This window comes from Hemitrygon akajei, chromosome 11, assembly GCF_048418815.1.
Source record: "Hemitrygon akajei chromosome 11, sHemAka1.3, whole genome shotgun sequence".
Taxonomy (NCBI): Eukaryota; Metazoa; Chordata; class Chondrichthyes; order Myliobatiformes; family Dasyatidae; genus Hemitrygon; species Hemitrygon akajei.
In genome coordinates, this window is record NC_133134.1 from 69,620,759 (window position 1) to 69,692,847 (window position 72,089).

A 72,089-nucleotide genomic window follows, 5' to 3' on the forward strand; every position below is an offset into this window, starting at 1 on the left:
GCTATGGGGAAGTCTAGTAATTTCTAAGGTAGAGACATGTTTGGCACAACCTTGTGGGCCTGTATTGTGCTGTAGGTTTTCTATGTTTTATTTCTAATGTGCTTTAAGAAGGACGGGTATGCAAGTGGATAAGCAGCTTTAGAATGACAACGATCAGATTGCAACAAAAACAAATGGCATGTGACATAACTATAAGGTATGTCTGTCATCAGGGCTTATATGTCAAGCTCCACAAAGCATAATCATATCAACATTATGTAAATTGCTTATACAGTGAATTCTGGTTAATTGAGATATTTTCCCAATTAAACAGCTTCCCCAATTAGCATGCCGAAGTTTCATGGAAATAGTTTAAAAAGGATTAAAAAAAGACAAACTATCATTTAACTGATTAACTGTATTCAAAGAAATACAGAACAAATTAGAATACTACTACAGTACTATAAAACTGTATAAATAGTAATAGTTATCAACAGAAGAATTCACCCAGTGTACACTGCCATGTTCTTTCGACTGTAAATGAACAAAATCAGTGCAGAAATTTAGGATAATTTTTTCAGCTCTTGTCAAAAATCTTTTTGTGGCATCTTGGCAAAGGTCTAAAAATTTTTAAAGTCAACATTAAAAATAAAATGATCAAAAATCATTGCTTTTTGAATTGCTGTCCATTGGCCCAAATGGGTAACCTAACACAATTTAAAGACTGTTCTCTAAGCTCGGTGTGTTAATGGCCATACAAGTGCATGCAAATGACGCTAGGTAAAACTGTACGGCAACAGCCTCCTGTCCCAATTAAGTTGCAGTGTGTTCCAAATAAATAAAGGAATCCCAGCTATTTTCTGGATTAGTTTTTGAAAGGAGTTGTCCCAAATAAGTGGCTACCCTGATTAACCGATGGCCCAATTAACCGGAATCTACTGTATTTAATTATTATCAACAGCCCTTTAGCTTCAGTGCAGTGTAGTAATAGTGCATCTGCTCTGAAGATAGCTTCTCAATCATGGGGCCTCTTTCAGAAATAAATTATCTGGAGGTGGACAACAAAATCCAAAATTGACACAAAATCTGAACTGGCAGTATCTTCCTGCTGACACTTTCTTCCACTTGAGATTGCAGATGGATGTTGCTGAAGGCTGCATCTCTGTACCCAGCATGTAAGCATTTTAATGAATGAAGATACCATATGGTTCCATTGAGTTCAATCTGCTTTATGTTAATCACTTTCAGTGTACGTGAAGTACATGCTGATCTCATTGACAACCAGTGTTTAGCCAGGATGACATCAAATAAAGGGCAGAGCTTGAACATCCTGTCTATGCAGCATTCAATTGTTACAAATGCTGTCTAGTGTCTGTGTCTGGGCCACCCAGTCATTCTATTTCACCCCTTGAACCAGTATTGTGAGCACCAAGTTTATTAAGATCTGAAGAATGGTATAAACTTAAAGTTGCTTTGGTTAAAGCTGTGAAAAGAACTGATAAATAGAAAAGGATTGTTCTAAATGAACATTCATATTGAAATGGGAAATGGTGAAAACATTTGGGTAAGATGCCATCTACAGAGAAAAAGTGATTTTCTTTTGATCACCACCCATGCCTATTCTGGCACCCTTTTATAATCCAAATTAGTCTCTAAATTGACCATGACAAACTGCCCTCATAATAATTCCCAACATGTTTTCCACCTTTTCCAGCACTATTATTTCATTGTATTGCTAATTACTTTATGACAAAGAAAACATCTTTTGTAAATCTGGCCTAAAAGTCACACCGATGCTTGGGTTGTAACAGCAATAAAGGTTCACAAATGAACAGAGACTGTATATATCATAGAAGCCATCTCTTCACAAAAACAGACATGATTATGATCATCAACAGCACCTTCAGTGCTGTAGCACAGCCTTCAGCTGAGGAAAAGAGTACTTGAAGATGGAACTCAGCTGCCCATGAATCCCATGGTCTATTAGGCAGCTGCAATTTCTGCCCTCCTCAATTTCTAGACCCAGACTATCCACAGCAAGCATTGGAAAGATGCCACCAATGGCCCCCTCTCCCACTTCTGTAGGAATTCAAACACACAGTGGGTACACCGAATAAGGCAGATTGAAAGTGTGCCACCAAGCCACAATAGAGCCCACAATTCCCAAATTAGTTTGGTTGAGAGTTGCACGCAGAGTGAAATAAGTCATCCTTGATTCCCAGTGACTGCCTAACAGGTCATTGACTAGAGTGGCATTGGCAAATGAAGTCAGAGTTCAGACAATTTACAATTTTAATCGGTTATAGTAGAAAAAATAGGATGTAGAAATCAGCAAAAAATATCCATTTCTGTCTTATTTGAATCTTTTCTGAGTTGTCACAGGGCAGATGATTTCTTTCAGGTTTGTGATGAAGCCTCGATGATACAGATTATTCCATGTTTGCCTGTCCATGTGATGTCTGCAGATGCTCTTGTATTTGTACCACTCATTTGATGTCTGATTTGTCATCACTAAGAATAAGTGAAAAGCAGTATATCCTGCCAGCAGGAAGGCGATGAGCAGAGTGAAGCCCAACATGAAGAAGATCCGAGGATAGATCAGGAAGAGTTTCTGCAAACGGAACAAAGTTAGTTAATACAAGAACACAAGTACCCAATCACCAGTGCAAACAACCGGTATTCATACACACTAAAATGACTGGATACTGTTATCATAGTTGAAGGATGGATACTGACTTGGAACACACCTACTTCAGGGAGGGAAGAGCATTGATGCAGCAGCTCAGTTTTCACTAAGGTTTCTTGATATTACAGTGGTCAAAATGGTAACCATATTAAAGTCATTCATCTTGAAATTCAGCATTTTAAAGTTACAGACATTTAGAAATCAGCAGGTTACGAGTGAATAAGCACTGTTCCAATGGATGAATAGGATACATGGGCACATTGCAGAGTTCAAACGATGGAAGCCAAGGAGCTCATGAAAGAATAACTTGAATGTCAATATGATGAATAATGATTTCAATTATATTGCAGCTGTAATCATGTGGATAGCCAGAGGCTTTTTCCCGGGGCTGAAATGGCTAACACGAGAGGGCATAGTTTTAAGATGCTTTGAAGTAGGTACAAGGGGGATGTCAGAGGTAAGTTTTTCACAGAGTGGTGGGTGCATGGAATGCACTGTCAGCAAAGGTGGTAGACGCAAATACAATAGGGTCTTTTAAGAGACTCTTAGATAGGTGCATGGAGTTTAGAAAAATAGAGGGCTATGTAGTAGGGAAATTCTTGGCAGTTACATGGTTGGCACAACATTGTGGGCCAAAGGGCCTGTAATGCGCTGTAGATTTCTATATTTAGCTGTAATAAAGCTGTTTTGAGTTCACTGTTACAGAGTAGATAGGGTTGTGACACCTTGATGTGTGGATGTTGGACAGTGAAGTATTAAAGCAGATAAGTTTTATTAATATATTGTGTTACTCTTATACTTTAATAGTTGTATTTGGTAGTTAAAACCAAAGCTAAGCATTGTTTTACCATTTTCTGAAGACACCAAGGATAGAACATCAAACAGTACAGACCCATCAGCCCACAATGTTGTGCATACCCTTTAACCTACTCCTAGATCAATTTAATTCTTCCCTCCCAGTTTTCATTTTTCTATCAACCATGTGCCTAAGAGTCTCTTGAACATCCTTAACATATCTACAATCACCCCAGCATCATGTTCCATATACCACCACTCTGTGTAAAAAAAAAAATAAAACCTGCCTCTGACATCCTCCCATGCATAAACATGAGAAAATCTGCGGACAGCTGGAAATCATAACAACACATACAAAATGCTGGAGGAACTCAGCAGACCAAGCAGCATCCATGGGGAAAAAGTAAAGACTGTTCCTCCGCCATTTTGTGTGTGTTGCCTGGATTTCCAGCATCTGCAGGTTTTCTCGTTTGACATAGTTATTGTTTGAATCAGTTCAGTGTTGGGGTGAGTGAAGTTGTCCCCTCTGGCTCCTGTACCTCTGAGGAGGGAGCATAGCCTAGATCGTGGGTGTCCTTGATGATGGATGCTGCTTTCCTGCAGCAACACTCCTTGTAGATGTGTTCAATGGTGGGGAGGGCTTTACCCATGATGGACTGGGCTGTATCCACTATTGTTATAGACGGTTCCATTCAAGGTCATTGGTATTTCCATACCAGGTTATGATGCAACCAGTCGGTATACTCTTCACTGAGCATCTGTAGAAGTTGTTCAAAGTTTTAGATGACATATGAACAGAATTAGGTTATTCAGCCCATCATGGTTGATTTATTCAACTCCATTTTCCTGCCTTCTTGTAATCTTTGACATTCTAATTGAGAACCTATCACCTCTGCTTTAAATATACTAAATGACTTGGCCTCCACAGCCACCAGTGCCAGTGAATTCAATAGATTCACAACACTGGCTAAAGAAATTTGTCCTCGTCTCTTCTAAATGTACACCCCTCTATTCTGAGGCTCTGCCCTCCAGTCCTAGTTTCGCCCACTATGGGAATCATCTCCACATCCACTCTATCTAGGCCTTTCAATATTTGAAAGGTTTCAATGAGATCTCCCTGACCACCCCCACCCACATTCCTCTAAACCCCATTGTGTACAGGCCCAGAGGTATCAAATCCTCCTTATACATTAACCCTTTCATTCCTGGGTTCATTCTTGTGGACCTCTAAACACTCTCTAATGCTACCTCAATTTTTCTTACATTAGGGGTCCAAATCTATTCACAGTACCCCAAGTGTGGTCTGATGAATGCTTTATAAAGGTCTCAACATTACATGCTTGCTTTTATATCTGGTTCTCTCAAAATGAATGCTACTGTATTATTTCTTATACTGCTTGCATTCAAATATAACACCGCCAATCCTATATTCATCACCCTTTTTGATTTTGCCCCCAGGTTACATTTCAACTCATTCCACTGAGTGCAATGTTACCTTATCATCAGCCTGACCTTCCTCACAGACAACTGGTGCAGGAGTAGGCCATTCAGCCCTTCGAGCCAGCACTGCTATTCAATGTGATCATGGCTGATAATTCACAATCAGTACCCCATTCCTGCCTTCTCCCCATATCCCTTGACTCTGCTATCTTTAAGAGCTCTATCTCTTTCTTGAAAGCATCCAGAGAACTGGCCTCCACTGCCTTCTGAGGCAGAGCATTCCATAGATCCACAACCCTCTGGGTGAAAAAGTTTTTCCTGAACTCCATTCTAAATGGCCTACCCCTTATTCTTGAACTGTGGCCTCTGATTCTGGATTCCCCCAACACTGGGAACATGTTTCCTGCCTCTAGTGTGTCTAGTCCCTTAATAATCTTATATGTTTCAATCAGATCCCCTCTCATCCTTCTAATTTCCAGTGTATACAAGCCCAGTCGCTCCAATCTTTCAACATACGACAGTCCCGCCATCCCGGGAATTAACCTTGTGAACCTACGCTGCACTCCCTCAATAGCAAGAATGTCCTTCCTCAAATTTGGAGACCAAAACTGAACACAATACTCCAGGTGTGGTCTCACCAGGGCCCTGTACAACTGCAGAAGGACCTCTTTGCCCCTATACTCAACTCCCCTTGTTTTGAAGGCCAACATGCCATTAGCTTTCTACACTGCCTGCTGTACCTGCATGCTTACTTTCAGTGACTGATGTACAAGAACACCTAGATCTTGTTGTACTTTCCCTTTTCCTAACTTGACACCATTCAGATAGTAATCTGCCTTCCTGTTCTTGCCACCAAAGTGGATAACCTCACATTTATCCACATTAAACTGCATCTGCCCACTCACCCAACCTGTCCAAGTCACCCTGCATTCTCCTAACATCCTCCTCATATTTCACACTGCCACCCAGCTTTGTGTCATCAGCAAATCTGCTGATGTTACTTTTAATCCCTTCATCTAAATCATTAATGTATATTGTAAATAGCTGCGGTCCCAGCACCGAGCCTTGAGGTACCCCACTTGTCACTGCCTGCCATTCTGAAAAGGACCTGTTAATCCCTACTCTTTGTTTCCTGTCTGCCAACCAATTTTCTATCCATGTGGGTCTCCTATGTGGGACCTTATCAAAGGCTTTCTGAAAGTCCAGGTACACTACATCCACTGGCTCTCCCTTGTCCATTTTCATAGTTACATCCTCAAAAAATTCCAGAAGATTAGTCAAGCATGATTTTCCCTTCGTAAATCCGTGCTGACTCGGACCGATCCTGTTACTGCTATCCAAATGTGCCGCTATTTCATCTTATAATTGACTCCAGCATCTTCCCCACCACTGATATCAGGCTAACTGGTCTATAATTCCCTGTTTTCTCTCTCCCTCCTTTCTTAAAAAGTGGGATAACATTAGCTACCCTCCAATCCTCCAGAACTGATCCTGAATCTTTGGAACATTGGAAAATGATTACCAATGCGTCCATGATTTCTAGAGCCACCTCCTTAAGTACCCTGGGATGCAGACCATCAGGCCCTGGGGATTTATCAGCCTTCAGTCCCATCAGTCTACCCAACACCATTTTCTGCCTAATGTGAATTTCCTTCAGTTCCTCCGTTACCCTAGGTCCTCTGGCCACTATTACATCTGGGAGATTGCATGTGTCTTCCCTAGTGAAGACAGATCCAAAGTACCTGTTCAACTCGTCTGCCATTTCCTTGTTCCCCATAATAAATTCACCCGTTTTTGCCTTCAAGTGCCCAGCTTTGGTCTTAACTAATTTTTTCCTCTTCACATACCTAAAGAAGCTTTTACTATCCTCCTTTATATTCTTGGCTAGCTTACTTTCGTACCTCATCTTTTCTCCCCCATATTGCCTTTTTAGTTATCTTCTGCTGCTCTTTAAAAGTTTCCCAATCCTCTGGCTTCCCGCTTATCTTTGCTATGTTATACTTCTCTTTTATTTTTATACTGTCCTTGACTTCCCTTGTTAGCCATGGTTGTCCCCTACTCCCCTCAGAATCTTTCTTCCTCTTTGGAATAAACTGATCCTGCACCTTCTGTATTATTCCCAGAAATACCTGCCATTGTTGTTCCACTGTCATCCCTGCTAGGGTATCCTTCCAGTCAACTTTGGCTCGTTCCTCCCTCGTGGCTCCATAGTCCCCTTTGTTCAACTGTAATACTGGCACTTACGATTTTCCCTTCTCCCTCTCAAATTGTAGATTAAAACTTATCATATTATGGTCACTACCTCCTAATGGCTCCTTTACCTTGAGTTCCCTTGTCAAATCCAGTTCATTACACAACACTAGATCCAGAATTGCCTTCTCCCTGGTAGTCACCAACTATCCAACCCCCAGCCCGCTCACTCTGGTTCCCATCACCCTGCTAAATTAGTCTAAACCTGCCCACAAGGATACTGGTCACCCTCAGTTCTAAGCGTAACCTTACTTTTTTTGAACAGATCATACCTTCCCTAGAAGAGATCACAATGATCAAGAAATCTGAAATCCTGCCCCCTGCACCAATTCCTCAGTCTGCATTCATTTTTATCACTAATTTTTATTGCAACACCAACAAATTACATTCAATACAACCAGCTGCCAATTACATTTTGACTGTTTAACCCAGCCATCCCCCCAACTTTCATCACCATCACCCCCTCATCATCATCCTCATCCCCACCCCTCTCCCCTCCACCAACCAACTGAATAGTAGTGCATACACAGACAGAGCATTCCTATTTTAACAGAAGATCTTTTAAGTTAGCTATCAAATTTTTCCACATTAAGATCGTGTTTGGTTGTGTATCATTTACTCTCGCTGATGATAATTCCAGGTAAGAAATGCCCAAAAAGCTCCGAAGCCAGTGACTACTTGAAATATCATGGGGAGGTTTCCAATGCCGGACTACAATCTTCTTAGCTGCAGTCAGGCCTGCCAGCCAGACTTGGTGTGTTTTTTCCGTAAGAGAAAGGCAGGAGTCATCACTTAGAAGATATACAGCGGGGTCCATTGGTAATTGCACCCCCCTTAGTTCTGCAAGAGTACTGATAACCTTCCCCCACAAACTAAACACCCCTGGATATTCCCATACAACATGTATAAAAGAACAAATGGTTCTGTGGGGGCAAAATGAGCAATATGGGTTAGGAACCAGTCCCATTTGATGCTCAGTCTACATTCATCTGCCAAATCATCCTATTCTTATCCTCACTGGTGTGTGGCACAGGCAGCAATCCAGAGATTATTACTGCGGAGGCCCTGTTTTTCAACTTTCTACCTAATTCTGTAAGTTCTCTCCTCAGGACTTCCTCCCTTTTCCTATCTATGTTATTGGTATCAGTATGTACCAGGATTTCAGGCTGGTCACCCTCCTGCTTTAGAATGCTGTGGACCTGATCTGAGGCATCCCTGACCCTGGCACCTGGGTGGCAAAATATCATATAGGTGTCTCTTTCATGTCCACAGTATCTCCTATCTGCTCCTCAAACTGTTGAATCCCCTATCACTACTGCACTCCTCTTCACCCTCCCCACTTTCCAGATTCTGTACCAGAAACCCTGCAGTCACTGCAGCTGCCCCCAGTAGGTCATTCACCCCTCCCCCCAAAACTGTATCCAAAGTGGTATACTTATTATTGAGGGGAATGGTCACAGAGGCACTCTCCACTGGCTGTCTATTCCCTTTTGCTCTCCTGACTGTCACCAAGGTACCTTCCTTCTGCAAATAAGGGGTGACTACCTCCTTATAGTTCCAGTCTATCACCTCCTCATTCTCCCATATTCCGAAGGTCATCAAGCTGCAGCTCCAGTTCCTTAACATTAGTTATCAGGGAGACAGGAGGTCTTCCACAGTTCCTACATCTCACACAAGGAACATACCACTAACTCTGAACTCATTCTCAGCGCATTCTAGCTATGTACTGATAGACAAAGAAAGAGAAAAGAAAACTTACTAGAACACCACCTCCATCTGTGCTTGCTCAAGCCTGTTCTCGACAAAGCATGTTGAGCCAAAGCCTCCCACTCTAAAACTGGGCCATTCCAATAATGCCGAATCTTCACAACTGCTAAGAAAGTAGAGGTCTTCTTTGTAATGGCATACTAGACCCGAAAGACCCTTTGAAATGATAACACTAAGTAATATAAAGTTGCTGGCCCTCTCCACTTCAGATCGCAAGATGCAGACTGGCTCATGGACATCTGCTGACCTCCTCCTATAATGAGCTCTTTGGTTTTGCTGGCATTGAGTTAGAGATTGAAAATCTGGTTGAATGGTGCTACAACAACAATCTCTCAGCTAGATGTTGATTCATCGCTGCCTTTAATTTGGCCAACAACGGTGGGGTTGTCAGCAAACTATGGCTTTGCAGTTGTACTTAGCCTCACAGTCATACGTATAAAGCAAGTAGAGCAGGGCCTAAGCACACATTTGTGGTGCACCTATACAGATAGCGATTGTGAATGAGATGTTGCCAGTCCAAACTGACTGGGGTCTACAAGTGATAAAATTGAAGATCCGGTTGCAAAAGGAGGTATTGAGGGCAAGGTCTTGGAGCTTACTGATTAGTTTTGAGGGGATGATAGTGTTGAATGCCAAGTTATAGTTAATGAAAAGCGTCCTGATGTATGCATCTTCACTGTCCAGATGTTCCAGGGTTAAGTGAAGAGCCAACAAAATGGTATCTGCTGTTGATCTGTTGTGATGGTAGGCAAACTGGAGTGGATCCAAATCACTCCTCAGTCAGGAGTTGGTATGTTTCATCACCAAAGCACTTCATCACTGACAGGCTGATAGGCGGGAGGCAGCGAGTGGGAATAAAAGGGGCCTTTTCTGGTTGGCTGCCTGTGACTAGTGGTTTTAGCCACATTGTTTGTCAATGATTTGGGTAATGGAATTGATGGCTTTGTGACAAAGTTTGCGGAATATATGAAGATAGGTGGGAGGGGTAGGTAGTGCTGAGGAAGCAATGCAATTTCAGCAGGACTTGACAAATTGGAAGAACGGGCAAAAAAGTGGCAGATGGAATACAGTGTTGGGAAATGTATGATCATGCATTTTGGTAAAAGGAACAATAGTGCACATAATTATCTAAATGGGGCGAAAATTCATACATCAGAGGTGCAATTAGGAGTTTTCATGCAAGACTCCCAGAAAGTTAATTTACTGGTTGAGTCTGTGGTAAAAAAGGCAAGTGCAATGTTGCCATTTATTTCAAGGGGAATAGAATATAAGAGCAAAGAAGCTTGGAAGCTTGTATGATGTATAGCTCCGGGGTTGTGCTCCCAATGGTTTTTTTTTTGTTTTTGTTTTTTTTCAGTTAGTAGGAGTTTTTTTTAGTTAGTAGGGGTTCTTTTGTCCCTTATTTTTTAACACTTTATTTTTTCTTATTATAATTTGATATATATAGCTTAGCTTTGTTAATCAGTTATTTGCTAATTTAATTCTTCATTATACATAGGGACATATTGACTTAATGTATTTTTTTGTTAATCTACAATAATAATTAATAAAAAAGATTTAAAATGAGAAATAATGCTGAGGCTTTATAAGACATTAGTCAGGCCGCACTTGGGAGTATTGTTAACAGTTTTGGGCCCCAAATCTCAGAAAGGATGTGTTGCCATTGGCAGGAGTCCAGAGGAGGTTCACGACGATGATTCTAGGAATGAAGGGGTTAACATGAGGAACGTTTGGCAGCTTTGGGCTTATACTCACTGGAATTTAGAAGAATGAGGGGCGGATCTCATTGAAACCTACTGAATGTTGAAAGGATTAGATAGGGTGGATGTGGAGAGAATGCTTCCTAAGATGGGGATATACAAAACTAGAGGGCACAGCCTCAAATTGAGGGGCAACTTTTAGAACAGAGTTAAGGAAGAATTTTTTTAGCCCGAGGGTAGTGAATCTGTGGAATGCTTTGCCACAGACTGTGATGGAGGCCAAGTTCATGGGTATATTTAAGGCCTGGCCCTTACAGGTTGTGGCTCTCTTGATTCACCTAGGACTTCTGGTTTTGAATCTACACAGATTCTGAATGATTTTGTGGGACACACTTGTCCACAACTGACTTTAATAAAGTCTGTGACAACTGTGGCATATTTGTTCAGATCTTCTGATAAGTCCTTGATCCCAGTCCACCGACTCAGAGCGATCCTGTAGCCATTTCTCTGCCTCCCGTGACCACCTCTTTGTTGCTCTTGCTCTTTCTGCCTGTATGCAAGTAGGAGCAGGGCAGTCAGATAATCAGATTTCCCAAAATGTGACCTAGGTTTGAGACAGCAGACCGTCATGATGGTACTGTGGCAGTAGTTGGGTGTGTTGGCACCCTGGTGCTGCAGGTGCCACGTCAATGATAACCAGGCAGAGATTTCTTCAAGTAAACTTGATTGAAGTTTTGGGCAATGATCTGAAAGGTGTTGGAGTAGGTTGTTTTTTGTTGCTAATCGCACCACTTACTATATCAAATGCTTGCTTTAACATCTGCCTTTGGCAATATGTAAACTGAACAAAATATTCCATGTGTGTTCTAACCTCACAGCTCCAGAGTGAAAGTCCCCGTGCCTTCTTAATTGTCAAACTTATGCTGCAACTTTGATGGATGATGTGGACCCCAAGATCCCTCTGTTCCTCCACACTGCTAAGAATCCTGCCGTTAACCCTGTAATCTGCCTTCTAGTTCAACCTTCTCACTCCAGCTCTGCATCCCATTGATATCTCATTACAGCCTTCTACAATCTACACTATCCACAACAACACTAACCTTACTGTCATCTGCAAACTTACTAACCCACCCTTACACTTCTTCATCCAAGTCATTTATAAAAATCACAAACAGCAGGGATCCCAGAACAGATCTCTGCAGAACACCATGGGTCACTCACCTCCAGGTAGAATACGCTCCATCTACTACCACACGCTGCCTTTTGTGGGCAATCCAATTCTGAATTCACAGTGTCAAGTGACACTGGATTCTACACCTCCGGACTTTCTGAATGAGCCTATCATGGGGAACCTTATCAAATGTCTCACTTAAACTCCATATACAATACGTCCACTGCTCTGCCTTCATCGATAGGTTATCTCACTTCCACAAAGAATTCAAACAGGTTTGTGAGGCATGACCTGCCCCTCACAAAGCCATGTTGACTATCCCTATTCAATCTACGCTTTTGCAAATGGTCGTAAATTCCTGTATCTAACAATAGTTTACCCACTACTGACTTGAGACTTACTGGTCTATAATTACACAAAATGATGAAATCAAATGATAAAACCAAGTAGAGCAATCAAAAGTTGTGGGACCAGGACAGGGATCCCTCTGCAAAGGATTAGAAACGTTAAATTCCAAAAATAAAAACTCTCACTGAATCACTGTACATTAAACTTCATGCAGGAACGCCGATCATATTTATGGTGCTTGAATAAGCTAATTGCCGAATGTTAACCAGTTTTGTTCAATTCCAGTGTAAGAACAAACCTGCAATCATATATCAGTTTAGTAAGTTCAAAAGTATCCAGAAGTAATCAATTACTTACATAGGTCATTGTACAGCAAATTCACCACAGTATCCACAAAGATATTACAGGAAGGAGAGTCGACGTATGAAACAGCAACCGGCTATTCAGTCCAACCTTGCCTGCTCAATAAACTTTTCATTTAATTCTCCTTCTCCATTGTTTGTTGCCTTTAAAAGCTATTCATCTCACCAACTCCCCAAATAGGAGCAACTCAAACATTTCCACCATGAGTGGAAATTCTTCTTACAGTAACTTCCCCTTTGTCACTAATAATCATAAATGGTTGGCCTCTGTCAAATTGCAATAGTGGATCTACTCTATTTTACTGAACATATCTTTAATTGCAAAAACCTCTATTAGGCCTCCTTTCATGCTGTTTCATAGTTCATCCCTTCTTGATAGGCAAAATTTAACATTCTGGTATCATTAACACAAATCTTTATTGTGTTCATCCTCTTAAAACATGATGTGCAGAATGTTATTACTGCGATTAAAGCAAATTTTGTATTAGTTGCAGTTCTTTCCATCTGGATAGAAAAACCATCAAACATGCACTGGAGTTAATGGTCTTGAATCTGTATCACTACTTCAAATAATTTGTGCATCTGTATTCAGATCTGACAGACACAAGAAACTGCAAATATTGTAATCTGGAGCAACAAACAATCTGCTGTAGGAACTCAGTGGATTGTGCAGTATCAATACAGGCAGAAAGGAACTTTCGAAGTTTCAGGTCAAAATCCTACATCAAATCTGAGAGTGGAGAAGCAAGATAGCCAACATAGAAAGTAAAAGGGTAGGAGTGAACTTTGGAAGGTGTACAGTGTCATGCAGATTGTACTGGAGAGGAGAGGGGAGCAGAGGAAGATGAAGTTGGAAGATAGAGGCAGATAGAGAGGGGAAAATAAACTTCTAAGTACATATGTCACCATATACTACCCTGAGATTAATTTTCATGTGAGCATTTAGAGTTGATACAAAGAACACATAGAATCAAAGTAAAACTACACACACACACACACACACACAGATATGGAGAGACAGATGGAGCAAGGTTGGAAACAGTTGCTGGAGGGTTATGATAGGGATAGGGTCGGGTCTCTGTCACTGAGCCTGGCTCTGTGGCTCACAAGGGAAGGGTGGACAAGAGGTGAGCTGTAGTAACAGGGGATTAGTTGGTTAGGGGAATAGGAGGTTCTGTGGATGAGAATGAGATTCCTGGATGGCGTGTTGCCTTCTGGGTGCCAGGGTCAAGGACATCTTAGATCAAGTCCACAGCATCCTTAAGTGAGAGGGTGAGCAGCCAGAGGTCGTGATCACCCAATGACATGGGAAGGAGTGATGTCAAGTTCCTGCAAAGTGAATTAGGTGCTATGTTAAAGGACAGGACCTTCAGGGTTGCAATATCAGGATCACCACTGTGCAACATGCTGGTGAGGCCAGAAATTGGAAGATTGTACATTTTGACATGTGGCTAAGGAGGTGGCTCAGAAACAAGGGCTTCAGATTTTTGGATCATTGGGCTCTTTTCCTTGGAAGGTGGGACCTGCACAGAAAGGGGGATTAATATATTAGAGGGAAGGTTTGCTAGTGCTGCACAGGGGGGGAGGGTTAAATTTGAGCTGCAGGGAGATGGGAACTAGAGCACCAGAACACATACAGCAGTAGTTGTGGAGATAGATAGATACATACATATCTACCTCCATACCAAATCTACTCCAAACCTACATACCAAGCCAATTATTTGGATAAACAGACTGTTTCAAGAAACATAAGACAGTCATAGTTGGTGAATTTTAATCTTCCACATGTTGTCTGGGACTCCCTTACCGTAAAAGAGCTGGATGGGAAAGAGTTTGTCAGAAGTGTTCAGGGAAGTTTCCTTGGGCAGTACATAAAAGTAGAGAGAGTGCAATACTTGATCTCTGATTAGTGAATAAGACAGAGTGGGTGACAGAAGTTTATGTAGGGGAATACTTTGCATCTAGCGATCATAATGCTGTTAGTTTCAAGGTAATTTTGGAAAATGATTGGTATGATCCTCAGGTTGAGATGCTAAATTGGAGAAAGACCAATTTTGATGGTATCAGAAAGAATCTGGGAAATGTGGATTGGGACACGCTGTTTTCTGGCAAAGGTGTATTTGGTAAGTGGGAAGCCTTCCGAAGTGAAATGTTTAGAATTCTTGTCAGAATAAAAGGCAAGAATAACAGCTTGATGGAACCTTGGTTTTCGGTGATATTGAGCCCCAATTTAAGAAAAAGAAGGAGGTGCGTAACAGGTATAGGCAGGTAGGAACAATAAGTTACTTGAGGAGTACAAGAAATGCAAGGGAACACTTAGGAAGGAAATTGGGGGGCTAAAAGAAAGCATGAGATTGCTCTAGCAGACAGGGTGGAAGGAGAATCTTAAGGGCCTCTACAAAAATATATTAAAAACTATAGCAAGGGACAAAATTGTTCCTCTGGAAACTCAGAGTAGTAATCTATGTATGGAATTGAAAGAGATGGGAGAGATCTTAAATGGCTATTTTGCATCTATATTTACTTGGGAGACAGACACAGTTGATAGAAGTGAAGCAAAGCAGCAGCGTAGTCATAGATCCTATACAGAATGCAGAGAAGGTGGTGTTTGCTGTCTTGAGGCAAATTAGAGTGGATAAATCCCGAGGGCTTGACAAGGTGGTCCCTTGGACCCTGTGGGAGGCTACTGCAGGGGTGTTAGCAAAGATATTTAATACATCCTTAGTTACAGGTGAGGCTGCCAAGGATTGGAGGATAGCTAATGCTGTTTTGTTGTTTAAGATAGGCTCTAAGAAGTGGGAAAGTTATTGAGACATATTCTAATGGGCCGGGTATATAATTATTTGGATAGACAAAGACTGATTAAGGATAGTCAACATCTAACCAATCTTACAAAGTTTTTCAAGGAAGTTACCAGGAAAATCAATGACGGCAAGTCAGTGGATGTTGCCTACATGGACTTTAGCAAGGCATTTGAAAAGGTCCTGCATGGGAGGTTGGTCAGGAAGGTTCAGTCGCCTGACACTCAAGATGAGGTAGTAAGTTGGATTAGACATTTACTTTGTGGGAGAAGCCAGAGAGTGGTTGCTTCTTTGACCTGAGACCTGTGATTAGTGGAGTACTGCAGGGATCGGTGCTGGGTCCATTGTTGTTTGTCATCTATATCAATGATCTGGATGATAATGTGCTAAACTGGATCAGAAAAATTTGTGGATGACACCAAGATTGTAGGACAGCGAGGATGACTATCATAGCTTGCAGAGGGATCTGGACAGTTAGAAAAATAAGCTGCAAAGTGGCGGATGTAATTTAATGCAGACCAATGTGAGGTGTTACACTTTGGGAGAACCAAAAAGGGTGCCATAGGTCTTACAAAGCGAGCAGTAGGGCACTGAGGAGTGCGGTACAACAGATGGATCTGGGAATACAAATCCCTAATTCCTTGAAAGTGGTGTCACAGAGAGTTAGGGTCATAAAGAAAGCTTTTGGCACATTGGCCTTCACAAATCAAGTGAGTACAGGAGTTGGGATGTTATCTTGATGGTGTACAAGATGTTGGTAAGGCCTAATTTGGAATATTGTGTGCAGTTCTTGTCATTTACCTACAGGAAAGATATAAATAAGATTGAAAGAGTGAAGAGAAAATTTACAAGGATGTTGCTGGGGCTCAAGGACCTGAGTTATAGGGAAAGTTTAAATAGGTTAGGACTTTACTCCCTAGAATGTAGAAGATTGAGGAAAGATTTGATAGAGGTATACAAAATTACAAGGGGTATATATAGGGTAAATGCAAGCAGGCTCTTTACACTGTTGGGTGAGACATTAACAAGAAGTCATGGGTTAAGGGTGAAAGATAAAAAGTTCAAGGGTAACATGAGGGGAAACCTTTTCACTCAGAGGGTGGTGAGAGTGTAGAATGAGTTACCAGTGCAAGTGGCTGACGTGGTTTGATTTCGATGTTTAAGAGAAATTTTGATAGGTACATGGTGGTAGGGATATGGAGGGCTATAGTCCAGATGCAGGTTGATGGGACTAGGCAGATTAATGGTTCAGCATAGACTTGAAGGGATGAAGGGCCCATTTCTGTACTGCATTTGGTGATTGCAATGTAGCCTTCTCCACATGTGAGACCAGTGCAGACTGGACAACTATCTCATTATGCACTTACTGACCATCCCAAGCTCACAGTTGTATGCCATTTCAACCCTATTATCCTGTCTTCTCTCCATAACCTTAAATGCCATGACTAATCAAGAACCTATTAGCCTCCACTTTAAATATACACAATGACTTGGCCTCCTCAGACATCTACGCTAGTGAAATCCAGAGATTTACCACCCCCTGGCTAAAGAAATTGCTCAATTTCTCTGCTCTAAAGCGACGTCCCTCTCTTCTGAGGTTGTGCCTTCTGGTCCTAGACACCGACCCCCCCCCCCCCCCCCCACATCTTCTTCACATCCACTCTAACTAGGCCTTTCAATATCTGATAGGCTTCAATGAAATCTCTCCTCATTCTTTTAAAATCCAGCAAGTAGAAGCCCAGAGTTATCAAATGCTCCTCATATGTTAACCTCTCATTCCCAGAATCATTCTCGTGGACCTCCTTTTGACCTTCTCCAATGGCAGCACATCCTTTCATAGATAAAGGGCCCAACACACCAAGTGTGATCTGAACATTACATCTTTGCACTTATATTCTAGTCTTCTTGAAATAAATGCTAACATTGCATTTGCCTTTCTTACCACTGACTTAAACTGCAAGTTAACCTTTAGGGAATCCTGCATAAGCACTCCCAAATCCCTTTGCACCTGACGAAGGGTCTCGGCCCGAAATGTTGACTGCTCCTTTCAACGGATGCTGCCCGACCTGCTGAGTTCATCTAGCTTGTTTGTACGTGTTTATTTGACCACAGCATCTGCAGTGTACTTTGTGTTTACCCTTTGCACCTCTGATTTTTGAATTTTCTCCCCTTTTAGAAAAGTCTATACCTTTATTCCTTTTACCAAAGTACACTTCCCTGCATTGTAATCTACCTGACACTTCTTTGCCTATTCTCCTAATCTGTCTAAGTTCTTCTGCAGACTCCTTGCTTTCTCAACACTACCAACCCCTCCAGCTTTCTTTATATCATCCGCAAACTTGGCCACAAAGCCATCAATTTAGTCATCCAAATCATTGACATTCAAAGTGAAAAGAAGCAGTCTCAACACCAACACCTGAAGAACACTAGTCACTGGCAGCCAAGCAAAAGAGGCTCCTTTATTTCCAGACTTTGCCTACTATCAGTTAGTCAATCTTTTATTCAAGCTACTATCTTTCCTGCAATACCATGGGCTCTTGTTTAGCAACCTCATGTGTGGCACCTTGTCAAAAGCCTTCCAAAACTCCAAGTAAAGAACATCCACAGGCTCTCCATGTCTATCCTGCCTGTTACTTTCTCAAAGAGATCCAACAGGTTTGTCAGGTAACATTTCCCTGAAAGAAACCATTCCAATTTTGGCCTACTTTATCATGTGCCTCTAAGTATCCAGAAACCTCATCTTTAATAACATCTTATCAACACCTGACATCAGGCTAACTGGCCTATAATTTTCAGTCTTTTGTCTTTCTCTCTTCTTAAAGAGTGAAGTGACATTTGCAATTTTCTAGTCCTCTGGAAACATTACAGCATCTAATGATTCTTGAAAGATGTTGGGTTGTCATGATGCTGCCATGATTGTCCAAATAAAACAGTGATTCAGAGAGCGGTTAATACATGGAGCATGTTGCCAGAGTTGATGGAATCTGATTAAATGGGGAAGACATAGAAAAATATGGTCCTAACGGAGGCAAGTAGCATTGGTATAGATGGGCATGATTGTCAAGCGCTGATGTGCCCATTTCTGTGCTACATGACTTCATAATATTAATAACAGGACTTTTTTTCATTTGTATTTGCAGAGTATGTTATCCTGTTAGGTGTGGTCTTTGATTCTATTGTGTTGGATTTACTACATGCCATAAGAAAATGATTCTCAGGGTTGTATATGGTGACATATGTACTTAGATAATAAATTTACTTTGTACTTTGTATTACCTTTATTTAGCTTGTGGCTACTTTTTGTGCCTTACCCTCTTGGACAGCAGATGCAGAGGTCTGATTCATGTTGAATCCAATATGGTCTCTAAGTAAGTGAAACATTTCTCAGGGTTACACCTGAGATTTGGTGGACATTTCACTCAGTTCAGTGTTCAAAGGCTTAAACCCCACAGTTCAAATTGCATTTCCCAGTAAATAATGTATATGAGTAAATAGCAAGCAGCTAACAACATTTCAGCATTGCATGGATTCTGAAAGGTCACAGCATTTGCAAAGACCCAAACAACACCATAAAAGCTGTTTCCCTACCTGGACTATAAACAGAATGCCAACAGGTACACCTTCACCCTCAGCATTTACATACATGGCCTGAGGTAGATTAGACATCAATGCCACTTGAACAAGGAATCTTAACGTCATTATTGCTACTGCAGCAGCCATCCCAGAGAGGGTTACCAGGTAGAATAGGAAGTAACGTATGTTTAATGCCCCAATGCAGTTATTCACCCAGACACAATGGTGGTCAAATCGATGGACACAGCAGTTGCACAGTCCTGGGGGAAAGAGAAAAGGAAATAATTATATTTACTCCTGAAGCCATTTTCAGGTTCAATCCACATGGGTGGAATGTCTTTTGTCTTTGCCTTTCTGCATCTCCTGTATAAAATTAATTGAGTCCTCAGCAAATATCAAGCCATTGGGAAGAACTGTGCTGGACTTGTTACTAAATTGCCAACATCTCTGGGAATCAGCTGTTCTGGTGAGCTCCTGGAGAGAGGCTGTAGCTGTAGTCATTATGAATCAACTCTTATGAGAGAAACAATTTCTTGGTCTCAAAATCTCAGCAAGTATCTCAGTATTAGTGTCCAAATGCATCAAATGAGGTACTTGGAAGACATTTACCATTGTTGCTTTATTTATTGGTTCTTTGAGTTTCAAAAAGGACAATATGTAAATGGCAGACTTTCTTCTCCACACATTGTATCTTAATGGGCAACATCCAGGGCTCTTTCTGTTTGACAGGTTTCAAATTTAAGTTGAAATAAAAACAAATCTTTGCTAGTTTAGTCAAGCCTCAAGTAATATTCTTATATTTTTACTGACTGAGTCGCCGAACTTAAATCAACTTTTTTAGGGTGGTACAGTTGATAGAGCAGCTGCCTCACAGTGCCAGTGACCCAGATTCATTTCTGACTACAGTGCTGTTTGTGTGAGTATGCATGTACCTTCCGCAATTGTGTAGCTTTTCTCTCACAGTTCAAAGGCATGCAGCTTGTAGGTTAATTGACCACTCTTAATATCATACCTGTTGGAGGGTGGTATGATATGGGGACAGTTGATGAGAATATAATGAGAATCAGATGGTAGAGGGGTAAATGGTTGCTTAATGTTGGTATGGATGCAGGACTAATGGCCAGTTTCTGTGCTATATGACATTATGCCCTTGTTTCTCATCCTTTTGTCCCATTTGGACTCCTATGCAGACAAAACATCTGCAATACATTGGGAACCCTGTCAAATTCTAAAAACCTTTGTCAGTTTGTCAGAATTGATGAAGAAATTCAATTCAATTCAATTCGAGTTTAACTGTCATTCAACCATAGATGAATACCCATGAAAACAGCCAAACAAGACAGCATTACTGCGGGACCGAGGTGCAAAGCATGATACCAACAGTCACACTGCACGAAGCGTACAAAATAGCAAGCACATGTACAAACTGTACGATATCAGTTAAATACAGCCACACAACAAAGCAGTCCAGACTCTGAGTCCACGAATGCCGTAGTCAAGCACAATACAGTCTGTCTTCTGCAAAGCGATCACTTGGGGTGGGGGGGGGGGGGGGGGGTGGGAACCAACTCCAGCCTGGCGGAGTGCTCTGGCTCCGCGCCCCTCTCCTGGCAGCTGTAAACAAGCAACACTGTGGCCTGTAGCCTGAGGCCCAGTCCTCACTACGACTGAGGCCATGCAGCTCCCCCACTGTCCGCCAATAAATCATTGAATTGGACTTGCAGTATTCCACATTAACAATGTCCAAAAGGGTCTTGCGATCAGAAGAAAGTGACTATGACGGTCACTTGCTATTAGACTGTATGCCTCCTTTGTGCATCAACTCCTCTGAAGCCTGACACTAGCAGTAGCACGATCTGCACCAAGTCTAGCTCCTTCGGTTTTTCCGCCAATGAACAACTCACTGATGGGTAGACCTGCAATACTAAGTCTTTAATGTCTAGCAGGATCTTGCGATCATTAAAAAATACGTTTAAAAAGGACAGTGCACCCTTTGTTGACCCCGTAGAAGCCACTGCGATTGAATGTGCCGCTATCTTACCGAAACCAGCAACCTAAGTTCAATTCAAAATGATAACTGAATTCAGGAAGAGGCCCACTAACAAGCCCCACTTTTCATTAATAGGGAGGCAGTGGAAAAGGTCTCCAGTTTCAAGTTTTTGGGGATGAACATTACTGAGGAGCTCTCTTGGTCCATAAACACTACTTCTTCAGTAGGGAAGAGCTAATCTGCACCAGAAGTTGCTGGCCAACTTTTACTGATGAGCATACTGTCATACAGAATGACAGTGTGGTACTCTAACTGCAGCAAGACAGATCACAAAGCACTCCAGCAGGTGATTAGGACAGCTCAGCACATCATTGGGACTCAACTACCGGACTTGGAGACCATCTGCAACTCTCAATGTCTAAAGAGCGTCTGTAACATCATAAAGGCCCATCCCATCCTGGATCCTGTCTATTCAATCTCCTGCCATCTTAGCCAAGACAGTAAGAGTGAAAAGCAGCTTCTTCTTGAGGGCTGTTGTGCAGATGAATAATGCTACACTCTGGCTTGCCAATGACTTTGAGTGTTATGGACTATCAAAGTCACTTCTTGCATGTAAATATGGGAATCCTTTAAAAATTAAGCTGTACTGCATGCATTGTAAATCTGTTAAATGGACTGGAGTAGCACCGCAATCTTGTTGTCTTCAGCAATGATAATATTAAGTTTTTACTCTATTCTAGTCTAAGATCTATGCCCTACACATTGACCTGTATTTTCTCTTCACAAATGCTGACTTATATATCTATCCAGATTTCCTAAATGCAAGCTCAATACACACCCACATTACCCATATGTCATAAGTTTCTTACGGCAGTGCCTTGACCGTGCCAGTTTCACTAGTTTGCACGTTGAGCAGACACGAGCATGTTGGTACAAAATTCCATCACATGTATATACTTTCAGAAGCTGCTTGTGGTTTGAAGGTGAAATTTTACCTTTGAAAAACAATTAAGAATGAACAATTAACAAGTTTAAAATCAAATGCAAGTTGCAAATAACAACCACAGACACAATCTCAAAGTGTGTGGAACTGACTTCGATGGAAAATTGAGCCAAATCCTATTTCAATTCATCTGACTCCCTTGTCCACTCGTCCCTCCTCACACTTATCCCTGCAAGCGTGACAACTGCTACACCTACTCCTACACCTCCACCCTCACCACCACTCAGAGCCGCAACCAGTCCTTGCAGGTAAGGTGCTATTTCACCTGACGGTATGTAGGGGTCATTTACTATACCTGATGCTCTTGGTGCACCCTCCTCCACATTGGTGAGACACAGCGTAGATCGGAGGACTGCTTTGTTAAGCTTCTTTACTCCATCTGCCACAAAAGGTGGGTTTCCCCCCGTGGCAACTCATTTTATTTCTTCTTTCCATTCCTATATGTTGGTCCATGGCATCCTCTACTGCATGATGTGGCCACCCTCAGGTTGGAGGGTCAAGACTTCATATTCCATCTGCATAGCCTCCGACAGCATGAATATAACTTACATTAATTTCTTCCCCTCTCCCACTTCTCTTTTTCCATTCTCTATTCTGGCTCCCCTCTTACCCTGCTCTGCCCCTCACTCCTTCTGATATCCACTGTAATCTCCTATCAGATTCATTCATCTTCAGCCCTTTACTACATCCACCTATCACCATCCAGCTTCTCATTTCATGCTCCTTCCCCCACCCACCCATCTGGTTTCACCTATCATTTGCCAGCTTGTATTCCTTCCCCTCCCCCAAATTGTTAATCTGGCTTCTTCTTCCTTCCCTTTAAATCCTGATGAAGGGTCTCGACCTGAATTCTCTCCTATAGATGCTGCCTGACTGAGATTTTCATGCATTTCTGTTTTTTAAAATTACTGGACAATAGACCTAACCAGCTCCCCTCCACCACCACACTCCGCTGTCTGATGAAACTGTTTCTTATTTTCAACAACTTAGCATTCAGCTCCTTGTACTTACTCCAAAACTGCCTGCCGTTTTGTGTCTAAGTGGAGCAATCCACTTTCCAAGCCTATACTAGTAACGTTCCCCAACTTTTTCTCTGCTATGTTGACACCGGCATTAGCGCTGCTTCCTGCACCCAAGCTGAACTTGTCAATTTCATCATCTTTGCCTCCAACCTCCACCCTGCCCTCAAACATACTTCATTCACCTCTGGCATTTCTCTCCCCACCTCAATCACACTGTCCCCATCTCTGGAAAGAAACTATCTACTGAAATCTTCTACAGACCTACTGACTCTCACAGTTATATTAACTATAGCTCTTCCCACCCTGTCACTTGTAAAATTTTGTTCTCTTCTGTCAGTTCCTGTTTCTCAACTGCATCTGCTCTGAGGCTGAGGTATCCCATTCTCCAGCATCCCTCTCTTTCAAAGAACAGTTTCCTTCCCATCATCAACACTGCCTTTACCCGGATTTCCTCCATTTCCTGCACATCTGCCCTCACGCAATCCTACTGTCATAACAGGAGCAGGATTCCCCTTGTCATTACCAATTGCTCTACAAGCCTACATATCCAGCACATCATTCTCAGTAACTTCCACCGCCTACTACCATTAAGCACATCTTTCTCTCCCTCCATCCTCTGCTTTCTGTGTGGATCACTCTCTACATGACTTCCTTGTCCACTTGTCTTTTCTTACTGATCTCCCTCCTGGTATTTATCCATGCAAGCTTGACAAGTTCTATACCTGCTCCTACACCTCCTTCCTCACCACCATTCAAGATCTTCCCAAACAGTCCTCCCAGGTGAGGTGATAGTTCACCTGCAAGTCTGTCTACTGTTTCCAGTGTTCCTAGTGTGGCCTCCTCTACATCAGTGAGACCCGAAACAGATTGGGGGTTTGTTTTGTTGACCACCACAAAAGGCAGGATCTTCTAGTGGCTAATCATTTTAAGTTGATTTCCCATTCCCTTTCTGACAGATCAATCCATGCCTCTTCTACTGCCATGATGAGTCCAACTCAGGTTGGAGGAGCAACACCTCATATTCCATCTGCACCTGATGGCACTGAAAATTTCTCTAACATCCAGTAACTTCTCCCTCCTTTTCTCATTTTCCATTTCCCATTCTGGTTAACTTCTCACCCCCTTCTTCTCCCCACCTGCCCATTACCTTTCTCTGGTTCCTCTCTTCCCTTTTTTTCCACAGACCACTGCTCTCTCCTAGATTACTTCCTCAGCTCTTCATCTCTTTCAGACATCTTCTCTCATCTTCCTACTCAACCCCACTCTTCCATCCACCCACCAGGTTTTATTAATCACCTGCAAGCTTAGGCTCCTTCCCCCACCCCTCCACCTTCTTATTCTGGCTTCTGTCCATTTCTTTCCAGTCCTGATGAAGGATCCCAGCCCAAAATGTTGACTGTTTATTCCTCTCCATAGATGCTGTCTGACTTGCTGGGCTTCTTCAGCATTTTGTGTTTTGCTCAAGATTTTGAGCATCCTGTGTTCATTGTTTCTCTCCCGACAATGCTGCCAAACTTGCCCACTATTTACAGTATTCTGTCTTCAGATCAATCTCAAAATATTCTTCTAAGGACAAATATTGGAAACCTCTTCTGAAATAGAGCAATAAAATCTTTACACACAACTGACAGTGGATCTTGCTTTAGAGACCTTAATTCCCTCTGCCTCTACCTCAATATTACTCACCAAGTGTCAGCTTTAAAATGGGACATGAGCTCTCATTTTATTAACTGAGCCAGTCAACTGAGGAAAAGTGGCAGCAAATTAGCATGAGACAGATGAATGCCCAAGTCATTTCACAATTGTTTCTTACCAGGGTCACTGACACAGCATAGGTAGAAAAAGTACATCTTTCCAAACAACAGGATGTAAGGCAGCAGCAAGTTACTGAGTGTGAATCCCAATTCCAAGGCATAAGGGAACACTTCCCAGGAATACTCTCCATACACAGCAACTTCCAAAAGAAGATGCAGGGCCAGGAAGAAGGAGTTTCTGTTAAAAGTGAAAGGTGGTGATTAGGTACCCTATGAGTTTATGCATTGTGCTCATTGTAAATCTTCCTACACATTAGTTAGCTGTGCCTGTGCTTCAAGTAAACCTGTTTTGTAGTTTACATAATCATTGGATCACTAGTTTCTGTCCCCAGCTAGGTTCCTACCAGCTTCTACTGCCGTTTCATGAATACCACCACTAGGTAAATTTTTATTCAAGAGTGATGGATTAACATGTAGTCTAGAAAAGGTTTCCAGGAATTCAAAGGATTGTTTCAGGTCTTTCCCTTTTCCGCATACACAAAGAATTTGGAGGGACAGAATTAATAGAAAACAAACAAAACATGGATACTTCAAGATCAGAAAATTTGAAAACCTGCTAAACTGAATGTAGAACGTTAGTGGAGAGTGGGGACCGTAGGTTGGAATGAAGATAGATGTGAAATAGCATTTTTTGGAAATGGAGAATCAAAAGTGATAAAATTCTCAATAGGGTGAAGGAACAGAAAGATACCAGGATTCATATTTCATGTGAAAAGCTGATCTTTTTTATATAAATAAGCTACTGAAATCTAAACCAACCTGGTGATTTAACTGGTGTTGAATCTGTATCAGTTGTATGTTGGGCAACAGCTGGAAATACTTTGCACTTTGGGGACCCCCTTAGCTGGGCATTCATCTTTTTATTTGCAACACCCTTGCTAACCACACAGAATGAGTGAGGATTGATGTGTGCAGGTATTTACACTCACCTCTGATGGATGAACCTATGTAAAGCATACTGCACTGCTACCTGCATCCGTTGAGGAACCATTGGCCCAATCATCTATTAATGATGGAAAGAAAATGGAGGTAGAAGAAAGGCTTGCATTTATATAGCATATATCACAGTCAAACTATGCCATTAAGGTGTACAGTTACTGTTTTTATGTAACTCATACAGCAGACAATATTCTTCCAGCCAGCTACCAACAATAGCAATATAATGAAGACTGGATAACCTATTGTTTTGGTAAAGGGATTGATATTGGCCAAGACATAAGGACACTATCTTGCTCTTTAGTTACGTATCAGTGCCTTGAGATCCTATTATATTAACCTGGGAAGATAGACAAGGCTAGAATTTAGAATCTCTAGAGCAATCATGATGCAGTGGTTCCTTCCTCCCACAGATGCTGCTCAGTCTCTGAGTTCCTCCAGAACAATGTTTGTTGAGTCTGAGAGCAAAACTTGAAGCCTTGATCTACTGACACAGGAGGTAAGGATGAAACCTATGGTCAAGGCTAGAATTACAATATCACATTCTAAAAGAGTTTGAGAATGTGATAGTTTGAGAATATCTCAATAGTTTGAGGCATAAGAAAGCATTCCAAATGCCTTCAAGAACACCAAAGTATTTAACAGCTTTGAACTCTGATCACATTTCATGAGTAACCAGATGAAAACTCAACGTGCTTAAAATACAAGGTGATGGACTAAGAGTTGGTTAAGGAAACTTTGGCTGGGTAACACTTAACCAGCAAGAATTCCAAAACGTATGATTCCTTGAGGAGTGAGACAATGCAGTTATGACACTGTGAACACAGTCAACTTTCATGAAACCTGATTGCTGGCATTAAATATAATCTCTCCAAAACCTTCCAAGCAGGAGTCAAGGCTATGGATATACTTCACAATGTTTCCATCTAGAAGCCTGCTCACTGCCAGACCCAGGCTTTGAAATTGCTTGTGGTGTCATGGGATAACAACTTAATCTCTTCTGAAGGCATCTTGCACGGAGATTATAGATTTTCTGCAAGGTAAAATATCAAATGGATTCAGGACCCTCTCCTCAAATTTCTGTTTTATTTAGCTTACAACGATAATATTACAAATTATAAGGCCATGTAGCCAATTGTGCTTAAGCTAGTTCCAGCTCTATTTCACATTCCTCCTCTTTCTCTATGGTACAACCGTGGCTGAGAAGAGAAGTCAAAGCTAGAGAGGGCATAAAACAAAGCAAAAATTAGCAGGAAGATAAAGATTTGGGAAGCTTTAAAAATCCAACAGAAAGCAAATAAAAGAATCATTAGGAGGGAAAAGATAAAATACAACAGAAGCTTGCAAACAACAGCAAAGTGGATAGTAAAAGCTTTTTCAAGTATGTAAAAAACAAAGGAGAGATGAGAGTGGTTATTGGACCGCTAGAAAATGAGGCCAGATACAAGATGGCAAAAATGAACTAAATAAGTATTTTGCATCAGTCTTCACTGTGGAAGATATTAGCAGTTTGCAAGATATTGAAGGGTGTGAGGGAAGAGAAGCAAGTGCTGTTATTATTACAAGGGAGAAGGTGCTCAAAAAGCTGAAAGACCGAAGGGTACACAAGTCACCCGGACCAGATGAACTGCACCTTAAGGTTCTGAAAAAGATAGCAGTAGAGATTGTGGAGGGATTAGTAATGATCTTTCAAAAATCATGGGACTCTGACATGGTGACAGAGGAGTGGACAATTGGAAGGCAGCAGAAAGGAAATGATAGACCAGTTAGCCTGTCCCTAATGATTGGGAAGATATTGGAGTCAATTGTGTTACGATCCAGCAACAATGAATATATAATTGAGACAGGTTTTTTATAACAAATAAAACATTTATTAAACACTGCTAAAAAAAAAACCCAAAAGTAAACAAACTAACTTAACCGGAAGTCAGCTGCTATGCGGCAGCTTGAACAGTTCTTAAAGTGATAATGCGAAAACAGTTCTTAAAGCGATAATGAAAAAACAGTTCTTAGAAGTAGTAATGCGGAAGTCCAAATGTTTACACAGTCACTTAGGAGAGGCTTTCCTTGGGATAATAAATTCTCTTTCGTGGCGATACTGCTGATCCCAGCTGAAGCATGCTTTGCCAAGGGACTTACAATTGAAGAAAATAAAACGGCTTAAAGGCACTGACCTTTCCTTGGCGAAACTCTGCAATCAACTCTTTCTGCTATTTTGGCAAAGCAGAAGTTAACACGGACACAGGTTACTAATTCCTCGTGCGAAGATTAAATACAGGTCGAACCTACTTCACAGCTAACATCAACTTTCCTCGATCTTTCAGCTTCCCGAACTTCGACGAATCTTCACTCTCTGACTGGATTTTAAGTGGCAGTATTGTAGCAAAATTGCCAGCAATAACCTTTGAGACTTAAAACAGAAAGTAAAACTCCACTTTTAAATGAAACTGTGTCATAACATCGAAATACACAGCGACATGGAGTCACTGGCGAATTCAGCCACGAACTGCCCATGTCACAGGGCGGGGTTCCCCTTTTATATCCTGTTGAAAAAAACTATCACATGACCTCTCACTGGTGGTAAAAATGACGTCACTCCCCAATCACAAGACCATTACCTCATGCCCAGCATAGCGTCAATTACATCATGGTCACGTGACAGGTACAAGATACCCATGGGTACATAACACCTCCCTCCAAAAAAAAATTCTTGGTCTGTCAAGAACAAAATTTTAACAATTAACTACAAACGTTTGTATTTACAGGAGAAGAAATTCAAACATACAAAATTTACAATGTACACAGTATATATAGTATTATCATACAGTATCTTACAAGTTACTATACAGTAGGACTGTTACAAACGTTAAAATATCACTCCATAAAAATAATTACATTGTATATTCAACATCGAGATAGACAATCAGCAATTACATTATCTTTGCCCTTAATATGAGTTATCAAAATATCGTACTCTTGTAACATTAAACTCCAATTTAATAATCTTCTATTTTTGTTTTTCATCTTACTCAGAAACACTAATGGATTATGGTCAGTGTAAACTATAAGTGGCTTTTGAATTGTACCAACATATACGTCAAAATGTTCTAAGGCCAAAACAAGAGATAACAATTCCTTTTCTAATGTCGAATAGTTTCTTTGATGCTCATTAAATTTCTTAGAAAAGTAAGCTACGGGATGATCAACCTCATCACCCTCATTCCTTTGCAGTAACACTGCTCCTGCAGCCTCATCGCTAGCATCTACAGCTGATGAAAAAGGTTTTTCAAAGTCAGGTGCCTTGAGCACAGGTTGTCGACATATAGTTGTCAATTTCTCAAATGTTTCTTGACAAGGCACTGTCCACACAAACTTCTCATTCTTCTTCAAGGGGTTAGTTAATGGAAGGGCAATACGAGCAAAATTCTTACAAAATTTTCGGTAATATCCTACCATTCCCAGAAATCTTCTGACAGTTTTTTTCCCCAGTCAGAGTGGGAATCTCTAAAATTGCTCAAACTTTTGCCTGAACAGGAGCTACCTTACCTTGACCCACAACATAACCAAGGTAAGTTACAGTGGCATGTCTGAATTCACTTTTAGCCAAGTTAATAGTTAAGTTAGCCTTTGAAAGCCTTTCAAATAATTTCTCCACCGCAGTAATGTGTGCTTCCCAAGTATCATTTCCTGTCACTAAATCGTCAATATAAACATCTGTATCCTTTAATCCCTGAATCACAGAGTTAATCATCCGCTGGAAAGTACCTGGGGCATTCTTCATCCCAAATGGAAGAACATTATATTCATATAACCCAGACAGAGCTACAAACGCAGAAATCTCTCTACCTCTGTCCTTTAATGGAACACACCAATACCCTTTCAATAAATCAATCTTTGTAAGGAACTTTGCTTTTCCCACTTTATCTACACAATCATCTTCTCTAGGGATTGGATATGTATCTGTTTTCATCACAACACCTTCCTGTAGTCTGTGCAACACCTAAAACTACCGTCTGATTTTGGCACCATAACACAAGGTGAACTCCAATTCGAGTTAGAAGGTCTAATAATATTATTCTCTAACATATATTTAATTTCTTTCTCAGCAAGTTCACATTTTTCCATGTTCATCCTATATGGGTGTTGTTTAATGGGTTTGGCATCTCCAATGTTTACATCATGTGAAGCTACAGTGGTTCTTCTAGGAACGTCTGAAAACAAATCCTTATATTTAAAAATTAATTGTTTCATCTGCTGCTTCTGCTCTGGCTGTAAATGTGCTAACTTCTCATCAATATTTTCCAGAATGGTTGAGTTTGGTAATCCGACAGAAACAACGTTAGGTTTAGAATGAGTTTCAGATGAATCATCTATTATGTTCCTAGTGAGATCAGACTCATTATCATTAACCACAACAGTCACATTAGCAGACTGTTTCTCATAATATGGTTTTATCATATTTATATGGCAAAGTTGAGTTGGCCTTCTACGATCTGGAGTTTTTAATCACGTAATCCACATCATTAATTTTAGACACAATTTCATAAGGACCATGAAATTTAGCTTGTAAAGGATGCGTTTGCATTGGGAAAAGAACCAGTACCTTATACCCAGGCTTAAACGTTCTCATCCTAGCTTCTTTATCGTACCAGGTTTTCATTTTCTCCTGAGTCAATTTTAAATTATCCCTAGCTAAATTACAAGCTTTATGTAATCTGTCCTTAAATTTTAAAACATAGTCCAACAAATTAGTGTGTACCTCTTTATTAATCCATTGTTCTTTTAATAAAGCTAAAGATCCTCTAACTCTATGCCCAAATACAAGTTCAAACAGACTGAAACCTAAGGATTCCTGTACCAATTCCCTCACTGCAAATATAAGTGTATACCCTCATCCCAATCACTTTCATTTTCCACACAATATGTCCTAATCATAGTCTTGAGGGTAGAATGAAACCTCTCCAAGGCACCTTGCGATTCTGGATGGTACGCAGAAGAAGTGATTTGCTTAGCTCCCAATTTATAAACTATCTGTTGAAACAATCCAGACATAAAGTTACTGCCTTGATCAGATTGTATTTCCTTAGGCAACCCAAAATAAGTAAAGAATTTTTAAAGAGCCTTTGTTACAGTTTTAGCCATTATATTCCTAAGTGGTACTGCCTCTGGAAACCTAGACGCAGTGCACATGATAGTCAACAAGTGCTGATGACCAGTTTTTGTCTTTGGTAATGGACCTACACAATCTATAATAATTTTAGAAAACGGTTCACCAAATGCTGCAATAGGTTGCAATGGAGCCACTGGTGTAACTTGATTTGGTTTACCCACAATTTGACAAGTATGGCACGTTCTGCAAAACATCACCACATCTTTTCTTAAACCAGGCCAGTAAAAATGTTTTAAAATCTTGTCCACAGTTTTCCTTACGCCTTGATGTCCACCTAAGGGCACACTATGGGCTAAAGTTAAAATCTCATTTTGATAAACTTTAGGAACAACTACCTGGTAAACAACATTACATTCAGCACTTGCAGGAATTGTAGGCGGTCTCCACTTCCTCATCAATACACTTTCTCAAAATAATATCCTACTGGCATCTTATCAATTTCACCATCTGGAAGACCTTGTTCTTTTAATTTTATAATCTCAGGGTCTCTACTCTGCTCTGCCATCATCTCCTTCCTGGACAAAGACAAATCTTCATGGTCAGACTTACTCCAAGAATCTTGTTCAAACAATGAGGGTAAGAAAGTTTCTGACACATCCTCAAAACTCGAATCCTGAGTTGAACAGTCATGGGTAACGACCTCATTCTGCACATTAATCTTTTTAGCCATAGCTCAAGTTACAACACAGGAAGAATCTGTGTTAGAATCCATCTGTGGTTCTTCTAACTTTATTGTCAAATGCTCTTCAGGAAAAACTTGTCCACCTGCCAAGTCATTACCTAACAATAAAGAAATATCCTTCACAGGTAAGTTAGGCTGTAGTCCTACTTTAACAAGTCCTATAACTAACCCTGACTTTAAATTCACTTTTTGCAGATGTACAGGCATAAGGGCACTCCCAACACCTCGTATATAATTTACCTCACCAGTATCAGACTCATTATTAGACTCATTATTAAACTTTAACACACTGTCTAACATCAATGATTGAGAAGCTCCAGTATCCCTAAGGATTTTTATTGGCACTGGAGTAGATCCTTCTTTCAAGGATACAAACCCTTCAGTTATAAAACGACCATATCCCTTTTTAACTTGGTCAGACTCTAACAAAACTTCATTTGTGTTTATCAAACCCTGTGGATTTACAGGTGTTTCGGTATGTTGCACACAAGCATCTGGGACTGCTTCCTTCTCTTTCTTTTTCAATCGGAAACAGTTAGCTATTACGTGACCAGGTTTCTTACAATAGTTACAAATGGGACCAAACTGTCTTTCCTTCACAGGTTTTCCTTACCTTTCTCATTAACTTCTGATTCAATTTCTGATTTACCTTGAGTCTCTGTGTTATTTTTCCTTTTAAAAGTTCTGCCCTGAGGAAATTTATTCTTATGGATTAAAGCATATTCATCAGCTAATTTAGCAGAGTCCTGCAATGTGTGCAATGTAGCAATGTCTCTCTCATTTAAGTATGTCCTTACTTCAATAGGAATGCTTCTTTTAAATTCCTCCATTAAAATCAGCTCTTTCAACTTATTAGTCCCCATTTACATTTTGAGAGGAAACCCATCTCTCAAAACACACAGCTTTATCGTAGGCAAATTCCATATAAGTTTTTTCTACAGATTTCTCCAAATTTCTGAATCTTTCTCTATAAGCTTCTGGGACTAACTCATACGCCTTCAATATGTGTAGTTTCACAGTATCATGATCAAGTGCTTGCTCAGCAGTTAAAGCTGTATAAACCTGTTGTGCTTTGCCTTTAATTACACTCTGTAACAACACTGATCATTTCTCTTTCAGCCACTCTGAAATCAGAGCAATCATTTCAAAATGTTGAAAATATTTTTCTACTTCTGTTCCACTAAATGGAGGGACCAATTTAATTTCCCGACTAACAACACACATTTTTCTAGAACCAGGAGACTGATTCTCGGATCTTAATTCCGCCATCTTAAGTTCAAATTCCCTTTTTATTTTCAGCTTCTAATTGATTTAGTTCCAAGCGAGCTTCTAATTCCTTCTGTTTTAATGCAGTTTCTATTCTCAGCTTTTCTAAAGCTACTCGTTCTGACCGTAACTGAATCACAGCTTTACTCACAGGAAACCGATCTAAAACCGATACATCAAACACACCCGAATCTATATGGTGTTCTGTGATTTTCCTCTGAATTTCAGGCTTTGTTGTATCTTTCTAAATACCTTCAAGTTCAAACCTGCTAGCAATCTCCAATATATCACTTATTTTCGCCTTCGCTAATAATCCCAAATCTGGCGATACCAGGAATCCTTCAATATTCATTGTTGCCGAATACCACTCACAAGCCAATCAAACAAAAGAATCGAGTATTCCCCTTTTCCAAAACACCAATCAAAAATTAAACAAGCATTTAAACTCAAAAATGGATTCAGATCATATGAGCCCCCAAATGTTACGATCCAGCAACAATGAATATATAATTGACAGGTTTTTTATAACAAATAAAACATTTATTAAACACTGCTAAAAAAAAACCCAAAAGTAAACAAACTACTAACTTAACCGGAAGTCGGCTGCCATGTGGCAGCTTGAACAGTTCTTAAAGTGATAATGCGAAAACAGTTCTTAGAAGTAGTAATGCAAAAGTCCAAATGCTTACACAGTCACTTAGGAGAGGCTTTCCTTGGGATAATAAATTCTCTTTTGTGGCGATACTGCTGATCCCAGCTGAAGCAAGCTTTGCCAAGGGATTTACGATTGAAGGAAATAAAACGGCTTAAAGGCACTGACCTTTCCTTGGCGAAACTCTGCATCCAACTCCTTCTGCTCTTTTGGCAAAGCAGGAGTTAACACGGACACAGGTTACTAATTCCTCGTGCGAAGATTAAATAAAGGTCGAACCTGCTTCACAGCCGACATCAACTTTCCTCGATCTTTCAGCTTCCCGAACTTCGACGAATCTTCACTCTCCGACTGGATTTTAACTGGCAGTATTGTAGCAAAACTGTCGGCAATAACCCTTGAGACTTAAAACAGAAAGTAAAACTCCACTTTCAAGCAAAACTGCGTCATAACATCGAAATACGCAGCGACATGGAGTCACTGGTGAATTCAGCCATAAACTGCCCACATCACGGGGGCGGGGTTCTCCTTTTATACCCTGTTGAAAAAAAACTATCACATGACCTCTCACTGGTGGGAAAATGACGTCGCTCCACCATCACAAGACCATTACCTCATGCCCAGCATAGCCTCAATTACATCATGGTCATGGTACAAGATACAAGATAGGTATCTTAACAGGTACAAGATACTCATGGGTATGTAACAATTGTTATGGAGTACTTGGTGATGCAGGACAAGATAGGACAAAGTCAGCATGGTTTCCTTAAGGGAATATTGCCTGATGAACCTGTTGGAATTCTTTAAGGAGATTACAAGTAGGATAGGTTAGATAAAGGGGATGCAAGGGACGTTGTATATTTGGACTTCCAGAAGGCCTTTTACAAGATGCCATACATGAGGTTGCTTACCAAGTTAAGAGCACATGGTAGTACAGGAAAGTTACTGGCATGTAGGAGCCAATGAATGGGAATAAAAGGATCCTTTTCTGTTTGGCTGCCAGTGACTAGTGGAGTTCTGCAGGGGTTAGTGTTGAGAGCACTTCTTTTTATGATGTATGTCAATGATTTAGATGATAGAATAGGTGGCTTTGTTGCTAAGTTTGCAGATGATACAAAGACTGGAGGAGAGGCAGGTAGTGTTGAGGAAACAGTAGGCTACAAAAGGACATAGACAGATTAGGGAAATGGACAAGAAAGTGGCAAATGAAATACAATGTTGGAAAATGCATGGTCATGTACTTTGGTTGAAGAAATAAATGTGCAGACTATTTTCTAAATGGGGAAAAAATCCAAAAATCTGAGATGCAAAGGGACTTGGGAGTCCTTGTGCAGAACATCCTAAAGGTTAATTTGTAGGTAGAGTTGGTGGTGAGGAAGGCAAAATCAATGTTAGTATTCATTTCAAGAGGTCTGGAATATCAGAGCAGTGATCTAGTGCTGAGTCTTTATAAAGCACTGCTGAGGCCTCACAAGTACTATGACCAGGTTTGGCTTCCTCATCTAAGAAAAGATGACATTGGAGAGGGTTCAGAGGAGGTTCACAAGGATGATTCCAGGAATAAACAAGTTATCATGAGGAAAGTTTGATGGCTCTGGGTCTGTACTCACTGGAATTTAGAAGGATGAGAGGGGATCTCATTGAAATCATTTGAATGTTGAAAGGCATGGACATGATAGATGTGAAAAGGATGTTTCCCATGATGTGGGAGTCTAGAGGACACCACCTCAGGATAGAGGGACATCCATTTTAAACAGAGATGCAGAAAAATTTCTTTAGCCCGAGGGTGGTGAATTTGAGGAATTTGTTACCAAAGGCAGTTGGAGAGACCAGGTTGTTGGGTGTATTTAAGGCAGAGACTGATAGGTTCTGACACGGCATCAAAGGTTATGGTGAGAAGGCTGGGGAGTGGCGCTGAGAAGGATAAAAAGGATTAGCCATGATTGAATGGTGGTGCAGACTCAATGGGCCAAATGGCCTAATTCTGCTCCAATGTCTTATGGTGTTATTTTTGTTCCCTGTAGGATTAGGAGCTTTAAGTACACAGTGGTGACTAATAAATCCAAGGAATTCCATAAAACGTCTTTATCTGAAGAATACTTGTAAAGAACTCACAGTTCAAATGCCTTATATAAACTTACTGATGATACAACTATTGCTGGCAGAATTTCAGATGGTGATGAGAAGGTGTATAGGAGCAGCAACCTTGCACTCAAGGTTAGTAGGACCAAGGAACTGAGTGTGGACTTAAGGAAGGGTAAGATGAGGGAACACACAGCAGTCCTCATAGAGGGGTCTGAAGTGGAAAGAGCGAGCAATTTCAAATTCCTGCATATCAATATCTCTGAGGATCTAACCTGGACCCAACATATTGATGCAGCTACAAAGAAGGCATAACAGCAGCAATATTTCATAAGGAGCTCGAGGTGGTTTGGTATGTCAACAAAGTCACTCATAAATTTCTACAGATTTTCTGTGGGGAGCATTCTAACTGGCTGCATCACCATCTGATATGGGGGGGGGGTGGGCAGGTAGGGTGGCTAATGCACAGGATCAAAATAAGCTGCAGTGTTGTAAATATAGTCACTTCCATCATAGGCATGAGTCTCCGTAGCATTCAGGACATCTTCAAGGAGCGATGCCTCAAAAAGGCGGCATCCATCATTAAGGACCCCTATTACCCAGGTTATGCCTTGTCTTGTTGCTACAATCAGGAAGGAGGTACAGTGGCCTGAAGACACACACTCAATGATTCAGGAACAACTTCTTCCCCTCTGCCATCTGATTCCTGAATAGACTTTGAATCCATGAACACTACCTCACTGCTTTTTTATTTCTATCTTTGCACTACTTGTTTAACTATTACATATATATCTACTGTTATAATTTCTATTATTATGCATTTTTATTGTGCTGCTGCAGGAAAGAAACAAATTTCATGACATATGCTGGTGATATTAAACCTGATTCATAATTTTTAACTGCCCTGATCAGATGAGTGAAATGCCATGGATGTAACACTAACCTATTTATTGAAATCTGCAAACCACTTCTCTCTGATCCATTCTGGATTGCTTTCAAAATGTGATGGCCAGCATTCTGGCTGTCCTTCTGTCAATATTTACCTTCATAGGTAGCTCAGATTGAATCTTTTACAGAAGGACCTTCAGAAATATTCCTGGATCTGGCAAATTCCCCTTACAGTATGTCATACTGGCTGTGTTGTAACTCTGCACCTCTCTAAAGTATGTGGCTGAACTCTTCAGGTAACTGTCCAAATAGTTCTTCTTCATGTATTTCAATGTCCTCACATCACACTCTAATTCCATGCCTTTTATGCCAAAAAGATTCAAGACATAGATCACTGCCTTGGAAACGGTGATCTCGAGCTGGATGGATATAATTAAATATTCCTGTTTCAACCTGATACAGCTGAGAATCACAACTGCTTCCAAGGTCTGTATAGTTAATAACGATGTCTTAATGCAATTGAATAAACTATCGCTGCTTAAAACCGATGGAATCAATGTTAATTGTGGTTGTAGTTCTTGCCGGATTCCGCATTGGAAATGTTGCTGCATCTCAGGGATACAGGTGCGTTTAAGAAAATGGAGTTTTAGACTCCAAATAGCGACTACCTTGCTGGCAAATGTGCAGTCTCAAGTAAATAAAAATGAAGATCTCAGAGCAATGGTGCTGTATCAGAGGGATATTAGGACCACGTGACTCCTTTGTTTTACGGAATCCTGGTTAACCCCTTCCGTACTGGATGCTGTGATTCAGATCGACGAGTTTACTATACACAATCAGGATAATACTGTCAGGTCTCTCAGAAGCAGAGGTGGAGGTGTATACCTCATGATCAACTCCTCTTGGTGCACAAATGTACCACTGCCATACAATTCTGCTCACCAGAGTTGGAATAACTTGCAATTAAGTGCCATCCATTTTACCTGCCACAGGAGATTTCTACAATCATTTTGGCAGTGGTGTAAATTCTACCTCAGGCCATTGTCAAACAGGTTTTAGATGATCTGAGTAATGTGATCAACATGCATGAAACAGCTCACCCTAATGCCTTCATCATTATTCTGGAGAATTTTAACCAGTCCAGCCTGAAAATGTCACTAAGTAATTACCATCAACAAATCACTTTGTAGTACCAGAGGAAACTACACACTAGACCACTGTTATACTGCCATCAAGAATGCCTACTGTGATATTCCAAGCCCTCACTTCAGGATGTTTGATCGCTTGGCTGTACTTCTACTCCCTGAGTATAGGCAGAGACAGAAGCCTGTGCACCAATGGTGAGAACCAAGAAGGTATGGGCAATGGAGACACAAGAGCACTTACAGGACTGCTTTGAATCAGTGGACTGGACTGTATTCAGGGATTCATCTTTGAATCTGGATGAGTATGCCACAGTTGTTACCAACTTCATTTAAACCTGCGTGGATGACTGTTTGTCTATGAAAATTTAGTGTACATTCCCAAACAAAAAGCTGTGATGAACCAGGAGGTATGTTGTCTGCGAGGGCTAGATCTGTGGCATTTAAGTCTGGAGACCAAGGTCTGCACCAGAAAACCAGGTATGACTTGCAGAGGGCTATTTTAAGATCGAAGAGACAATTCTGCGTGAGATTGGAGGCAACTGCGAATGCACGTTAGCTCTGGCAGAGTTTACAAGACATTACTTCCAACAAAGCGAAACCCAATAGCATGAATGGTAGTGATGTTTCACTCCCAGATGAACTTAATGCCTCTATGCCTGCTTTGAAAGGGAGAATGTAACTACAGCTGTGAAGATCCCTGCTGCACTGGTGACCCTGTGATCTGTCTTGGAGTCCAATGTTAGATGCAAGGTGGCAAGCCCCAATGGAGTACCTTTGAAAGGGTCTGAAAACTTGTGCCAACCAACTGGAGGGAGTATTCAAAAACATTTTCAATCTCTCACTGCTATGGTTGGAAGTTCCCACCTGCTTCAAAAAGGCAACAATTATACCAGTGCCTAAGAAGAGTAGTGTAAGCAACACACACAAAATGCTGGTGGAACGCAGCAGGCCAGGCAGCATCTATAGGGAGAAGTGCTGTTGACGTTTCCAGCCGAGACCCTTCGTCAGGACTAACTGAAAGGAAAGATAATAAAAGATTTAAAAGTAGGAGGGGAGGGGAAAATGCAAAATGATAGGAGAAGACCGGAGGGGGTGGGGTGAAGGTGAGAGCCAGAAAGGTGATTGGCAAAAGGGATACAGAGCTAGAGAAGGGAAAGGATCATGGGACAGGGGGAAAAAAAAATCTAAATATATCAGGGATGGGGTAAGAAGGGGAGGAGGGGCATTAATGGAAGTTAGAGAAATCAATGTTCATGCCATCAGGTTGGAGGCTTCAACCTGAGTCTGGCTTCATCTTGACAGTAGAGGAGGCCATGGATAGACATATCAGAATGCCTTAATGACTATCACCCAGTAGTGCTCACATCTACAGTGATGAAATACTTTGAGAGGTTGGTCATGACTAGACTGAACTCCTGCTTCAACAAGTACCTAGACCCACTGCAATTTGCCTATCATCACAATAGGTCTATGACAGACGCTTCACATGGCCTTAGAGCACCTGGACAACACAAACACCTATGTCAGGATGCAGCTCATTGACTATAGCTCAGCATTTAATACCATTATTCCTATAATCCTCATTGATAAACTACAGAACCTGAGCCTCTGTATCTCCCTCTGCAACTGGATCCTCGACTTCCTAACCAGAAGACCACAATCTGTGCGGATTGGTGATATTTCTTTCTCACTGATGATCAATACTGGTACACCTGTGGGATGTGTTCTTAGCCCACTGCTCTACTATCTTTATACCCATGACTGTGTTGCTAGGTATAGCTCAAAGACTATCTATCAATTTAATGATTTTACAACCATTGTTGGTAGAATCTCAGATGGAGACGAGAGGGCATACAGAAGCGAGATATGCCAACTAGTGGGAGTGGTGTCACAGCAACAACCTTGCACTCAGTGTCAGTAAGATAAAAGAGCTGATTGTGGACTTCAGGAAGGGTAAGACAAGAGAACACAAACCAATCCTCAGAGAGGGATCAAAAGTGGAGAGAGTGAACAATTTTAAGTTCCTGGGCATCAAGATCTCTGAGGATCTGATCTGGTCCCAACATATTGTTGCAGCTATAAAGACAGCAGCTATATTTAATTAGGAGTTTGAAGAGAGTTAATTTGGCAACTAAAACACTCAAAAACTTCCATAAATGTACTGTTGAGACCATTCTGACAGGCTGCATCACTGTCTGGTATGGCGGTAAGGTCTACTGCATAGGACCAAAAGAAGCTACAGAAAATTGTAAAATTAGTCAGCCCCATCTTGGGTACTAACCTCTGTAGTATTCAAGACATTTTCAAGGAGCGGTAGCTCAGAAAGGCGATGCCCATTATTAAGGACCCCTATCATCCAGGACATGCCGTCTCCTCATTGTTACCGTGAGAAAGGAGGTACAGAAGCCTCAAGGTGCATACTCAATAATTCAGGACCAGCTTCTTCCCCTCTGCCATATGATTCCTAAATGGACATTGAATCCATTAACACTACCTCACTTTTAAAAAAAATATATATTATTTCTGTTCTTGCACTATTTTTAATCTATCCAATATACATATATATACTTACTGTAATTGATTGACTTATTATATTTTCTTTCTATATTATCATGTACTGCTGCCCCCAAGTTAACAAATTTCATGACACATGCCAGTAGCAATAAACCTGATGACTCTGCAGGAATATCTTGTCTACCATCTTTCACCTTTTGCAGTCTAAATACATAAGCTGTTTTTTAGGCTTTAATCTATATTTTACTGCATAGTCTGTTGTTTACTGCGTGGTTCTTCTTTTCACTAATTTACTTCAAATACAAATTAATCCCTTGAGTTTAGTACTGTCCCAGAGCACAAGGACTGCTGGAGAAAGGCTACAAGTTCTTGCCTTTTAGTGCTGAAGTCTGACCAAATTTTTAACTGTGATGATTCAATATAGACATTTAATGATTTTTATTAAAATGCATTTACCTGAGCTACACGGTGGGAGATACTTACAAAGCACTCCTGACTTTGCCTTGAAAACTTGATGGCAACTAACATGCAGGAAAGGGAAAAGGCTAAGTAAATGAGGAAGAGAATGAGGAAATCCATCTCTTTGCCTGAAAAATAAAAAGATCTCATTGCTGCCTCAGATCCATACAGCACAACAAACTGCATAAGTGCAGCTAATTTTACCATTACGTTTTACTAGTGCTTCCCAATATTGGACTACTGGCTTAGAGTCAAACCCAGGAGAGGATTAAGTCAGGAATTGCAAAGAAACGTTGTTCACTGGATGTCTTCATTCCAGTATGTGGCTCTGATTTTGCAAGTGATAGTACTAGAGTCTGAAAATAATTTGCTTACAATGCTGTCCTTGCTGGAGATCTTGTATAATTAAAACACAAAATGCTGGCAGAACTCAGCAGGCCAGACAGCATCTATGGGAGGAGGTAGTGACGACATTTTGGGCCGAAACCCTTCATGTGAGTGAGCTTTTGAATTAACAAAGGGCAGTGTGTTTGATGTTGTCTACATGGGTCTTGTTGAATTAGTCAGCTCCATCTTGGGATACCAGCCTCCTTTGCATTCAAAGAGCAATGTCTCAGAAAAGTGGCGTTCATTATTAAGGACCCCCATCGCCCAGGACGTGCTCTCTTCTCACTGTTACCATCAGGTAGGAGGTACGGAAGCATGAAGGCTACTCAGCAACTCAGGAACAGTTTTTTCCCCTCTGCCATCCAATTCCTAAATGAACATTGAACCCATGAACACTATCGCTCTATTTTTATATATAATTTTGTTTTTAATTTAACTATTTACCATACACATATATACACTAGATTAACTTATTTACTTATTTTTCTATATTATGTATTGCATTTGTACTGCTGCCACTGTTAACCAATTTCACTACATCTGCCAGTGATATTAAACCTGATTCTTCAAAAAGGACTTTGTCACTGTTGCTCATGCAAGGCTGGTTGAAAAGGCAAGGGGATTGAAGGCAAGATGGCAAATTAGATCCAAGATTGGCTTAGTAATAAAAGGCAGGGGAGGAAGCTTGCGGTCAGTACTGTCCCACAGAGTTTGGTGCCGGCAATCATGACTTTGTATACACTAACAATTGGGGTATGAATGTAAGAGGAATGCCGAGAATAGGAGTTGGAAAAAAATAAATATAAATATAACCCACTTGTGCCACTTTCCCCTCACTGCTTCCCCTTCTCCTTAACACAAGGAAACAGGAATAGACCCCTCAAGCCTGTTCTACCGTTCACTATGAACACCAGTACTCACGACAGAAGCGCAGTAGGAAGCATCCTACTCCTCTCTCCACCAATACTCCGACTCCATAACACATCCCTCACTAATTACTCACCAGCCAATGCCCCCGACGGTGGCCCGTAGGCCGAATGCACGTGATCTCCCTGCAACTGGCGATTGGCTATTGCAAAATTCTTGCCGTCAGACTGTCGAATATCAGCGCATGCGCGGCGCCTCCAGCGGTTACTAGGCAACGGGGCCTAGTGCTTGATGGAGCCTCACGTAAGAGGTAACCCATGCCGCTAATTTATGCCCCGCGCCACCTACTGTTTAAGGGGATCTGCGCTGTGATAATTGAATTAATCTGGTTGAGAAAAAACATCAACGTCTTTATAATTCCGGAAGATATGTAAGACGTGTACTTGAGGGACATTTTTTAAACATAGATTATGTGAGCCTCTACGCGTGGCTAATAAAGGGTTATGTGGCAGGGTCCATACTCACTCACGGAATAGAGTTAGGGCATGGGATGCACTATCACATTACTGGGAAGTTCATCTGAGCAACTGGTACATAAAAACAAAAAGGATAAGCTCTCTAATCAAGTTAGGATTTGGTTACTGATAAAAGACAAGATCATGCAGTGTCCAATAATATGAACATTGTATACTTATTTTGCTGGGCCACCCAGACAGAGACAAAGTAGAAAATCATCTGTGACAACAGAGAGGGTGGTTGATGTTCTGGGATAAGACTGTGCAGAGAGTCGACTCAACATGAGAACAAAGCCATATCTAAATCATTGATATACAGCATAAAAAGAAGTGATCCCAAAACTGACCCCTGTGGAACACTACTAGTCACGGCAGCCAACCAGAAAAGGATCTTTTTATTCCCACTCACTGCCTTCTACCAATCAGACAATGCTCTAAGCATACCAGTAACTTTCCTGTAATACCATGGGCTCTTAACTTGGTAAGCAGCCTCGTGTGGTACCTTGTCAAAGGCCTTCTGAAAGTCCAAATCTACAACATCCACTGCATCCCCTTTATCTATCCTACTTGTAATTATTTCAAAGAATTCCAACAGGTTCATCAGGGAAGATTTTCTCTTAAGGAAACCATGCTTTGTCCTATCTTGTCCTGTGTCACCAAGTACTTCATAACCTCATCCTTAACAATTGACTCCCAACATCTTCCCAGCCACTGAGGTCAGGCTAACTGGTGTATGATTTCCTTTCTGCTGCCTTCCTTTCTTAAAGAGTAGAGTAACATTTGCAACTTTTCAGTCTTCTGGCACCACGATTTTCAATGATTTTTGAAAGATCATTACTAATGCCTCTACGATCTCTACTGCTACCTCTTTCAAAACCCTAGGGCACAGTTCATCTGGCCCAGGTGACTTATGTACCCTTAGGTTTTTCAGCTTTTTGAGAGTCTTCTCCCTTGTAAAAGTAACTGGACTCACTTCTCTTCCCTCATACCCTTCAACATCTGGCACGCTGCTAGTGTCTTCCACAGTGAAGACTGATGCAAAATACTCATTTAGTTCATCTGCCATGTCCTTGTCCCCCATTGTTATTTCTCTGGCCACATTTTCTGATGGTCATATATTCAGTCTCACCTCTTATTTTTTACATACTTGAAGAAGCTTTTCCTATCCTCTTTTATATTGTTTGCTAGCTTGCTTTCAAATTTCATCTTTTCCTCCCTGATGGCTTTTTTAGTTCCTCTCTGTAGTTATGAAGAGCTTCTCAATCCTCCAACTTCCCACTAATTTTTGCTTTGTGGTATGTGCTCTCTTTTGCTTGTACATTAGCTTTGACTTCCATTCTCAGCTATGGTTGTACTATTTTGCCATTTGTGTATTTCTTTGTTTTTTTTTGGAATTCATCTATGCTGCACCTTCCTTATTTTTCCCAGAACCTCACACCATTGCTGCTCTGCTGACAACTCTGCCAGCACCTCCTTCAACTCATTTTGGCCAACACCTCACTCATGCCACTGTATTTCCTTTACTCCACTGGAATACTGCTACATCAGACTTTACTTTCTCTCTATCAAATTCCAAGTTGAACTCAACCATATTGTGACTACTGCCCCTAAGGGGTTCTTTTACCTTAAGCTCCCTAATCACCTCTGGTTCATTATATAACACCCAATCCAATAGAGCTGATCCCCTAGTAGGTTCAATGACAAACTGCTCTATAAAGATATCTCATAGACATTCAACAAATTCACTGTCTTGAGATCCATTACCAACCTGCATGTTGAAATCACCCATGACTATCATACCATTGCCCTTTTGACATGCCTTTTCTACTTCTTGTTGTTATTTGTGATCCACTTCCTAGCCACTGTTGGGAGGCCTATATATAACTGCCATTAGGGTCGTTTTACCCTTGCAGTTTCTTAACTCAACCCACGAGTATTCAACATCTTCCAATCCTATCACACATCTTTGTACTGATTTGATGCCATTCTTTACCAGTAGAGCCATGCCATCCCATCTGCTTACCTTCCTATCCCTCTGATACAGCATGTAACCTTGGCTATTCAGCTCCCAACTACAACCATCCTTCAGGCACGGTTCAGTGATGGCCACACCATCATACCTGACAATCTGTAATAGTGCAACAAGATCATCCACCTTATTTTTTTATACTTAGTGCATTGAAATATTACACTGAGTACTCTATTTGCTACCCTTTTTGATGCTACATCCCAAATACACTGATACTCACCCTGCTTGCTGCAATTTTGTCCTATCCTTTCCTTCCTGACCTTCCTGCCCTTTCTGACAGTCTGACTGCATGTCATCTTGCCTTTTTTTTTAACCATCTGTCCTATCCTGAGTCCCTTCACTTTGGTTCCCAGCCCCCTGCCAAATTAATTTAAATCTTCCTGACAGCTTAAACAAAACTGCCACGAGAATATTGGTCCTCCTTGGGTCAGGTGCAACCCATCCCTTTTGAATAGATCATACCTCCCACTGAAGAGATCGCTATGATCCAAGAACCTGAAGACTTACCCTCTGAGCCAGCTTCTCAGCCACACATTAATCTGCCATATCATCCTGTTTCTACCCTCACTGGCACGTGGCACAGGCAGCAATCCAGAAATTACAGGAGCCTGGAGGTTCTGCTTCTTAGTTTTCTTCCTAGCTCTCTAACTTCTCTTATCAGGACCTCTTTCAGATTCAGATTCAGTTTCAGTTTATTGTCATTTAGAAACCACAAATGCAATGCAGTTAAAAAATGAGACAACATTCCTCCAGAATGATATCACAAAAACACATGACAAAACAGACTACACCAGAAAATCCACATAACGTTTGGCAATCCTTCCTTTTCCTTCCTGTGTTATTGGTACCAATGTGTACCAAGACATCTGGCTGCTTTTCCTCTCTCCAAAATGCTGTGGATGCGATCCGAGATGTCCCTAACCCTGGCACTAGGGAGGCAACATACCATTCAGGTGTCCTGTTCACGTCCACAGAATCTCCTGTCTGTTCCCCTGACTATTGAGTCTTCTGTCACTACTGCTCCCCTCTTCTCCATCTTTCCCTTCTGCACCACAGACCTGTGCTCATTGCCAGAAACCCAGTCTCCGTAGCAATCCTCTGGGAGGTCATCCCCCACAACAGTATCAAAAATACTTATTATAGAGAGGAATGTTCTGCGCTAACTGCCTATTCACATTTTCATTTTTCCTAACAGTTACCCAGCTACTTGCCTCCTGAAACTTTGGGGTGACTACTTCCCTATAACTCTGATTGATTATCTCCTCACTCTCCCGTACAAGCTGTAGGTCATCCAGCTGCTGCTCCAGATTCCTAACATAGTTGTGAAGGAGCTGCAGCTGGATGCACTTCATGCAGATGTAGTTCTTTGGGAGACTCTGGGTCTCCTAGAATTCCAACATCTGGTATGAATAACGCTACGGCCATTTACTATACTAGGTACAGTAAATGAAAAAAAAAATGCATGAGGGGGATGATATTTGCAAGAAGGTGATACTTAAAAGATTCAAGATTGTTTAATGTTATTTCCTGTACACAGGGTAAAGGAGAACAAAATAATTATTACACTGGATCTGATTCAGCACAATAAAAAGATATTCTTACAACATTTAAGAAGCATGATATAAGCATTTGATTCTCCAAGGCACTGAAATCTACAGATTGAAATGTGGGTACTTGGGATTGGTATAGAGAAATACAATGGTTAGCATGGACATACTGTGCTGTATGACTGATTAAAAAAAAAAAATTCGGTGGAATTTAAACTTATCTTTAAATACAATGAGGCCACACTAGATATTATGAAAACATGAGGAAATCTGAAATTTATTCAAAGGAGTACCTTCTGAAAATTGACTCTAGGGCTTAGACTGATGAGCTATGAATAGAGATTTCAAGGGACAGCTCTTATTTCTAAAGTGAAATGGTCTAAAAGGACAGAGAAGTGGACTTCAAAGTAAATAATGAACAGAATTCCTTGGTTGGATTCTAAGAATAATTTCCCATGCTGACAAAAATGAAGTAAACCACTATTAAGATGAAAGAAACTGAGCTAACCACAGCTAGGATCTACCCTTCAGGTTCTTGAGGATACTACATAGTGAGGCAGGCCCTGGTTGGGTATTGAGAGGTCTGTTGGGTCTATTTTGATTTTTAATACTGGGATCTAGTGGAGACTGTTCATTCAGCAGGTGGATTAGTGACTGTATCAGGTCATTTATCAGACTTCATTATGTGGGATCTTGCTTTTATTGAATGGCCTATAATGTTACCGAAACCAGATTAAGTTTGCAGCAGGCACTCTTACAGTCTGCTGAGTCTGTAATTGATCCTCAAGCCCTTTGAACATTGGGAGATGATTTTCCAGATATTGTTCAATGTTCTGGTTGTTTCAGGTCCAGCTGGTAGCTGTATAAAGGGTAGGTACGTTTGTATTACATCGAAATGCTTTCAATGCATCCTATTTAAACTGTGATACGTTAGTATAGACATCTGTAAATTAGCTATGTCATGCTCAGTGAGGGGTAATTTAAGTTATATGGAAAGCTGTGAAGGATGTTTGTTATTTTAGACAGTGTTAGTGTGATTCTGAATGGGTTTAACGTGTTTTGTGGATTAGAGCAAGGGTGAGTGGACATTTATAAAATGTTTCTGATAACTATGGAAATGACTATGGGGAAATGTGTTGTGTCTGTGCACAGTGTGCTGGAGAAATTCTTTCAAGTAGTTTAATTGTATCAACACATTCCTGTATGTGTACTTGAAGTGTGTACTGGACATTATCACCAAGCTTCTGAATCTGGACCACCTGCAACTGAATCATTTACTTCCTCATCAGGAGATTACAGTTAGCATTATTCGGTGAAAACATCTCCTTACAGGCAATCAACACAGGCACATCACAAGAATGCCTACACTCATGGTTGTGTGGCTAAGCACATCTCAAACATCATTTGTAAGTTTGCGGATGATGCCACTGTGCTGGTAAAATTACAGATTGCAACTAGGAGCTATCCAGGAGTGAGATAGATTGACTGGTTGAGTGATATTGTAACAACAACCTTGCACTCAATGTCAATAAGACTAAGAAATTGATTGTAGACTTCAGGAGGGGAAGTTGGGAGAGCACACACCAGTCCTCATTGAGGGGAATAACTTTAAATTCCTGGGTATCAACATCATGAAGATTCTGTCCTAGGTCCAACACATTGATGCAGTAATGAAGAAGGCACATCAACAGCTCTACTTCATTTGGAGTTTGAGGAGATTTTGTATGTCACCAAAGACTTGCAAATTTCTATAGACGTATGCTGGACAGCTTTCTGTCTGGTTGCATCACAGCGTGGTATGGAGGCTGCAATTCACAAGAGGCTACAGTAGGTTGTAGATCTAGTCATTTCCATATGGGCACAACCCTTCCTCCCATCAAGAACATCTACAAGAAGCAATGTTTCAAGAATGTGGCATCCATAAAATGTTGCATTTTAATGCTGCTGTAAGATCACAAGTTTTATGTTATATAGTACAGTGAAAATAAATATGATTCTGATTCTGATTTGGCAGTATAGTGTTTAATTTATTGGATAGTAATTGAATAGTCTATCAAAAGAAGTGCAAGTGTCATTAGGATAAATGTATATTTCAATTCAGTTTATTAATTACAACTGCATGAAAATTTAGTATTATTAATGGAAACATTCATAATGATGAACCTAAAACTAATTTCACTAATACCTTTAAGTTAGGAAATCTACAACCCTACTTGGGCTGGTCTATATGTGGGTTAGGATGCAGCTAGAATATGGTTGGCTTTTAACTCTACAGAAAAATGACTTAACAATCTATTCAATTATATGAATACAACAAAATATAGAACTGAATGGAGATCCTGACATTGAAATAGGTACCAGTTTCACTCATGATGGATTGAAAACCAATTCATTTGATTGTGGGAATTGTAATAATTAGGAGAGTTGTTCTGCTGACTCATCATACATGCAGGATCATATCTTTCAATGAAATATTGCAAATTCAATCATTGTCACTCCTGTGTATTCCTTAAACCATCAGGACAAAATCTCCAGAATGAACAGCACCAACCAATAGAGTATAGCTGGAAGAAGTGGCCCTAACAGTCCTCAGTGATGATTCTGAATACCATGAAATCTCATACTAGATCAATGGATATGCAGACTTCTACTGATTACTATCTTCATTACTCTACAATGAACAATATTTTAAAGAAGCACCGAGATTAGCAAAGAATCGGAGTATCTGGGTAAGAGATTTAGTTGGTCCTCACCTAAAATGTCTTGGTAGGCAACACCAGTTGGGCTAGTTGACTTTTTGCAGTTATATTAAGCTGGATATATGGCAGGAAATAAAGGAAACAATTGGAGGTGAAAATTTACCTTTGTCAAACTGTGTACCATGACTGTGTGTCCATGTTAGTCGCACCTTTCCAGGACAGCACTGTAGGAGTTATTACTCACACAGTACTCTTCACTTCTGGTATGGCACCACCATCCTACTGAGTAGATGGATTCAGAATAGTGTTTCTGTTGCCCTATTATGGGAAAGATATCGTTAAACTGGAGAAAATGTAGGGAAGATTTACAAGGATGTTACCAGTACTTAAATAGAGAAAGGTTGGATGGATATGACTTTACTCTTTGGAGCATAGAAAATTGATGGGTGACCTTATAGAAATATATAAAATTATAATATACGTGATCTTTTTCTCAGGGAAGATGAGGCATAGGTTTAAGGTGAGAGGTCAAAGATTTAAAATGAACTTGAGCAGAAACTTTTTCATGCAGAGGGCAGTGCATATATGGAATAAGCCAACAGAGAAAGTGGTTGAGGTAGTTATAGTAACAACCTTCGAAAGACACTTAGATAAGTACATGAATAGGAAGAATTAGTGGGATATGGGATTAGTTTGTTGGGTACCATGGTCAGCATGGGCAGGTTGGCCAAAGGACCTGTTTCCATGCTGTATTACTTTCTGCCTCTAAGCTGTAATGTATGCATATTAAATATTGGGAATACCATGCTAAAGATAGGGCTAAAATAATCCTACAGCTAACATATTAGGTCAAAGCTCTGGAATCCCTACACGACTGGCTGGTGAATGGTGACAAGCAATTAAGTAGCAAATGGAAAGAGCATGTCTAATTTGAACATGTCATGGAATCAAACAGTAAAGTGCAAAAGATAAAGATGAACTTTTGAGTGGATGATATACAAACGTATTTTGGTTTTGTCCTAATGTTTTCTGCAATCAATTCAGCCTACTGCCTTCCACCTCCAGGACCTGGATCAACACGTTGATATCATGTGGAGGCCTGCAAACTTAAAGGACTCCATGAGATGATGCCGACTCAGGAATGTTGGAATGTCTGTGAAGATTGATCCAACCCTGCTCCTGTTCCTCCTGGGCCACACTTCAACATGACAAAAACCAATTAGAAATGTGAAGAGAAAAACACCTGCCACATGAAACTACATTGCTTTCCAGACTTAACTGCATCTCCATTTCTCAGTAGTTTCCAAAGTGGGTGATATCACCCCTTATTAGGGGCAGGAAGAGTTTCTAAGGGGGTAATAAAGATAACGGGGTCGGTGAAGAGGGTGCTCGGTAGCAAGCGGGCAGCTGAGGAATTATAGGTTTAATTTAAAAAATAAATTACTTACTATAAGCATTTGATCACAGTCTCTCATAATTGATTACAAAGATCACGTAATCACCTCATCTCTTGCTAGACCACGATTCTCATAGAAACCTCTAGAATGTGCACCGTGATCCTGGAAGTAATTTCAGGCTGCGCATTGGAGCATGACCCAGGAGCTTTATAGGCTGTGAGAGACCCTCAGTCATCTCTGTTGTCCTTGGGTTGCAGGACGTCCTCTTAAGTATTTTTAAGTACAGTAAGTTCATTTTGCAATGAACATGGAGAGAACTAGAGTGTTAAATAGAAAGGAAATTGATATCGCAAGGGATATGTAACACTTTGCAAATAACCTGAGATTGTGAGGGCACCTTTACAAATTCAGATTTGTCCTCTTCCAGCGTCTGATAGCTAAGACATTGCTCAAAGTATGTTATAGAAACATAGAAAACATAAAAAAAGCTACAGCATAATACAGGCCATTCAACCCACAGAACTGTGCCGACCATGTCCTTGCCTTAGAAATTACCTGGGGTTACCCATAGCCCTCTATTTTTCTAAGCCCCACGTACCTATCCAGGAGTCTCTTAAAAGACCCTACCGTATCCACCTCCACCACCTCGCCAGCAGCCCATTTCATGCACTCACCACTCCCTGCATAAAAAACTTACCCCGACATCTCCTCTGTGCCTAATTCCGAGCACCTTAAAACTGTGCCCTCTCGTGTTAGCCATTTCAGCCCTGGGAAAAAGCCTCTGACTATCCACACGATCAATGCCTCTCATCATCTTATACATCTCAGTCAGTTCACCTCTCATCCTCCGTTGCTCCAAGGAGAAAAGGCCGAGTTCACTCAACCTATTCTCATAAGGCATGCTCCCCAATCCAGGCAATATCCTTGTAAATCTCCTCTGCACCCTTTCTATGGTTTCCACATCCTTCATGTAGTGAGGCAACCAGAGCTGAGCACAGTACTCTAGATGGGGTCTGACTAGGATCCTATATAGCTGTAACATTACCTCCCAAGATTAATGAAGACCAATGCTCTGTATGCCTTCTTAACCACAGAGTCAACCTGTGCAGCAGCTTTGAGTGTCCTATGGACTTGGACCCCAAGATCCCTCTGATCCTCCACACTGCTGAGAGTCTTACCATTAATACTATATTCTGCAATCATATTTGACCTACCAGAATGAGCCACCTCACACTTATCTGGGTTGAACTCCATTTGGCACTTCTCAGCCCAGTTTTGCATCCTATCAATGTCCTGCTGTAACCTCTGACAACCCTCCACACTATCCACAACACCCCCAACCTTTGTGTCATCAGCAAATTTACTAACCTATCCCTCCACCTCCTCATCCAGGTCACTTATAAAAATCACGAATAGTAGGGGTCCCAGAACAGATCCCTGAGGCACACCACTGGTTACCGAACTCCATGCAGAATATGATCCGTCTACAACCACTCTTTGCCTTCTGTGGGCAAGCCAGTTCTGGATCCATAAAGTAATGTCCCCTTGGATCCCATGCCTCCTTACTTTCTCAATAAGCCTTGCATGGGGTACCTACTAAATGCCTTGTTGAAATCCCTATACACTACATCTACTGCTCTACCTTCATCAATGTGTTTAGTCACATCCTCAAAAAATTCAATCAGGTTCGTAAGGGATGCCCTGCCTTTGACAAAGCCATGTTGACTATTCCTAATCATATTCTGCCTCTCCAAATGTTCATAAATCCTGTCTCTCAGGATCTTCTCCTTATACTTACCAACCACTGAAGTAAGTCTCACTGGTCTGTAATTTCCTGGGTATCTCTACTCCCTTTCTTGAGTAAGAGAACAACATCTGCAACCCCTCCAATCCTCTGGAACCTCTCCTGTCCCCATTGATGATGCAAAGATAATTGCCAGAGGCTCAGCAATCTCTTCCCTCACCTCCCACAGTAGCCTGGAGTACATCTCGTCTGGTCCCAGTGACTTATTGAACTTGATGCTTTGCAAAAGCTCCAGCACATCCTCTTTCTTAATATCTACATGCTCAAGCTTTTCAGTCCAGTGTAAGTCATCCCACAATCGCCAAGATCCTTTTCCGTAGTAGATCCTGAAGCAAAGTATTCATTAAATACCTCTGCTATCTCCACCAGTTCTTCTTTCTTCTTTTTAAATTAGTTTTTTATTAGTTTTTCCAAAACATTTTACAAATTAAAAACCCCAAATCCCAATGAGGAACATTAATACAGTGCAAAATTCAGCATACAATAGCAATATGCTACAAAGGAAGAGAATTAACAAAAAAGCACTTAAATTAAAGACAAGTAAGCTTAGTACCCTCCCCAAGCCCCACAACACAAGAAAAAACAACAACAACTCCAGACCAACCGCAACTCAATATAGAGAGTATAAGTCAGGACAGTCAAACTCCGAGACTGTGAATACACTTAGCAACAGAGGATAATAATGCCTACTACCAGAAAAAAAAGGGAGCTGAAAGCAAGGGACTGAAAAGAAAAAAAAAAACAAAATCCCTAGTCAAGAGGAAGGTTATTAAAGTACTCGATAAAAGGTCCCCAGACCTTATGGAACTTTAGATCCGAATTCAGAACTGAATAATGAATCTTTTCGAGGTCCAAGCAGGCCATAATGTCGTTAAGCCATTGTGCATGAGTGGGCGGGGCAACATCTCTCCATCTAAGGAGGATCAAGTGTCTAGCCAGGAGAGAGGCAAAGGATAATATTCGGCATTTGGTCGAACCCAGACATAAATCTGTCTCGCCCCAAAAACTGAACAGAGCAATTAAGGGGTTTGGTTCTAGGCGCTGATTCAGAATACACGATAACGTAGTGAAGACATCTTTCCAGAATTTCTCCAAACTAGGACAGAACCAGTACATATGGATGAGAGAGGCCACGCCCCTCTTGCATTTATCACAGAGCGGACTAATGCTAGGGTAGAATCGAGATAGTTTAGATTTAGACATATGGGCTCTATGAACAATCTTAAACTGTAAAAGGCAATGGCGAGCACAAAGAGAGGTTGAGTTAACCAATTTGAGAACTGAGTCCCAGCTCTCCTCGGATAAGGAGATATTTAAATCCTGCTCCCAGGCCATTTTAATTTTATCCACAGGGGCCCGTCGTAAGGCTGCTAGTTTATCTCGGATAATTGATATTAAACCTTTACCTAGTGGATTGATGGAAAGAAATAGGTCCATAGCATTTTTCGCAGGCATTTCAGGAAAGTTAGGAATTAAAGGAGCAATAAAGTGTTGGATTTGGGGATATCTGAAAAAGTGAGCGTTAGGCAAATTGAACTTAACAGAGAGCTGCTGAAAAGAGGTGAAACGATTATCAATGAAAAGATCTTCAAAATGTCTGATGCCCTTCCTATACCAAACATGGAATGCTGAATCGTACGTAGTAGGTAAAAAAAGGTGATTATGTGCGACAGGGCTGGAAACGGAGAACCCCTGGAAGCCATAGCATTTCCTGAACTGAGCCCATATACGCAAAGTGTGTCTAACGAGAGGATTAGCTATTGATCTGGGCAGACTACTAGGGAGTGCAGAGCCAAGAAGTGCAGAGATAGATAATTCTTTAGTGGAGCTCAACTCCATTGCCACCCAGTTAGGGCACTCAGGTTGGCCGTGGAAGAAAGACCAAAAGGCAGCACAACGTATATTAGCTGCCCAATAATATAAACGAAAGGTAGGTAAAGCCATGCCACCCTCTTTTTTAGATTTTTGGAGATGTATTTTATTAATTCTAGAATGCTTATTCTGCCACAAATATGACAAAATAATAGTCTAAGGAATCAAAAAAAGATTTAGGAATAAAAATTGGGATAGATTGAAATAAGCATAAAAATTTGGGGAGAACATACATTTTAACAACATTAATACGACCTACCAAAGACATAGATAGAGGTGACCATTGTACCAGATTCTGTTTTATAGCATATGAAAGATTGGCAAAGTTTTCACGAAAGAGATCTTTAAACTTTCTTGTGATTGTAATTCCAAGATAAGTAAATTGATTATGGACTACTTTAAAAGGGAGATTACGAAATGTTAGTTCTTGTGCTTCTTTATTAATTGGGAAAAGTTCACTCTTATGTAAATTAAGTTTATAGCCAGAGATCTGGCTAAACTGGTCAAGAAGTGAAAACATTAGAGGTAAGGACATAGACGGATTTGAAAGAAAGAGTAATAAGTCATCAGCATAGAGAGAAACTTTATGCTCTCCAAATCCCGGTCAATTCAGGACAGTTTCAAAATGCTATCGCCAGAGGTTCTATAGCCAAATCAAAGAGAAAGGGACTTAAGGGGCATCCCTGACGGGTGCCACGTTTGAGATTAAATACTTGGGATTTCTGAAAATTAGTTAAAACAGAAGCAGTAGGACACAGGTACAGCAATTGGATCCAGGAGATGAAACTTTGGCCGAGGTCAAATTTTTCTAAGACTGCAAAAAGGTAGTTCCACTCTATACGGTCAAATGCTTTCTCTGCATCGAGGGAAATAACACATTCAGGAATCCCAGTTGGAGGTGAGTATAAGATATTGAATAAACGCTGGATGTTAAAAAAAGGGAGACGGTTTTTAATAAAGCCTGTTTGGTCATCAGAGATAATGGAGGGAATAACGATTTCTAGTCTATGAGCCAAAACTTTAGCTGAGATCTTTACATCAACATTGAGCAGAGAGATCGGCCTATACGAGGAACACTCTGTTGGGTCTTTGCTCTTTTTTAAAAGAAGAATAATAGATGCCTCATTGAAAGAGGGTGGCAATTTGCCGTAATTAAACGAGTCAGATAATACTGAAAGTAACTGAGGAGAAAGAAGTGAAGAGAATGATTTATAAAATTCTACAGGGAACCCATCAGGTCCAGGAGATTTCCCCGAGGACAGTGCAGAAATTGCAAAAGATATTTCTTCTGATGATATAGGCGCATTGAGTTTGGCTTTGAAATCAGATGAAAGTGAGGGGATATTCAGATTCTGTAAAAATTGATCAACAGAGATATTGTCATTCAGAGATTCAGAGGAATAAAGCCGAGAATAGAAATTTTTAAATGCGCCATTAATTTCTAAATGATCCAATGTAAAGTCTCCGTTCTCCTTCCGGATCTTTGTAATATGTTGTTTGGCTTTGGAACGCCTCAGCTGATTGGCTAGGAATTTACCAGACTTATCCCCATGAATGTAAAAGCGACTCTTGCTTTCTAGAAGTTGGCGTTCGATAGGTTGGGTGCACAGAAGGTTAAATTTAGTTTGGAGTTCAACGCGCTTCTTGTATAATTCAGGGTTCTTAGTTTGGGCATATATTTGATCCAATTCTTTAATCTGGTTAATGAGGTCTAGTCGATCTGCACGGGATCTTCTGTTGAGATTTGCTGTGTAAGAGATTATTTGACCCCTCAGATATGCTTTCATGGCATCCCAGACAATCTGGGATGGCACTTCAGGTGATGTATTAGTGTTAAAATGAAAGGTTATCTGATCCTTAATGAATTTTACAAAATCATCATCCGATAATAAAGTTGAATCAAACCACCAGTGTTTATTCCTCTGAGGGAGACCAGGAAAGTTCAGAGAGAGAGTAATTGGGGCATGGTCAGAAATCAGTATACTCTGATAGTCACAAGAGTGGGCATATGGAATAAGTTGGTTATCAAGTAAGAAATAGTCAATTCTAGTGAAGGTATGGTGAACATGTGAGAAAAAAGAATAATCTCTCTCGGTAGGATGAAGGAAACGCCATATATCAGAGATACCAAAATTAGAGAGAAACGATTGGATAGCTAAGGCAGATTTAGTAGGTGATCTGGTAACAGAGGACGATCGATCCAGATTAGGATCCAACCAACAGTTGAAGTCACCACCCAGTATAAGAGAGTATGAGTTTAAGTCTGGTAGTGAGGAAAAAAACCGTTCAAAAAAGTTAACTTCATCAAAGTTGGGGGCATACAGGTTTGCTAGTGCAACTTTAGTGTTATATAGTTTACCAGAAACAATAATAAAATGGCCATTTGTATCAGAAGTTTTATTATGGAGTTCAAAAGGAATATTTGAGTTAATACGAATGGAAACTCCCCTAGCTTTAGCGGCAAAGGATGAATGAAAATGCTGGCCCGCCCACTTTGACAGAAGCCGGGAGTTATCAACACACCGAATATGAGTTTCTTGAAGGAAAGCAATGTCAGCTTTGAGTTATTTGATATGTGAGAATACCTTCCTCCTTTTAACAGGGTGATTCAATCCCTTTACGTTCCAGCTCACGGATTTAAGTGCACGAGCCATTATTAATTACTAATGCATAAAAGGCAGCAGGCATATAAAAAGTCAAGCAGTACAATAGCAGTCTGGGAGCAGAGATGTAAACATAGATTCGTAAAATCAAAACATATACGTGTCCTGAGCAATAAAGAGAAACAATAAATACAGTGAGTGATGTTGGAACTGGAAAACTCATCCCACCCACACAACCCAAAACTAGACGGCTACCAAAACAAGTAGCTAGCTCTACCAAAAAAATTAACCCAAATACAACTTCCAGATCTGTGTCATTAACAGCAGTTCCGTATAAATACTATAACAAATAGTAACTAGTTTACACACTAGAAAACATAACTACAGATTAGAACACCTTCTGCAGAAATATAAAACTTAATACAGAGAAAATCGGGAGAAAACCAAAACTAACCTACCCGCGAAAAATTATAGAAGAATAAAGTAAGAGAAAGGGAAAAAAAAGGAGAAGAAAGGGAAAATTATAAATTCAAGACGAGTATTTATCAACCATTTACAGAGAGGAGAGAAAAAAATTCAGAGATTAGAAAAAAGGGTGAAGAAAAGCAAGAATAAATAAATAAATAAATATTAAAAAAAGGAAAAATAAATCAGCAATTAAACTGTGAACCAACAAACAGGGAGGCCTTCACTAAAGACTTCAAACCTCCAAAACAAGTTAGAGTCAGTTGCAGAACTCTGTAGATAGAGTTATACAAGAATAAAATAGATTACACACACACCAAATCCAGGGAGAGATTGTCGACAGCCGTTAGAGTTTCAATGAATAATGTCTGAATGATTCACGTAAAGTCTGAGTCCAGAAAAAGTAATTTTACTACGAGAAGTACTTATCCACCGTTTTAGGAGGTCCGATCGGGTTCCGAAGATGACTGGATAGCCGGAAGACTTGCCACAAATGCTTCAGCTTCCTTCGCTGATTTAAACCACTTGTATTTTCCAGTATTAAGCTTGATTCGTAGATCAGCAGGAGTACGAAGAGAAGGTTTAAAACTACGATCAAAAAGCACTTTCATTGTGCCTTTAAACTCAGCGCGCATCTTTAAGGTCTGGGGTGCAAAATCTTCCACAAAGCGAATGGTTGTATCCTGGAAAAAAAAGAACCTCTGCGACGTGCCTCCACAATCAGACTGTGTTTTACCTGGTATTGATGGAAGCACAAAATTACTGGTCGCCGGCGGGAGCCCAGAATTCCGGGGGGAACGTAAACTCTTTGTGCCCGTTCGAGCTCGGGCAGGTTCGGAAGCAAATCTTTCCCGAATATCTCACAGAGAAACTTGGCGAAAAACTTCACTGTTGATCCCTGTTCAGTGGCCTCTGGTAATCCAAGAATTCTAAGATTGCAGCGTCTGCTGCGATTTTTGAGATCCACCATTTTGGAAAGGAGTTTGTTACATTTTCCCTCTAAGCTGGAACAGAGAGTCTCCAAGTATCGTACACGGCTTTCTAAATCTTCAGAAGTCGAATCGATGCGAGATAAGTGTTCAGCATGTTTGTCCACTTTATTGTTGATCCGATCCAGTTTGTCTTCCAACTGTTTGAAAGCGGTTTTGAATTCCTTTAAAATTTCGTCTCGGAGCTGACCGAGCGCAGCCCGGGTCTCGTCTGAGGGAGCCGTAGCTTCCTTTCTCCCGGATTTAGAACTCTTGCTAGACATTGTAAGTTAGATGTGTTCACAGGCAAGTAAGAGATACCGAAAAAGTTCCTAATTAAGGTTTAAAAAATGGAGACATTTAATGCAAAGATAGCGACCATAACGGAACAAAAGTTCGGAGCAGCTAAGCAATCGCCATCTTACCGGAAGTCTCTATCTCCACCAGTTCTATAGACACTTTTCCACTGTCACACTTATTTGGTCCTGTTCTCTCACATCTTATCCTCTTGGCCTTCACATACTTGTAGAATGCCTTGGAGTTTTCCTTAATCCTGTCCACTAAGGCCTTCTCATGGCCCCTTCTGGCTCTTCTAATTTCATTCTTAAGCTCCTTCCTGCTAGCCTTATAATCTTCTAGATCTCTATCATTACCTAGTTTTTTGAACCTTTCGTAAGGTCTTCTTTTCTTCTTAACTAGATTTACAACAGCCTTTGTACACCACGGTTCCTGTACCCTACCAACATTTCTGTCTACTTGGAATATACCTATGCAGAACTCCACGCAACCCCTGAACATTTGTCACATTTCTTCCGTATGTTTCCCTGAGAACATCTGTTTCCAATTTATAGAAACATAGAAAACCTACAGGCCCTTCGGCCCACAAAGTTGTGCTGAACATGTCCCTACCTTAGAAATTACTGGGTTTACCTATAGCCCTCTATTTTTCTAAGCTCCATGTACCTATCCAAATGTCTCTTAAAAGACCCTATCGTATCCGCCTCCACCGCCATTGCCGGCAGCCCATTCCACGCACTCACCACACTCTGAGTAAAAAACTTACCCGTGAGATCTCCCCTGTATCTACTTCCCAGCACCTTAACCCTGTGTCCTATTGTGGCAACCATTTCAGCCCTGGGAAAAAGTCTCTGACTATCCACACAATCAATGCCTCTCATCATCTTATACCTCTCTATCATGTTACCTCTCATCCTCCGTCGCTCCAAGGAGAAAAGACCGAGTTAACTCAACCTGTTCTCATAAGGCATGCTTGTGGCGACCCACTTCCCAGCGCACTCGAACCGGCTCACAAAGTGGCGCGCACCGGCATTGAGGCCGGTCCCAAAAAGGGCGCCAAGTCTGCTTCACCAGCAAGGGGAAAAGCCCGCGCGCGGGACGGGGCTGTGAATACAGCATTCCCGCCCGGGGAGGGTGGGATCAGGAAGCCTTTAAAGCGAGGCCGTGAAGTTTGAATAAACCTTTTTTTGTTACTGCAGCTCACTGACTCCGTGTCGTTATTGCAGAGCTGCGTGTAGCACACCGCTACAATTGGTGACCCCGACGGCCCAAACGATATTTGGACTGGAGATGAACGACGCCGCATCTGTTCATGCAGTTTTGTTAAAACTGCCAAGCTTCTGGACACTGCAACCTCACCTATGGTTCCAGCAAGCAGAAGCCCAATTCCACATTCGGCAGATAACCTTGGATGCCACACGTTACTATTACGTGGTGAGCTCCCTCAACCAGGAGACAGCCGCCCAGGTTGAGGAGTTCATACAATAGTACCCAGTGGATGGCAAATACACAGAATTCAAAGCCCTGCTCATAAGGACTTTCGGACTCTCACGGCGCAAGTGAGCTGCCCGCTTACTGCACCTGGATGGTTTGGGGGACAGGCCACCGTCGGCTTTGATGAACGAGATGCTGTCCCTGGACAGAGGTCACAAGCCCTGCCTCATGTGTGAGCAGGCATTCCTGGAGCAGCTGCCCGAGGACATACGCCTGCTGCTGTCCGACGCGGATTTCAGCGACCCCCAGAAGGTGGCGGCCCGGGCGGATGTGCTCTGGAAACCCAAGAAGGAGAGTGGGGCGTCTATCGCACAGATCACTAGGCCACGCTCCTGGCAGCAAACCAGACCAGGCCCGGCCGCAGAGCCCGCTAACCCCAGAGGCAGGGATGAGGAGACCAACGAACAATGGTGCTGATGCACCATCAATAACTCTCTCTGAGACGTAAAGGCGAGATATCGGCTTTTATTGACTGGAAAAAGGAACAAGCAGTGGTTGACCACCATACTACATCCTGGAGACAGAGACCCAGGGCTCAGACCTCAATCGCCTTTATACCGGGGTCTGTGGGAGGAGCCACAGGAGCAGTCAGCAGGGGGCGTGTCCAGACAAGTATATGTAGTTCACCACATTCACCCCCCCTTTGTTTTAAAAGAGAGTCCCCATGTGGCGAAGTTTCTTACAAGTATATTCACAGGTTAAGTCTATCAGGTGGTCGAATCTGTCGCTGCGATCTATGTAGCACCGGCTGTGATTGCACCGGAGACGGAGGTTGTGCTGGTTCCGGCCTAACTGGAGGTGTCAGCCCACTAGGCGTCAGTGATCCCTCATTTGTGTGCGAGGCGCCTGGAATATACGCGTACGAGACGCCCGGTATAGGAGTGTCGTGAGGAGTCTGTGTAGGGCTCGGTGTGCGCGGTGTCACCTCGGGTACAGGGTTCATAGTTACCGTGGAGTGTTCAGGGTAGTGGTCTGCTGCTCCTGCGGGTGCCAGGTCACGGACGGAGACCGTGTCCTCCCGCCCATCAGGTAAGACCACGTAGGCATACTGGGGGTTCGCATGTAGAAGGTGAACCCTCTCGACCAGCGGGGAGTATTTATTACTCCTCACATGTTTCCGGAGCAGCACTGGCCCTGGGGACGTCAGCCAAGCTGGTAGGGTGGTCCCAGTGGCAGACTTCCTGGGAAAAGAGAATAGGCGCTCGTGAGGGGTGGCATTGGTGGACGGACATAACAGGGAGCGGTTAGAATCGAGTGCCTCAGGGAGGACCTCCTGCCATCGAGAGACCGGCAACCCTTTTGACTTAAGGGCTAAAAGTGTGTGGCCTTCCACACTGTGGCATTCTCCCTCTCCACCTGTCCATTTCCCTGGGGATTGTAACTCGAGGTCCGACTAGTAGCAATGCCCCTAGCTAGCAGGTACCAGCGCAGTTCGTCACTCATAAAGGAGGACCCTCTATCACTGTGGATATAGCAGGGATATCCAAACAGAGTGAAGAGCTGGCGCAGGGCTTTTATGACGGACGTGGTAGTGGTGTCGGGGCAGGGGATGGCAAAGGGGAACCGCGAGTACTCGTCGATAATATTGAGAAAATAGACATTGCGGTCGGTGGAGGGAAGGGGGCCCTTAAAGTCAACACTCAGTCGCTCAAAGGGGCAGGTGGCCTTGACAAGTTGCGCCTTTTCAGGACGGTAGAAGTGCGGTTTGCACTCTGCGCAGACTTGGCAGTCCCTGGTCATCGTCCTGATGTCCTCCAGGGAGTACGGCAGGTTCTGGGCTTTCACAAAATGGTAAAATCGGGTGACTCCCGGGTGGCAAAGATGTACATGGAGGGCATATAGCTGGTTGAGCTGTGCGCTAGCACACGCTCCCCGGGATAGGGCATCAGGGGGCTCATTGAGCCTTCCAGGCCGGTACAGGATATCATATTTGTAGGTGGAGAGTTCGATTCTCCACCGCAAAATTTTATCATTTTTGATTTTGCCCCGCTGTTGGTTGCTGAACATGAACGCAACCGAGCGCTGGTCGGTCAGCAAGGTGAACCTTTTGCCGGCGAGATAGTGCCTCCAGTGCCTAATAGCTTCCACTATGGCCTGGGCTTCTTTCTCCACCGCGGAGTGCTGAATTTCAGAGCCTTGAAGGGTACGAGAAAAGAATGCTACTGGCCTGCCTGCCTGATTGAGGGTAGCAGCAAGTGCGAAATCGGAGACGTCACTCTCTACTTGGAAGGGAATGGTCTCGTCCACCGCATGCATCGTTGCTTTGGCAATGTCCCCTTTAATGCAGCTGAAGGCTGCGCAGGCCTCGGCAGAGAGGGGAAAAGTGATAGACTCGCGCGGCTGGACAGCGTCAGCGTTGTGCAGAGCAGCCTCCAGCATGTCGGCCGTCTCGATCGCCGAGCGTAAGGTAAGATCGGCATTTTCCAGCAGCCGCTGACGTACGTACACTGACCTGATCCCCGTAACAAAGGCGTCTCGTACCAAGAGTTCCACATGCTGTTCCGTCGTGAGAGTTTTGCAGTCACAAGTTCGGACGAGTGTCTGTAGGGCTCGGAGAAACTGGGTGCTCGACTCTGCAGGCCGCTGCCGTCAGGTAGTTAAGCGATGTCTTGCGTAGACGGTGTTCACCGGCCACTGGTACTGTCTTTTGAGGGCGTCCAGTGCCCCTTCGTAGGTCGGCAGGCCCCTGATAAGTGAGTAAACGTTTGGGGTGACCCTCGAGAGGAGAATTCAGTGCATAACAGCGGGTTCAGTTGCACTAACCTCCTCCAAGTATGATTGGAAGCATGCAAGCCAGAGTTCAAAGGCAAGAGCTGCTTCAGGATCTTGGGGGTCCAAATCCAATCTTTCTGGACGTAAAACGCTTTCCATGTTTTAAAACTTCCAGTCAATAAAATTGATGCACCATCAATAACTCTCTCTGAGACGTAAAGGCGAGATATCGGCTTTTATTGACTGGAAGAAGGAACAAGCAGTGGTTGACCACCATACTACATCCTGGAGACAGAGACCCCGGACTCAGACCTCAATCGCCTTTATACCGGGGTCTGTGGGAGGAGCCACAGGAGCAGTCAGCAGGGGGCGTGTCCAGACAGGTATATGTAGTTCATCACAGGTGCATCTACCAACAGCTGTAGCCCGTCCTGCAAGTTCCCGGGAAACGCCGCCGCTGATGGCTATGGTGGCTGACCATCGGGATAGCCTCCTGTATGTCTGGGACAAGCTTTTTGGTCGACACCGGAGCCAAGATCAGCGTCTTACCTCTGACGAGTTACGACACCCGCAACAGAGAACCGGGTCCCACCCTGAGGGCCGCGAACGGCAGCACAGTAAGGACCTATGGCACCAATACGGTGCGGCTACAGTTCGGCTCCAGCCGGTTCACGTGGGACTTCACACTGGCCGCCATAGCCCAACCGCTCACAGCCTACTGGTCGACCTGCCCAGGAAGAGACTGGTCCATGCCGAGACATTTCAAACGTTCTCCCTGGGTGAAGCCCAGTTGCCGGCCCCACACTTAGACTCCATCACGCTGTCCGACAACGACTACACCAGAGTCCTGGCGGATTTCCCATCGGTTCTGGCACCACAGTTCATGGCAGCCATGCCCAGACATGGAGTACAGCACCACATCCCAACACAAGGTCCACCCGTCCATGCCCGTGCTCGAAGGCTTCCCCCGGACAAGCTCCGGCTGGCGAAGGAGGAGTTCAAGAGGATGGAGGAATTGGGGATCATCCGGCGGTCTGACAGCCCATGGGCCTCCCCCCTGCACATGGTGCCCAAAGCGACAGGGGGCTGGAGACCGTGCGATGACTACCGCAGGCTGAACGAGGCTACAACACCGGACCGCTACCCTGTGCCGCACATTCAGGACTTTGCAGCAAACCTGCACGGCGCACGGATCTTCTCCAAGGTAGACCTCATCTGGGGATACCATCAAATCCCGATGCATCCGGACGACGTCCCCAAAACGGCTCTCATCACCCCGTTCGGCCTTTTCGAGTTCCTCCGCATGCCGTTCGGCCTGAAGAATGCCGCACAGACGTTCCAGCGGTTGATGGACGCGGTGGGACGCGACCTGGACTTCGCATTCATCTATTTGGACGACATCCTCATAGCTAGCAGCAGTCGTCAGGAGCATCTGTCCCACCTCCGTCAACTCTACGCCTGACTGAGTGAATACGGCCTGACAATCAACCCGGCCAAATGCCAGTTCGGGCTCGACACCATCGACTTCCTGGACCACAGGATTACTAAAGACGGGGCAACCCCTCTGCCCGCTAAGATAGACGCAGTCCGCCATTTCCCCTGGCCCAACACAATCAAAGGCCTTCAGGAATTTGTGGTTATGGTGAATTTCTACCACCGCTTCCTCCCTTCAGCAGCCTGAATCATGCGCCCCCTGTTCGCCCTGATGTTGGGTAAGGGCAAGGACATTAACTGGGACGAGGAGTCTGCTGCCGCTTTCATTAAAACCAAGGAAGCCTTGGCAAACGCCACGATGTTAGTGCACCCCAGAACGGACATCCCTACCGCCCTCACAGTGGACGCGTCTAACACGGCAGTCGGTGGAGTGCTGGAACAACTCATCGAGGGTCGCTGGCAACCCCTGGCGTTTTTCAGCAAACACCTACGACCACCCGAGCTCAAATACAGTGCTTTTGACCGGGAACTGTTGGCGCTATACCTGGCAATCCGGCATTTCAGGTACTTCTTAGAAGGTAGGCCCTTCACCGCGTTCACAGACCACAAACCGCTTACCTTTGCGTTCACGAAAGCATCTGACCCCTGGTCGTCCCGCCAGCAGCGACATCTGTCCTACATCTCCGAATACATGATGGATGTCCGGCATGTCTCGGGAAAGGACAATGTCGTGACGGACACCCTCTCCCGCCCTAACATCCAAGCCCTGTCCCAGGGGGTAGACTATGAAACGCCGGCGGAGGCGCAGCAGGCAGACGAGGAGATCCCTAGTTACAGAACCGCAGTCTCCGGTTTGCAGCTCCAGGACCTCCCCGTAGGCCCAGGTGAGAGGACCCTACTCTGTGACATCACCACTGGCCAACCTCGCCCCATCGTCCCAGCAGCCTGGCGGCGGCGCGTTTTCAACTCCATTCACAACTTAGTGCACCCCTCCATCAGGACAACCATCCGGATGGTAGCCAACAGGTTCGTTTAGCATGGACTCCGCAAGCAGGTCAGTGAATGGGCCAGAACGTGCATGCACTGCCAAACAGCCAAGGTGCAGCGACACACCAAAGCTCTGCCGCAGCAGTTCCACCCCACCCACCGGCGTTTCGACCACATTCGTGTGGATATCGTGGGCCCCCTGCCAGTGTCGTGAGGAGCGCGGCACCTCCTAACTATCGTGGACCGGTTCACAAGATGGCCAGATGCGGTCCTGCTCACTGACACCACCTCCGAATCCTGTGCCTGGGCACTGATTGCCGCCTGGGTATCTCGCTTTGGTGTACCGGCCCACATTACCTCCGACAGAGGCGCCCAGTTCACCTCCAGCCTGTGGTCCGCTATGGCCAGCCTTTTGGGGACACAGCTGCACCACACAACTGCCTACCACCCACAGTCGAACGTTGAGCGTTTCCACCGTCACCTGAAGTCGGCTCTCATGGCCCGCCTCAAAGGGCCTAACTGGGTGGACAAGCTTCCCTGGGTCCTGCTCGGAATCCGCACGGTGCCCAAAGAGAATCTGCACACCTCGTCGGCCGAGTTGGTGTATGGCACACCCCTGGTTGTCCCAGGTGAGTTCATACCAGCCCCAAGGGGGCAAGAGGATGAACCCGCAGCAGTCCTGGACAGAATACACGAGAGGCTCGGTAACCTGGCCCCCATACCCACTTCACAGCATGGGCAGAACCCGACCTGCATACCCAAAGATCTGCAGCACTATAAGTTCGTTTTTGTACGATGGGGCGGACATCGGGCACCGCTACAGCGGCCCTACGAGGGGCCATTTACGGTGATCAGAAACAACGGGTCCACATTCGTGCTGGACATTGGGGGGAAAGAGGAGGTTTTCACGGTGGACCGACTCAAACCGGCCCATGTGGACTTGGCACAGCCGGTCGAGATTCAGGCACCGTGGCGCAGAGGCAGACCTCCCAAACAGAGTCCGACCCTGACTGTGGACATTGGGGGGTGTATCGCTGGTTCTGTGGGGGGGCTTTGTGGCAACCCACTTCCCAGCGCACTCGAACCGTCTCACAAAGTGGCGCGCGCCGGCATTGAGGCCGGTCCCAAAGAGGGCACCAAGCCTGCTTCACCAGCAAGGGGAAAAGCCCGTGCGCGGGACGGGACTGTGAATATGCTGTGAAAACTACAGCATTCCCGCCCGGGGAGGGCAGGATCAGGAAGGCTTTAAAGCGAGGCCGCGAAGTTTGAATAAACCTTTTTTTGTAACTGCAGCTCACCGACTCCGTGTCGTTATTGCAGCGCTGCGTGTAGCACACTGCTACATGCTCCCCAATCCAGGCAACATCGTTGTAAATCACCTTTGCATCCTTTCTATGGCTTCCACATCCTTCCTGTAGTGAGGCGACCAGAACTGAGCACAGTACTCCAAGTGGGGTCTGACCAGGGTCCTATACAGCTGCAAAATTACCTCTCAGCTTCTAAATTCAATTCCATGATTAATGAAGGCCAATACACCATATGCCTTTTTAAAAAAAATTCTATTTTCTGCTGGCTCACTCACGTTGTAGCCTGTCTGCTTTCTACCAAGCCTGCCATCCATGCTGTTAGCCTCCTGCTCCGGATCGTGTTGGCAGCAACACAGGGACCGTGGTCCAGACTCTCAATTTTCAATTTTTGCTTGCAAGGAAATGATGTGAATTTTATCAAAGTCAAATCAGTCATCTCCACATTTCTATTTAACTGCAACATTGGCCATCGTGACCTTTTTCAATTTCCGAACCTCTCTGAGGTGGCAAAGAAAGAAAGTTGATGATCTTCAAATATACATACTGTGCTCACCTGTGATAAAGACATGTCAGGGAGATTTCAGGATCTTCTCTGGATCCAAATTCCAGATTGGGTAATAAATCTATTCCTGAACACTTGTAATGAAGAATTAACAGGAAGGATAGAGGAAGAACTGATTTCAATACAAAATGACTTTGAGCTGAAGCTGATGTTCAAAGAGTCATGTCAAGGTTTTTGGTTACAGAAAGAAATCTTTGAACACTATCGTGCACTGTGGAAAAAGGTCAAGACGTTCTTTTTTACCTTTCCAACATCACATCTAGTGGAGTGTGGTTTCAGTGTAGTCACCCAACTTCTTTCAAAGCAACCAAATAGACTGCAGATTACTGAACATGGGGATCTGAGAATCTTGAGTGACATTCAGCCTGATGTTGAGAAGCTGATATCACTGCATCAAACCCATCCATTTCATTGAAAGGTGAAAAAGCACTGAAGTAGTGAATAGTTGGACTACTAATGCATGCTCTAAAATTGTAGATGAAATTTTTTTTCTGTAATTAAATAAATAAATTTATTTTACCTTTTTTTTCTCTCAGCAATATTTTTATTGGATTTTTAAATCAAGAAAGCATAGTACAAAGGAGGTTTGTGCAGTACATAACAAATGTAACAAATGTACAATTCACATCTATGAAAGAGATGCACCCATAGTACAATCATGCTTTGGTTACCTCCCTGCCCTGACCCACCCCTCCCAATTCCCATCTCCAAGCCATCATTGCATTAGCAAAAAGGGTTAAACAGTAGATTTGAATAATTTTTGTAATTATTTGTCACTGCTTTAAATTTGCAGTTCCTATTTTCTTTCATTGTGCACCGTAAATCAAAATGCTTTATAGTTTTTATGTAATGGCTGAAAAAGGGGAGGGGGCGTTGGGGATGTGGTGTAGGAGCCAAGGGGACAGTAACGCAAAAAAAATTGGGAACCATTGATTTAAGTTATTCTAGTACAGCTGTATAACTACCTTTAAGGTGAAATTTTACTCAGGTCTGTGGCACCCACCAAAAGCATTATAACTTGGCCACTTAACTGTCCTATTAATTGACTAAATCATTGTTTAAGTGATGAAACCTGTGTGACAATGTTGATTGTGTTATGAACCCCGTAACTGGGTTACTTACCAGCAAAGATAGAGGCATCCGTTGGAGTCTGGTGATACTATTTTTAACAGTATTTATTAGTAAAAATACACAAAAATAATATCAATGCAAATATACAGATAATATATGTCGTCAATACTAAACCTAAAAGTGCAGGTATAATAATAATCAATAAGAAATAAGCTCTATCGTTGTCTAGGGGACAATGAATTGTCCGATGGAAATATAAAGTTCGTTTCAGTTCACACAGGCTGCCGTCGTTTGTTTGTCGCTGTGTTGCAATTGTTGGAGAGAGAGAGAGAGATAGAAGAATGGGAACAGTTACCGCTATGGTTTTTGCCAACCTTCCTTTATGATTTCGATCCATCGGTGTCTCGTTGTTGTGGCCGTTCAAGTATGACCTCTCCTTTAGCTAAACCGTTCTTCCGTGATGAGCCCGCCACCCAGGCAAGGGAGGACACACACGAGCTCTCACCGGCTTTCGCTATAAAACGCTGTCACTGGATTTCTAGCGTTTCTCCTGGTGTGTCTGAGGGGTTGTTCCTCAGACCCGTCTTTTATCTCACTCACGGGGTCTCAGATGTCAATCAGGTTGGGATGATGCAATCCCTCAACCAGACCACTCTGGCTGCCCCCTGAGGGGTTTCAATGAATAGTACAGTACTCAATACACAATTCCTTCTCCAAGAGACAATAGCAGTAATCAGTGGTTCCGTTCCACTTTTGTTAGGAGACATTTCACCTTGTTGTGTATTCTGCGTTGTCTATAACAACTGCCTTTGCTGTTATCCTGCGTCTCTCTCTCATTACTGACATGATGTGTATCTCTCTCATTTCCTGGGTCTCAGACCCGAAATAATAGCGATCTTGCAATTCTCAAAAAGGGGGGGGGGGGCGGTCATTGATGATTCTGGACCCTTCTGTCCATCAGATTTGCTCCTCATTCGTAACAATTGTATCTCTCTGATTGATGTTCAGATCAGGTTTCATTTGGTCCATGGCTCCAGATCTTGTTGGAGTACAGGTGTCCCCCGCTTTACGAATGTTCGATTTATGCCATTTCGCTTTTACAAAAGACCTACATTAGTAACCTGTTTTTGCATTACAAAGAGGATTTTCGCTTTTACGAACATTTTTTCCCATATAAATTAATGGCTCTTCTTACGTCGTTTTGGCTTAAGAAAAGTTTCATAGGAACGCTCTACCTTTGTGGGGGGGGGGGGGGGAAGAGACACCTAGAAATACAAATACTTTATTGTCACCAAACAATTGATACAAGAGCGTACAATCATCACAGTGATATTTGTTTCTGTGCTTCACGCTCCCTGAAGTACAAATTGAAGTAAATGTAATAAAAATTTAAATTATAAATCATAATTAGAAAATAGAAAAGGGAAAGTACGGTAGTGCAAGTCAGGTCCAAATATTTGGAAGGTACGGCCCAGATCCGGGTTAGGATCTGTTCAGCAGTCTTATCACAGTTGGAAAGAAGCTGTTCCCAAATCTGGCCGTACGTATCTTCATGCTCCTGAACCTTCTCCCAGAGGGAAGTGGGACAAAAAGTGTGTTGGCTGGGTGGGACTTATCCTTGATTATCCTGGCAGCACTGCTCCGACAGCGTGTGGTGTAAAGTGAGTCCAAGGATGGAAGATTGGTTTGTGTGATGTGCTGGGCTAGGTTCATGATCTTCTGTACCAGGTTATGATGCACCCTAGAAGAATGCTTTCTACGGTGCACCTATAAAAATTAGTGATGGTTTTAGGGGACAGGCCAAATTTCTTCAGCTTTCTCAAGAAGTAAAGGCGCTGGTGATCCATCTTGGCAGTGGACTCTGCTTGGTTAGACCATGTCAGGTCATTTGTGATATTCACCCCGAGGAACTTAAAGCCTTTGACCTGTTCCACCTGCGCACCACCGATGTAGATGGGATCATGCGGTCCGCTACTCCTTCTGATGTCAACAACCAATTCCTTCGTCTTGCTGACGTTGAGGGATAGGTTATTGTCTTTGCACCATGCCACCAGGTTCTTAATTTCCTCTTTGTACTCAGACCTGTATTGGTTTTAGAATACAGAAAATTACATTTCATTTCATACATTGCACCACACTGTAGTCATGGTAGCAGATGTCTCACCTGTTGTCTTGGTAACATACAAGTCATACATATCATAGAGTAGTTAGATTAACAATGGAAATATCACACTCATTGTGGTAACCCTAGACACTGAACTGTCTGATAGTTATTGTAATATCATTATGTCATGTAATATGAGAAATTTGACATTATATCTAGGTATCAGAACTTTTGCCAATCACTGGATAAAAATAGCTATAAAATTAATTGTACTGGTCTAAGAGATTTCTCTTTACTAAGCTGGTGTTTGTGAGATATTGAGGTATTGTGAGGTTTGTACATTTCCTTGGCTGCGTCAAGTCAAGTCACTTTTTTATTGTCATTTCGACCATAACTGCTGGTACAGTACATAGTAAAAACAAGACAACGTTTTTCAGGACCATGGTGTTACTGTCATACAGGGACAGGAGGCTGGACCCAAGTGCAGGATGCAGGCACTGAAGTACTAGGGGCAGGACGGGAACAACTAAACAATAGACAAGATGTGGTGACCATGGTGTGCGTGAGGGTCGTGACGTTCAAGGTGATGCTGGGTTCCGAGAGAGTCTTAGAGTTCAGGCAAGGCAGGAGGATCCCAGAGTTCAGGCAAGGCAGGAGGATCCCAGAGTTCAGGCAAGGCAGGAGGATCCCAGAGTTCAGGCAAGGCAGGCCGCATAACTCCTGGGCAGGGCCTGGACCTCCCAGGCCAGAACACAGGGGCCTGGGCAGGTCACAGGACACCTGGGTAGGTAGTGGGGCACAACCCGTCAGCAGCAAGGGATAGGTAGGGGCAGAGACCTCTGGGTAGGCCACATAGCTCCTAGGCAGGGCCCAGACCTCCCATGCAGGAACACAGGGGCCTGAGCAGGTCACAGGGCACCTGGGTAGGTTGAAGGGCACAACCCATCAGCAGCAAGGGATAGGTAGGGGCTGATGCACCATCAATAACTCTCAGAGACATGAGTCAAGGTAGACTTTTATTGGCTGGAAGAAAGCACCGTCAGCAGCAAGAGACCACCACACAACATCCTGGAGACTGAGGGAGGAGCAGTGCCTCCAATCACCTTTATACAGGGTTCTGTGGGAGGAGCCACAGGAGCAGTCAGAAGGTATATGTAGTTCACCACAGGGGCAGAGACCTCTGGGCAGGCCACATAACACCTAGGCAGTGCCCAGACCTCCCAGGCAGGAACACAGGGGCCTGAGCAGGTCACAGGACACCTGGGTAGATTGCAGGGCACAACCCATTAGCAGCAACAGATCAGTAGGGGCAGAGACTTCTGGGCAGGTTGCATAACTCCTAGGCAGGGCCCAGACCTCCCAGGCAGGAACACAGGGGCCTGAGCAGGTCACAGGGCACCTGGGTAGGTTGCAGGACACAACCCATCAGCAGCAAGGGATAGGTAGGGGCTGATGCACCATCAATAACTCTCAGAGACATGAGTCAAGGTAGACTTTTATTGGCTGGAAGAAAGCACCGTCAGCAGCAAGAGACCACCACACAACATCCTGGAGACTGAGGGAGGAGCAGTGCCTCCAATCACCTTTATACAGGGGTCTGTGGGAGGAGCCACAGGAGCAGTCAGAAGGTATATGTAGTTCACCACAGGGGCAGAGACCTCTGGGCAGGCCACATAACACCTAGGCAGTGCCCAGACCTCCCAGGCAGGAACACAGGGGCCTGAGCAGGTCACAGGACACCTGGGTAGATTGCAGGGCACAACCCATTAGCAGCAACAGATCAGTAGGGGCAGAGACTTCTGGGCAGGTTGCATAACTCCTAGGCAGGGCCCAGACCTCCCAGGCAGGAACACAGGGGCCTGAGCAGGTCACAGGGCACCTGGGTAGGTTGCAGGACACAACCTGTCAGCAGTGAAGGATAGGTAGGGGCAGAGTCCCCCACCAGGCAACAGCAGTCCAGCCAGACTTACCCAACAGAAGCAAGGGATAGGAAGGGAACTAGGTCCAGGGTCACCACCAGATTTACCCAAAGAACTCATCTTGGACCAGGACAACCCCAACCCAACTCCACTCAGTCCCAGAGCCCCCTATATACACCGCCAGCCGATGGGCATCAGGTGCGCCTCCTTGAGCCCCAACAAGCCACGATGATCCACAGGTGTGACTAATTGGGCTCAAGGGCAAAAGGAGGGACGGCTATAAGACCCGGAGTCCGGAGTATGCGGACCGGATCAAGACCTGGAATGCGGGCTCCAGACCGGACCATAACAGTTACATGACACAGTACAAAAACTAGACTGAACTATGTAAAAAACAACACAGAAAGAAAAAATACTACACTAGACTATGGACCTACCCAGGACTGCATAAAGTGCACAAAATAGTGCAGGCAATACAATAAATAATAAACAGGACAATTGGGCAGTAAGGTGTCAGTCCAGGCTCTGGGTATTGAGGAGTCCGATAGCTTCGG

The 72,089-nt window shown here is 42.7% G+C and overlaps 1 protein-coding gene across 5 annotated transcripts; it reads right to left on the reverse strand.

Annotated features, from left to right (window-relative positions):
• Positions 1 to 382: 382 nt before the first annotated feature.
• zdhhc4 (zDHHC palmitoyltransferase 4) lies at positions 383 to 41,888 on the reverse strand. 5 transcript variants are annotated; one of them, XM_073061058.1, is made up of 8 exons: positions 41,804 to 41,888; positions 40,520 to 40,623; positions 33,687 to 33,811; positions 25,631 to 25,704; positions 24,701 to 24,879; positions 21,732 to 21,857; positions 18,888 to 19,132; positions 383 to 2,590 (listed from the first exon to the last, which is right to left on the reverse strand). In XM_073061058.1, exons 1-8 carry the CDS (start codon positions 41,824 to 41,826, stop codon positions 2,333 to 2,335), a joined length of 1,134 nt encoding a protein of 377 aa, XP_072917159.1. In that variant the 5' UTR covers positions 41,827 to 41,888; the 3' UTR covers positions 383 to 2,332. The 5 variants fall into 5 exon arrangements, with proteins under 5 accessions (XP_072917159.1, XP_072917158.1, XP_072917161.1 ...); XM_073061057.1 differs by having other exon boundaries at positions 40,493 to 40,623; XM_073061060.1 differs by lacking the exon at positions 33,687 to 33,811.
• Positions 41,889 to 72,089: the final 30,201 nt, after the last annotated feature.

Bases quoted from the DNA above. Each gene is read 5' to 3' on its own strand.
- zdhhc4 (XM_073061057.1), bottom strand. From the start codon at position 41,826: ATGCTTCCTACTGCGCTTCTGTC. The intron at 40,624-41,803 runs GTGAGTACTGGT...TTTATTTTTCAG, and splicing joins CTTCCTACTGCGCTTCTGTC to GCAAAGAGATGGATTTCCTC. The intron at 25,705-33,686 runs GTTCGACCTTTA...CATCATTAATAG, and splicing joins TGATGTCGGCTGTGAAGCAG to ATGATTGGGCCAATGGTTCC.